This window comes from Protopterus annectens, chromosome 10.part0 (genome assembly GCF_019279795.1).
Source record: "Protopterus annectens isolate FY-2018-M chromosome 10.part0, PAN1.0, whole genome shotgun sequence".
Lineage (NCBI taxonomy): Eukaryota > Metazoa > Chordata > Ceratodontiformes > Protopteridae > Protopterus > Protopterus annectens.
The window spans coordinates 233,208,349-233,280,437 of record NC_056744.1 but is presented as its reverse complement, the minus strand read 5'-3'; positions in this window follow the sequence as shown (position 1 = coordinate 233,280,437).

Below are 72,089 nucleotides of genomic sequence, written 5' to 3'. Positions count from 1 at the left end.
GCTAGGCATACATCTCCCCTCTTCCCCAACTCATCTGAAGTAGCACCTTGTCTTTCAGCTAACCAGATCCTCATGTCCTCAGGCAAAATGCTAAGGTCTTGTTCCTTCATCAAAAGGTCTGCCAGCCCTTCAAAAGTGGTGACCTGACATCCACTCACCCACCTATGAAAATAAGTGCTCAGTTCAGCAACATATTCAAGCACACTTTCATCTTCTTTGCGTCTATGTTTATGAAACTTTTTCCTATAAGTTTCAGGTGTTATCTTAACACATTCTAACAGACATTTCTTGACAGCAGTATAATCAAAATATTCATGATCAGCAAGTTAAGACAACACAGTTACAGCTGTACCATGAAGTAAGGGGGTCAGGAACTGTACCCAGAGCTTTTGGTCAACATCATACTGTTTGCATACCCTCTCAAACATGTGAATGAAACTATCAAAATGTTCCCCCTCTGTAAATTGTAGAAGAAATTTAATGACCTTTTGTGCTTCTGTGATCTAGTTACTCCCTTCCCCATTACTTCCATGACTCTGGCATAGAGTCAGTATCTTCTTTTCATGCTGCATCTGCCTTTGCTTTTCATCAGCTTCCAGGTGTAACAGTTTCTCATTCTCCTCAGCCTGGAAACGTCACAGTTTCTCATTATCCTCACTCTCTAGATGCCTCAATCTCTCAGTTGCTTCTATTTCCAGACACATGGCCTCCAACTCAAATCTCTTTAGCTCCAGATGGATTTTTAAGTCCTCTGCAGAAAGCTTGAACTGTCCATTCTCTGAGTGTGGTACATCTCCACTGCCAGTCTGATTGACCTCCTGGTTGCTGTTTTCTGATGCAGCTGTGACCAAAGCTGCAGTCATGTCTGCCTTAGTCTGGTTTCCATGCACCAGTCCCGTAGCCTGGCACATCTCAGCTAACTGGCTCTTTGCCAGCTTTCCATACTCGTCTGCTGACATGCTTGTCTGCTCTCCCTGACTAACTAAGCTAACAAAAGAAATAAAACAATTGTGATCTGAACTCTGAGTATTCACTACAGCTGGTTTAGAGTACAACAACACCTTCAGTGATCACTGTACACAAGCTACAGGAATTCACAATCCATACCACTACAAGCCAATTAGTATTTGCCAACCAATTAATATGTGGTGTTGATATCCCACCACTGCCAAACAATTAATATATGATGCCTGTGCCTTGGCCCAGCAATCAAGGAGCCTCAGTCCTCACCACTAACACCAGTGAGGGGTGTCCATATAGGGAAAAGATAATAAATACATACACAGTAAAGAACAATTTACCTTAAGAGTGCACAGAGATCACAGTCAGTCTGGGGCTGGTTTCTCCCTTTCCCTCCAGGTCCCCAATAAGACTCCACACTGGCACAGCTATAGGGTCCATATCTCAGCCTAATGGGCAAGCTAAAACCTCCAGCACCTTCTCTGTCCAACCAGTGCTTTGTGTCCCTGCCCATGTAGCTGAAACACACACACACTTTGAGATAAGAATTACCTACAACCACACAGACACTCCTGAAGAAGGCTGGCACAGGTTGTCCAGCTGTGCACCTTTTACCCAGACTATGTGGTAGTACCACTTGCCACCACCCACTAATATGTATCAGCTACTGAAAGGCCATTATGAAAGGGTGTCCAGTTATACTGTGCAATAAATGGTAAGTGCAACTGAACAGTCAAGGCTTATTGGAGTGGTTTGGCCAGTATCACTATATCCATGCAATGTACTTTAGAGCTTAAACTATCTCTACACAAAACAGCCACAGTTGAAAGGTTTAAAATATTTATAATAAATAATAAAAACACAAGACAATACTTCTTACTACACAGTGCTAGTCAAAAGTTCAGAGATCACAGGGAAATGCTTAAAATAATATAGTATAAAAGTTCTGGCATCAATACAGAAACAAACTAATCTAATCTTCCTATTCCCTGGCTATATCTAAGAGAAAACACCGTTCTAAAATAAACTTACATATAGAAAACAGGCAGTGCTGGTGAGTTGGATGTTCTCAAGACAAATGCTAAAATGCTCTCATTCAATCTGTCCTAAAATTGATAACACAGTACCACTGATTAATTTCATATTACATCATTTCTTTCTGGTTCCCAGGCTAACAGAAACTCAGAGGTTAATAGCCCTTTTGTTCTTGCAGCTGGTCAGGAAGCCAGAGAAATAAAAGAAATTATACATGTAAATTCAAGCCATTACCTCTGGCCTCAAAACAATAGGCAGAATGCCTCCCTCTAGACATCTTCGCTCTGAGTTTTAGATCAAAGAATTTCACAATGCTTGACATATCAGCTTTCTTACAGCAGAGTGCACTGTTGTTACATTTTTTCAGTTTAACATCCAATACAGTCTTTTCACATTTAAGAGAACAAGCCTGTGGCTTACATTATTTTTTTACAAATGACAGAATTAACTACAAAATTCTATATATCTAGGCTGGCAGCGTTCACCTATCTTCACAAGCACCATAAGTCTGATGAGAAATTTTTGGATAGTTTTACTTAGGATAGATAACAGATTGAAGAACAGCAGATTTACAGAATAGAGAGAAGAAGATGGACCGGAGAAAGATGGCTGGTAGTGTATTAGCGCAGCAACTATATTTATGAAGTGCATATTTTATCTATGTGCTGTATCTTGATTTGTCAGTTTGGGAGGGTTATTGAGATGAGTAGATGTGCCTGCCTTTAGCACATTGTTAATGATAGACCAGAAGGACTTAGTATTATAGATTTGAGAGTCTTAACAAAACACGTAAGTTCTTTTATCAGTTTGAACATGTTTTTAGGAGAGCTTACAAAGTTGCTTATAAGTTTGGAATGAAGAATATTTTCCATTTTTGTGCCAGATGTTTCATTCATAATCTGTCTGATGTATTTGTTTTGTCTCAGATTTTTACCAAGGTGTTGTGTCATATTCAATTCTTTTCTTTTTGAATGGAGCAAGAGTATTAAGAATGTAAGGAAAGACAGAATTACAATTAATTGCTGCTTTGTTAAGTGGAAGGTATTTAAGTGGTGTCAAGTAATATTATGATAAGGCAGAGATCAAAGGATTTAGGTAAAAGTTATTTACATTTCTAACATATTTAAAATGGATGGATTTGGGTTTGTTGTTTCCTCGTTCAATGACAAATATGTGGTGAAGGTCAAATAAAGTTTTTGGGATGGTAAATGTTTCTGTTATTTAGTCAGGAGAACTTGTTGAAATCCAATCACGACTGATGTAATTTTGTGAGGATTTTTTGAATCTGGTGGTCGAGTTGGTATTTTACTTGTGTTTTTGAATGTGCTTGATATCTGAGTAATGAGTTCCATTCATATTCTGATAGGTTTGTTTTGTAAGGATTACTTTGACAAAAATAACAACAGTGCATGTTACATTTTCACATCAAAATGTGATTGTATTACGAATAATTCTGCATCTCATGAATTAAGCAACTCTCATTGCGCAATTGTATCTAGAAATGTCTCACAAATCATTTCTGACAAATCAACTCTGAGCTAGTATTCTCATACAGAATTTAGTAATTGTAGCTACAGAGTTCACAAGATGAGTTCTCATAGATAATGCACTTAACATATGTTATGACAATATTAAGAGATATTACAGTTAATGGGTACTTAGTTAATTTGACAGTGTAGAAAATGTCAGATTGTTTGATGTTTGGTATATACTTTTCAAGCTGAGCAAAACTGTATTGCATTTTACAGCAAATTTTAAACTTTCCATCTGTGTCTCCAGTTGATAAAACTTACCAGATTTTTTTTTGTAAATGTTTTCCATGCAGCTTGCTATTAGCTGCCACCAACTCCTCTCCTCATTTGCTGGGCCTAAAAGACCCACAGTAGCCTCACTTGGGCTCGTTCTAGCACACATCTGGGACAAGTGAGGAAACTGAGGACACTGATGTAGCACCATACTGCTAGGTAGTAGATGGTTCATAGCTTCATAGTTATATACTAAGCTAATGACCAGAGGGCCTTTATTAGCCTAGCTGTGTAATCCAACCCAATTGTGTCCCTATGTATCATGAGTATTTATGAGCAATCGATATGTTAGGAAGTTTCTAGAGGTTATGTGTTGGGGTATGTTAGTTTGGACATTACTGTCTGCCTCTGCCTCTGTCTATCATAGACATGGAGGCCAGACCCAGGGTGAATATCTGATTTCCTATCCACTGGTTAAGGTTACTCTTAAATGGGATTAAGGGCTGACTCTGCTTCACATTGATGGAGAACCTTCTCCAAGGAATGGGGATCTTTCCTCCAACATGTCTTATTTATGTCATAAGCAAAATTTAAATCCTGGGATCTAGTGGTCCTGACACTGTTTGCTTTGTGGATGCTCAAAATGTCCATCAGAGCTGGATCTGAGCATGTCTTGTATGCCAGGCATGGATTGCCTCTCAGTAACTTATAAGAGACAGAGCAGAGAGATTAGGCTTTAAAGCAATCCATATAGGAAATGTGTTTATACCCTCAATTTTGCTGGTAAAGGCAATTTGCTCCAACTATTGCATATGTTTAGTCAGATACATGCCGAACTGGGCATTATACTGAATGACAGGTCTGATAAGGGACTAGTAAAGTGGCACTATGACTTCCTTGGACTTGGATTTCATGCTTTTATTTATAAGCTGGACAACACAGAATGATTATTTTACTGCCTTGGCCACATGTTGGTCAAAGGCCATATTACTGTCTACATATGTTCCCATATTCCATACTACTGGATTAACTCTTAGGGGTGTCTTATCAAGGGAGAAATTGGCTTGGGTAGCAGTTTTCCTAAAAGGTACTATAATGCATTTCCTGGCATAGAATTTTAGTCTGTGACTTTGACACCAGACATTTGTCAGTGTAAGACCCTCTAGTAAGATGTATGTGTCATGTGGGGAATCTATGATAGCTCCTAATTTGAAATCATCTGTGAACTTGATTAGCCAAAGGCCCTTGACTTTAGCCTTTACTTCTGAGAAGAAAATGCCAAATAGGAATGGTCCCAGCATGGAGCCCTGAAGTATCTCCCTGGTGATCAGACTCTTAGAAGAGGTGGTATCACCAATCTTGACTTTGTGAGTCCTGTCTGTGAGCTGGCAATCCAGTGAGTTATGTACAGGTTTATGCCTAGTTCAGTGAGTTTATCAACTATACCTGAATGGGGTATTGTATCAAAAGCCTTAGCCAGGTCGAGGTAGGCAGCATGCATTATTTTCCCCTTTCCTCTCATTTTTTGCCTTGGTGGACTTCTCAAAGCAGTCCACTGGGTTTAGTAGACATAAGAAGCCAAACTGTTTTGGGTTAACTGTCAGAAACTTTCCTATGTCTTTGTTGATAATTTCCATGATAATTCATTCCATGGCTTTTATCATTAGACTATTAAGACTAACAAGTATGTAGTTTCAGAGGTCAGTTGATGGTCCATGCTTGTAAAGTGAAATAATCACTTCAATCTTCCATTCTCATGGTATAAAGCCTGTTTTGAGACTATAGTTGAAAAGTGAGTAAAGTGGTCCTGATAAATCATGTTTCCAGCTATTTAGAAGGCATCCTGGGATATTAACGGAGGCCACTGAGTCTGTGCTTTTGCCATTAGTAAGCACCCACAGGACCTTCTCCCCATTATTATTGGGGGGCTTATGTTAGTTGGTATATTATGGGGGAAGGCAGGGGAGTGGGGCATGAGGTTTGAGCTGAATTTGTCATCCAGCAAATTTGCTATGTCGCTTGGCTCAGTGAAGGTTGTACCACTGACCACAAATTCAGTACACTGATGTGTGCTGCCTTTGAGGTTTTGGACATAGATGTAGAAGGCCTTGCGGATCTTTAGCCTATGAGGCTATCTTGATCTTATAATTTGCCTTGTTGGACTTAATTAGTCCTCTTAGTTTTCTGTTTAGTCCAATTAGAGAGCTCCTATTGTTATAGGAGTTGGTCTTCCTGACTTTAGCCATGACTTTTTTCCTTTTGTTATATATCCTATTAAGGTTATGATTTCACCAGTGTGGTTTGTTTTTAGAGTTTGTTATTGGCTTACTTCTAGTAGGTACAGCAGTCTCTATACAGCCATTTACATGGTTTTACAGGGGTCATTGTTAACAATTCCTTGTAGGGTGTTGGTTTGGGAAGGGTATTCAATGTTGATAAACTATCACTTAATAGGGTGTAGTTTGCTTTGGAAAATTTCTTAACTGTTACAGGTTTTGCTGGGATTACTGAGCTGATTTTTATTTCAAAGGAGACAGCTCTGTGGTCTGACCTCACCAGTGAAGACATGACATTGTTGGGCAGGGTGGGGGCGGGGTATTCTACCACATTGGTGAGTACCAGGTCCAGTATGTGTTTGAACCTCAGGTGGATGTGCACACTATTTGGTCAAGGGTATTTGCATTAATAAACTCCAGGAATCATTGTGCCTTTGAGTATGAGGCCGTGTATGTGTCCCAGGCTATAGGGAGGTAGTTAAAGTTTCTCTTCTGCAGGGTATTTGGTTTAATGGTGAATGTCTCCATTAGGTCGAAATACGAGCTATGGTATTCCAGGGACATAGAGTGTGACCTATAGCTTGCTAGGATAGGTCTAGCACTTTGCCTATAGGGATTTGCGGGTGGATAAATTCCAGAGCATTGTACTGTTAAACCAATCTTTTGTCCTGCAGCCATTTACACTGAGAGGAGGTATTTTGGAGTTTAGGCCCTACTGTAAGCCTGTTCATAGATATGGCTTGCACTGATTGAAGTCACTTATACTGAGAGCAAGTCTTTTGGAATCAGAGCAGACTTACACTGAGAGCAAGTCTTTTGGAGTCTGGCTCTTTGTTTATTTTTCTTTTTATATTTCAGTTTAACAGAAAAAAACAATATTGTCATAATATTTGGTATTCAAGAATTTGCAAATTGAAATCTGCTGTAGATTTTTATTGATACAATTTACAGTGAATATACTAGGTTATGTTATTAGATATAGGAAATAGTATGAAATGAGAAAAAAATCAAGTATTTGCTGTTGAGTAGTGAAATATGTAAGGCCATACTATTATTTTAATATTTTAAACAAAATTATTTTATTTCCGCTTAGTATGAAGTTTCTCAAAACATAAATATTCAGTTTAACAGAAACTATGAGGAACCATCAAAAGAAATATATAGGCAACATGTTTATTTATGTAGTAAAATCAGAATGAGCCCTTGTAAAATAAATGGAGCTTCAAATGTGTTAAATCTTCAGATCTGAAAATCTCTGCAATATCATTTAGTTTGATAACTGTAAGAAAATAGAAGCACTAATATAAATTCTTCCATCTAGTCTTAATAATCTTGTATGCATTAATTTAATAATGCTTTAAATGTACTGGGACAAAGCATGCTATGAATTAATTGTAATGACCAACTTATCACCAGGTGGGATGAAATAACGCACGTTGTGAAACTTGCATTTTCTGTAAATGTGAGTTGGCAACGTAAAGCCATAGAAGAATATAATCTCTTGGACAATGGGCTGAAGCCAGCTTTAAATGTGAAGAATCCTCTGAAAATTGATTACATGACCTTTATTTTTTGGGTTTATTCATGTTGGCATTTATGCATGCCTGGCTAATTCTATAATATCCTAATAATTCTGCTAAAAACACATCCATCTATCAGTTTCATGATAAAATGTTCCAGTAAATCCAGAACTGTAAATAGAGGTATGACTTGTAAATGGATTATAATGTAACAGTAATGAAATGGATATATACTATGTAATTTTGGTTGTAACAGTTATAGAGAAACTGCATTATCAACACACAAAAGTTATTAAAAATATATTATACCCTTAACAAATTAACTGTGGTATTTGTAGTCATTACCCGGATACATTCAGGCTCCCAACAGTGTCTGCGAATGAGCTCAAGTAATCCACAATTCATAGCGGCCACTTATGCTCACATGCAATCTCTGTGAATGAGTATAAGCAAATTAACTTGTAATGAGATGCAAATGAGGAATAATGTAACACAGCGTATGCTAATGAAGCATTCTGTCACGTATTTGCTATTCATAGTGGAATTTTTCACTTTTCCATGATGTCCACAGATACATTATACAAAGAGAAATTTTGTGAATTCTATACAAAAATTCTATAGCAAAAATGCTGTCACTTGTTGGTAGCCTTGCTATTTCCAGGTGTGTGTTACTTGTCTTGGCCAAGCTAGGTCGCTTGTGCCCAGTGGTGATTGACGGCTAAGAAGGCTGAGTTATAGGCAGACAATAACTCATTATAACTTTGATAATCAGGAGATACTTGATCGGTTCAGAGTAGGCAGGGACATCATAAGGGTTTTAATGAGTATGCATGAACCCCATAGGGGTACTGGAGATGTGCATGGACTTTGTGTCACTGTGGATACTAAGGTACAGTATGCATAACCCTCATTATACTTGCCATGGGACCATTCAGAGACAGACTGGGGACATATTTGTGTTTCACATGCATCTGTTTCAGGGATACTGCAGCAGTTCCTGGATGTGCCCTTAGCATATGTGGTTCAGTACATCTATTTCCTAGTGTCACCTCAGGACAGAGCCAGGAGTATGGGTACCTTGTATGGGATAGTGTGTTTTCGTGAGGTATTTGTTTCGGTATATCACACCCATGTTGCAATTAGGACCCCTTCTGGACCACGGGGGGGGGGGGCAGTATCATAAAAATAAGGACTATTTCCAGGTAGTTTGTGATGCATGGGAGTGCATCAGCATCAGCAATATCTCTGCTCAGCATCATGGCAGTGCTCATGATTCCACTATATGGCATACTAGCTCACTTTAACTCCTTTTCCTGCATGTTAGGATGTCCAGTGTTCATCTTGTTGGTAAGTGAAAAATATTTTTTTCTATTAGATTTAAATTTAAGTAGTTATTTATGATAAAATACATTGCTGAACACTAAACCACTTTTTCTTTTTTCTGTCCATCCCCCAAACCCCTTTCACTCTCTGTTTTCAATCTTTTTTCTTTTTTATTTCAGGTGATTCTGGATATCCACTGGAACCATGGCTCAAGAAACCAGTGAGAAATCCAAGTGGTGCTGCAGAATACACCTAGGACACATTCCTGTTGCAGGCCCATATTGTCAACAATAAGGTCTCTGGCTTCCTAAAGAATCAATTTAGGTGCATTGATAAGTCTGGGGGTGCCCTACAGTATGACTTAGCTATTGAGTCTTGGATATTTACTGCATGTTGCATTCTGCATAACACCATGCCATTCTGATGGTGAAGTGCCCCATGCTGTCATGGCATCTCCTACTTCTTGACCTACTATAACTAATGATGACCAGATGACAGCAGTAGGGATCCCATGCAGCAAGCTCATGCATGGCATGTCTCTGTTCAGGTAAAGAGGTGGTGTCCAGTCCAGACGTATGGACTATGAAATTCAGGTTAGTGATTTCTTTCTTGTACAAAAACACATATCTAGGGATTTAATAAACTCTGTGTAGGATTTGTGCAAAGCCTACATGAAGTTTACTTATTAGTGCAATAAGCAGCAGCACTAACCGCATATTCATGCTGCTCATTGCTCTTATGTGAATACAAACAAGGTTTTATAGCCAGCAGCAGCAAGCCATGCAGAGCAGCACGAGCAGAGAAGGAAGAAACAAACAAATATCCCTAGGGACAAACTTGCTCCATGAGATTGTGTGGAGAGCCACTATGACTACCAGGGTTGAAAATACTGCAATAACAGCAGTAGTAACACAGTAAAGAAAAGTGTACTGAGTGCAATGCACACTAAAACAATTATTTGCAGAATGAAATAATAGAGGGGAAGCTAAATGGCAAGGGCAACTACAAGGAAAGATACATTGGGCAGGGAAAGTGTGCTGAAGAAAGGGTGCACAGACTTCAGTGATAGGAATGAATAAAGAGGAAGAGGGAATGGTAAACATGGAAATCCCCCAAAATTGGATATGTCACGTCTATATTACATAATAGAACTTTTAAAAGTCGACACCATATGATCAAACTTTTAAAAGTTCAAAAATGTAATAAAAAAAAATAAACCAAAGAAAAAACCTACCTGAACGATTTAAACATGGGGGCAAGCCTCCTTGCACCCCCACACCCCATGGTCTTTAAATATACCAACTCTGAGATCGCACTACAGTGCAGAAAAGGGAAATCTTCCCATTCTGCACTGTACGGAGATCTCCGTTGAAGCGTTCGAACTTTTAAAAGTTCGATCATATGGCATCGACCATAAGATGTTCGAACTTTTAAGAGTTCGACAACATGATATAGACCCGGATATATCAATTTATGTACACTTGCAAGACAAGTCAGTAGTATAACATTATGCACATATATAGATAGCATAGTATGCACTGCTGTTTATACCTCCTGTGTGAGTATATTATCATATAAGCACACTTGATAATATATATGTGATGGTCACACAAGATTACATGTCAAAAGAGGTGAATAAACACCACTGACATGCTCACTGGAGACGACACTTAGCAAGGATGGTATATACAATAGGAGTAATGTGCATACTATGAAGATATGCCAATGATTTGCTTGAATATGACTCACATGTCACTATAGCTCTCAAGCAATCAGGGACGCACAGCAACAGATCTCTGGACAAATGTAGAAATAAACAGGGAAAATCATGAACACTTTTAAATCGACATCGACAGAATCTGTTATTGTAACTTACTATACATGTTTTGCAGTAGCAGACATTTTCAACTGTAATACTTGCCAGTATTTTTTAAGGGGAATTCACCACCCCTTCCCCAAAAATGGCATTCCTGGCCAGTTGAGGGATTTGCATGACACATAAACCACAACCCCCTCCCCCCCACCCATAAGAATCAAATCCATGCCATCAGTGTTCATAGGTTCATAGGTTCATACTAGGCTGTCTGCCCGAGGGCATTTACAAGCCTAGCCCATAGTTTTTTGGCTTACACCACCCCTTTAATATGGGGAACTATACCCATTATTTTGCTGTGCCTCTGTCGAGCAGTGACACTGAGGTAATCCCTGGGGTATATCTGCGATCTCCCATCCATTGGTCAAGATTTCTCTTGAACAAGGCCAGCGAGGTGCTCTGCCTCACATATACCGGGATTTTATTCCACAGCATAGGGAGTCTTTGGGTGATGAATCTATCCCTCCAGCACGTCCTATTAATAGCCGTGTCGAGGTTTAAGTCTCCCGCACTTGTGGCTCTGACGGATCTAGATTTTTTGAGGTGCAGCATATTCATTAAATCTGGGTTTGACATGGCCTTGTATGTTAGGCAAAGGTCACCTCTGAGCAAGCGGTAAGTGACTGAATAGAGCTGGAGTTCTTTCAGTCGGGCAGCATAGGACAGATGTTTGAGACCCTTTATCCTTTTGGTGAGGAACTTTTGTGGCCTCTCCAGCTGCTGCAAGTGTCGGGTCAGATACATTCTGAATGGGGCATTGTACTCAATCATTGGTCTGATGAGTGATGAGTATAGGGAGACTATGACCTTCCTTGATCTAGATGAGAATCCCTTCATGATAAGGTGGGCAATGTAGAAGGTCTTCCTAACTACTTTAGCTACATGGGTGTCGAATGACAGACTACTATCAACCTGGGTCCCCAGGTCCCTGATAACTTCTTCTGTGCTCAGTGGATTGCCACCTATTTGGTAGCTAGGGGTAACCTTGTTTTTCCCGAAGGGTATGACTATGCATTTTTGGCATTTAACTTTAGGCCATGGCTCTGGCACCAGTTATCCGTTTCTGTGAGACCCTTCTGAAGGATATCTGTGTCAGATGTGTTTTCTACTATGGCCCAGTTTGCAGTCATCTGCAAACTTTGTCAGCCATAACCCTCCTGTGTTTGCTTGTACTTCGGAAAAGTAGATGCCAAACAAGAGTGGGCCCAGGACTGAGCCCTGTGGTACACCCCTTGTGACAGGCTTTGAGTCTGACATGGCGCCAGCAACTCTGACCCTGTGGGTTCTGTCACTCAGCCAGTTTGCAACCCATCTTGTGATGTATGGATTAACATTTAAACTGATGAGTTTTTCAATGATACCCGAGTGGGGTATTGTATCGAAGGCCTTCGCCAGATCGAGGTAGGCTGTATGGACTGCCTTTCCCTCATCAATGGCTTTGGTGACTGTTTCGAAAAAGTCAACCAAGTTTAGAAGGCATGATCTGCCTTTGACAAAGCCAAACTGGAATGGATCCAAAGTCTGCAAATTCCCTATGTCTTTATTTATGAGGTCCATTATGATCCTCTCCATGGCTTTGCAGATAAGGCTTGTCAAGCTAATGGGCCGGTAATTTCCAGGGTCGGTGGAGGCACCGCCTTTGTGAAGTGGGACCACAGTTGCAGTGCGCCACTCCTGGAGTGCGTATCCAGAGGTAAGACTATGATTAAACAGCTGTCCTAGCTGTGGGTTTAATTCCTCGTTGAGTTCGTGGAGCACACAGCTGGGGACACCATCAGGTCCCATGGATGCTGTGTTTTTTGCTTTGGAGAGAGCAGTTCTCACTTGGGCGTTGGAGATGTTTGGGGGGCTGCAATCGCTTGTGTTGTCACAGACCTGTATATTTACTGGGTGCAACACAAAAAGGCATATCGCATCTGCATCTATTAGAACACCTTGAAGGGAAGTCTACACTTTCAAATCCTAATTGGTATGCATCCCAGAGAATAGTTCTGTATGGCCTACCAGATGTGTGGGAGCTCACTGTGATAGATGTGATACACTTGACTAAAGCATCCCTGCCTGTCATAGGTATCAGCCATAAGTATAGCAACACGTACAAATACCACACTGTGATGAGTGGATTCCCTACACACAGCTGGGTATTGCATGCATCTGCCACATGTATTAGCAGTAGCAAATCCCTACAGGCCTGCACTGCCATCCATTCTGCTGGCAAATGTTCAATCACTGGAAAGCAACATGGACTATATAAGGCTGGAATTATTTACTCAGAATAAGCTGAGGAAGTGCTGTGTGCTTAATTTTACCGAGACTTGGCTAAACTCTAATATCAATGATAGTGTAGTCCATGGGCAGGGGCTATCGCTTTTTAGAGCAGACAGAATACATTCTCTCAGTAGTAAATCCAGAGGGGGAGGTGTCTGCATATACATCAATAATAACTGGTGTACCAGTTGTAAGACAGTATCCTCACATTGCTCAGATAATCAATAGAGTAGTTGTCATTGAAATGTAGACCCTTTTATCTACCCAGGGAATTTAACAGCATCTGCATCACAGCTGTCTACAGTCCTCCCAGTGCTAATCCAAATGAGGCATTGACCACATTATACTAGGCTATAAATGAGCTACAAAACAGGAATCCAGACTGTGTTCATATAGTGGCAGGTGACTTTAATCAGGCCAACTTCAAAATGGTTCTGCACCACTATTTCAAGTATGTGGACTTTACAACAAGGGGGGGGGGGCAACACAGTGGAAAAGGTATACAGCAATGTAAAGCTGGCACTTAAGGTAGTGACTCACCCACACGTAGGAAACTCTGACCACCAATTCATATTATTCCTGCCGGCATATAAATTGTTGCTGACTAGAGGGAGACCAACAGTGAAACAAGTAAGAGTATGGCCAGAGGGTGCAGTCTCAGCACTCCAGGACTGATTTGAGAGCACAGACTAGATCATATTCAAGGAGGTGACTACTGAGAACCAGGGTAACAACCTGGAGGAGTACACCGAGGTGATGATGAGCTACATTTCGAAATGTGTAGATGATGTGACAGTCACCAAAGCCATCATCACACGAGTCAACCAGAAAATTTGGTTAATGACAGAGGTGTGCAAATTACTGAAAGCAAGGAATGCAGCCATCAGGTCTGGAGGCAGGGAATCCCTCAGAACAGCCAGAGTGAATCAGAAGAAGGGAGTAAGGAAACAAAATGTACCTATGGCAGAAATATTCAGAGCTACTTTTCTCACCAAAAAGACCTCAGGTGCCTATGGCAGGGTATCTAGTCCATAACTGACTGCAAACCCCTATCTTCACAATGTGAGGACAACAAGGAATTCCTAAATAAGCTGAATGTCTACTTCAGCAGATTCAAGGACGGGAAGAAGACAACAGTGAAGAAAATGCCCATCAGCCATAACAAAAATATGCTCACCCTCAACCCAGCTGATGTCCAGAGGACACTGTACAGAATTAACACAAGAAAAGTGGCTGGACCTGACAACATCCTAGGGGGAATGCTCAGGGACTGCACAGTAGAACTAACAAATGTCCTCACAGGGATTCACTTTATAATCTTGAAATACTGAAACATCAAATTTCAGTATTTAGAAACTATGAAACCGAATCCACAAAACACCGAAACTACAAAACCCCAAGCCCAAAACAGCAAAATTCAAAACACCAAACAAACCACATACACTACACCATACATACACCACAACACCCACATCACAACATAAACAAAAAAAATTACACACATACACAACTCACACACACACCTCTGCACACCCCTCCTACTTATATATACTAACTCAGAGATCGCACAAACAGGCAACAAAAGCAAATTCACCCACGCACATTCTCCAGTCCCTCACACACACATCAAACATATCGGCACACTCAAACACACTCTAACCTCCACTCAAATCCTTTATAAAACACACACTTACCTGACAAAACACCTAGATCCACACATGGCAATGCGCACCATAAACACACAATCCCCGGACATCACGTAGCGTAAGGCCATAACTACGAATTCCAGATATTCAAATTCGTGATTATGAACTTTCACTATTTTAAACATTCGGGTTTATAGTCTCGAGATACTGAAATGCAACATTTCAGTACTTCAAGAATATAAACAGCTCCCCCCTCACAGATATCTTCAATAACTCTTTCAATCAGCAAATTGTTCCGAAATGTTTCAAGGTCATGACAATTATTCCATTACCAAAGAAGTCTCCACCATCTTGCCTAAATGATCATTGCCCTGTAGCCTTCACCTCCACAGTGATGAAGTGCTTTAAAAGGCTGGTCAAAGATACCATAACATCTGGGATGCTTGCTGATCTCCACCCTCTGCAGTTTGCTTACCGAGCAAACCGCTCTTTGGCAGATGCCATGTCTCTAGCACTCCATTTATCCCTGGAATACCTTGATAATAAAAACACAGATGCAAGGGTACTATTCATCGACTTCAGCTCTGCTTTTAACATGGTCATCCCTTTTCATCTGCTATTGAAGCTATTCAAACTAGGCAACGACACTCCACTTTGTGACTGGATTTTTGACTTTCTGACAGATAGGCCTCAGAAATTGTGTGCAGGAAATAACTCCTCAGATAGCATCACTGTTAACACTGGAGTCCCTCAAGGATGTGTAAGTCCCTTGCTGTACACGCTATTAACACATGAGTGTACAGCCAGGTACAATACAAACCACATCAGCAAGTTTGCTGATGGCACAACAGTGGTGGGCCTCATTAGTAACAATGATGAAACAGCGTATAGAGATGAGGTGGAACAACTGATTACCTGGCGTGAAAATAACTTAGCACTAAACATAAACAAGACAAAACAGATAATTGTGGACTACAGGAAAAATCATAAGGAACAACTCCCCTTACCATAAATGGGGAAACAGTGGAAAGATTAAGAAGCACAAAATGATGAGGGCTTGTCCTGGAACACCAATACAAATACCATCTCTGTGACCAGAGATTGTACTTTTTGAGAAGGCTAGGGAGAGTGAATCTCCCATTAACTGTTCTCACTAATTTCTACAGAGGTACTATAGAAAGCATCCTGACAAAACAACCTTGTAGTATGGCATGGAAACTGCTCTACCTCTGAATGCATATCCCTCCAGAGAGTGGTGAAGACAGCCAAGAGGATAATCAAGGCCACCTTACCATCTATCCATGATATTGACTTATCCATGTCTCAGCAGGGTCAGCGGAATAATTAAAGACTGCACTCACCCTACTTACAGACTGTTCCTGCATCTGTCATCAGGAAAGTGCTTCTGAAGCATATGTTGCAGAACTACAAGATTCAGGAACAGCTTCTTCCCTAATGTCATCAGGCCGCTGAACTCTAGTAACAACTATGCTCCATGATGGTCATCTGGGTCAATAGAAACCGTAGAAGCTTGTCTCAACTGTGCATTAACCTGGTTACCAGTCTCATCTAAAAAGTGCAATATTTACCATGACTGTTAACTTATAGGCCATCTATAGCAGTAGCAATGCAATAAAATATATCTTCTTTCAGTGCAATACATGTTACAAATTCGGAAATTAACCATAGTGCAATACTCTAATGTTCACAGTGCAATACATAAATGTCTCTTTCTATCAAGGATCAATACAATGTCTTAACCAAGTACCTGTGCGATACTAAAGTCTCATGTAAGTAAGTGTTCACTGCAAAAAGTGTTAAAATGTGTTTCTAATTATGTGCAGTATTAGTCTGTCTATCTGCATTTTTGTGATGTAATAGCTAGGTGTTATTTGTGTAAATGTCTGTGAAAATAGTCTATACGTTATCTGCACATTGATTCCAGAGACACGGAATTTCATTCAGTTTTTGCACTTGAACATACCTGTCCACTGTAGAGAAATTCGTAGAATGTTCAGATTTATGTCTCATATTTTTGGTACGTTTTTCATAAAATTGTGGGGTTTTTTTGGAAAATTAGTGGCAAATCATTAAAGATTGAAGTTAGAAAATACTGAAAGATATTTGAGTTTCAGACTTCATACCCTTCAGAAAATTCATGCTAATGCAAAATCTGTTATTCTATCAACTTTCTATGTTTGTAAGAGCAATATTTAAAAATTTTCCCTATTTCTGGGCTTTTGTCCCACTTTTATTTATGGCTTCATCTAGATTTACTGCTTTAAGAGTTTGAGAGGTTATGTGACTTGGGTGATTTCAGAATGACAATAAAGTTTACTTTGACTTTGACAATGGATATTGTCTGAAGCATCTGCAATTGATGTGTGAATTAAGAAGTGATCCATGATAATAAATGGTACAGCAGTATGTGAGAGTGAAGGCAATGCATCAACTATGCTGCCCATATGCACTGAAATTACAGTAGTGTGAATTCAACTGTCAATGACTGAAGAAGCTGTAGTGTAATATTGTACACATATCAAACAATACATGGAACACACTCTATAAGTACATGTCAACCCTCAATGCATGCGGCACATGATCACTGTCCCCTGCCATTGCTAGTAAAAATGTTATACTGCCAATAAATTCTAACAGAAATCCATATGTGTTCATGTAAACTATCAAGTGGTAATACTGGTGTGTTGTATAGTGTGTACAGTCACACTATAGCTGTACCTATGCTACAATTGGATTTCAAGCCGTACATCACCTCCAAATAAAACCTTGGGTATGAATAACATGTGACACGGGGTAACTAACACAGACATAGAACTGTACCTGTTTCACAGGCACTCTTGTCATAGATAGTACCCCAAAAAGGCAACCCCCCATTTCTCGGTCACCCACGTCCCCCGGAATCTTTTTTAAAGTTTTTTTGTCTATTCCTTCTAGCATGTCGAGGGATAAGTTGCTAGTGTCCACTCCTGCTCAGCTGGTGAACCTGGGAATATTGAGGCAATGTTACAATTGCCTCATGTACACAGACAACCCTCTCCTCCTCCCACAAAACACAAATACATGCGAGAGATGCAACTATACGGCCAAACTGGAGGCTGAGCTCTCTCAACATAGGACTGGCAAGACCAGTCAGGAGGAGAAGGTTACCACACACACTATAGACCCAGTCTCACATAGTACCATTACAACCTCAAATCATACACATAAACACACAAAGACATACTCGGAGGCTCTGATCAAAAATCTACCAAAACAGCAGAGGCCACCAAAGCAGATGCCCAAACAACCACCAACTCAGAACACAACACCTGCAACACATAGACCTCACAGTCAGAGTGTCAAACAGTCACAGCCCTTAAGGCCAAACACAATGCCAGACACACTAGTCATTGGTGACTCCATAGTCAGACACACTGACGTCCCGCTCACCAGACTGAGTAAGGAGAAGGTCACAGTAAGCTGCCTGTCAGGCGCTAGAATCCGCCACATAACGCAAGCACTCAGGTCTCTCAACAGCAGGTACAAATATGACTCAGTCATTGTCCACGCTGGTGTAAACGACCTGAGACGTACCTCCTTGGACTACATGAAAAGAGACATTGAGGAGCTCTCTGATTATGTAGCCCAGGCAGGTATGACCCTGACCTTGAGCAGTATCCTACCTTCACCAAGAATGATGCCACAATACAGAGATAAGATGATCAGCTTTAACAATTGGCTTAAACACTGGTGTCATTCAAAGGGGATCCAGTGTCTGTCTGCCTGGGATGACATGCTGGACAAGCCACGCTGCTTCAAGGGACGGCTTGCACCTGTCACCCTGGGATTCGGATATTGGCAAAGGCTCTTGCCACCCCATAGTGCCTTTTTAGGCAAGGCTCAAATTCTAAACCTACCACCCTAGAACACAAAAAGGAAAAAACTAAGGGTAATGCTGCTCAATGCCAGAAGTCTAAATCTCAAAATGCACGCACTCGAGGCCCTTCTCAGTATGGAGAACATCAATGTCTGTGCTGTGACAGAAACCTGGTTCAAGGCTCCTGAGAGCACCCCAGCTATTAGGTTTTACCTCATATCATGCTCCGCCCCAAAATCCAGACAATACCAAGAAAGGAGGGGGGGTATCCATATTCATCAAGGACACCCACACCTCAAGACTGGTGGCAACGCACGATGCATCGGAGACCATCCAGGTGCAATTAACCATAGGCAAGACTGCTCTGCAAATTGTAGCATGTTACAGGCCACCTTCACAAACTCAGGAACCTCACATGGCCTTCCTGAAAACACTAGAGGGATAAATGTATCACCAAACACCATCATACTAGGTGACTTCAATTACCCTAATATAGACTGGGAACACTACTCAAGCCCAAACACCCTAGCCCAAAAGTTCCTGGAATTCATAAACTCAAATGCCATGGAACAACTAGTCACCATCCCCACAAGAGGAGATAACATACTTGATCTCATCATCACGAACATGGGAGCACAATGTTCAACACCGGAGGTGTACCCCTCACTGGTGAGATCAGATCACAAACTAATCTTGCTGGAGGTCCTCATCCCACCCCCACCTGAAATAAAAAAGACCACAGTAAAGAACTTCTCAAAAGCCGACTTCACACTTCTAAAGACTAGTGTGGTCTCCTTTAAGGCCCCTGAGCTGGCGGAAAACAGTACTCAAGCCACTGTATCACTTACAAATGCCTTCTACCAGCACCTGCAGGACTACATGGATAAGGCAATCCCAAGCAAAACAAAGACTCTTTGTACCAAAGGCAAGCGTCCAGTCTGGTGGACCCCAGCCATAAACAAACTCTACAACAAAAGGAGGAAGCTACTACAAGATAGAGCAAAATCCTTAAAAGGTAAGACACCCTTGATCACTATAAGTAAAAAACTAAGAGCTCTCATAAAATCATCCAAAGCAAATTTCGAGAGAAAAATAGCTAAAGACTCAAAAGACAATCATAAGGCCTTCTTTAGCTATGTTAGAAACCTGGGAGGAAACTCCCAGATATGCTCAGAGCTAGTTCAAAATGATGTGAAGATTACTGATCCTACAGACATTGCCAACATACTGGCTGACAGGTTCAGTGCAAACTTCTCCTCCCCCCCAAAAGGAGAGATATCTATACCAAACGATTGCATCCCCCCAAACATCTCCAGCGCCCAAGTGAGAAATGCTCTCTCCAAAGCAAAAAACACAGCTTCCATGGGACCTGATGGTGTCCCCGGCTGTGTGCTCCACGAACTCAATGAGGAATTAAACCCACAGCTAGGACAGCTGTTTAATCAAAGTCTTACCTCTGGATATGTACCCAGGGAGTGGCGCACTGCAACTGTGGTCCCACTTCACAAAGGCGGTGCCTCCACCGACCCTGGAAATTACCGGCCCATTAGCTTGACAAGCCTTATCTGCAAAGCCATGGAGAGGATCATAATGGACCTCATAAATAAAGACATAGGGAATTTGCAGACTTTGGATCCAACCCAGTTTGGCTTTGTCAAAGGCAGATCATGCCTTTTAAACTTGGTTGACTTTTTTGAAACAGTCACCAAAGCCATTGATGAGGGAAAGGCAGTCCATACAGCCTACCTCGATCTGGCTAAGGCCTTCGATACAATACCCCACTCGGGTATCATTGAAAAACTCATCAGCTTAAATGTCAACCCATACATCACAAGATGGGTTGCAAACTGGCTGAGTGACAGAACCCACAGGGTCAGAGTTGCTGGCGCCATGTCAGACTCAAAGCCTGTCACAAGTGGTGTCCCACAGGGCTCAGTCCTGGGCCCACTCTTGTTTGGCATCTACTTTTCCAAGTACAAGCAAACACAGGAGGGTTATGGCTGACAAAGTTTGCAGATGACTGCAAACTGGGCCATAGTAGAAAACACATCTGACACAGATATCCTTCAGAAGGGTCTCACAGAAACGGATAACTGGTGCCAGAGCCACGGCCTAAAGTTAAATGCCAAAAAATGCATAGTCATACCCTTCGGGAAAAACAAGGTTACCCCTAGCTACCAAATAGGTGGCAATCCACTGAGCACAGAAGAAGTTATCAGGGACCTGGGGACCCAGGTTGATAGTAGTCTGTCATTCGACACCCATGTATCTAAAGTAGTTAGGAAGACCTTCTACATTGCCCACCTTATCATGAAGGGATTCTCATCTAGATCAAAGGAGGTCATAGTCTCCCTTTACTCATCACTCATCAGACCAATGATTGAGTACAATGCCCCATTCGAATGTATCTGACCCGACACTTGCAGCAGCTGGAGAGGCCACAAAAGTTCCTCACCAAAAGGATAAAGGGTCTCAAAATCTGTCCTATGCTGCCCGACTGAAAGAACTCCAGCTCTATTCAGTCGCCACGCTTACTCAGAGGTGACCTTTGCCTAACATACAAGGCCATGTCAAACCCAGATTTGATGAATATGCTTCACCTCAAAAAATCTAGATCCATCAGAGCCACAAGGGCGGGAGACTTAAACCTCGACACGGCTATTAATAGGACGTGCTGGAGGGATAGATTCATCACCCAAAGACTCCCTATGCTGTGGAACAAAATCCCGGTACATGTGAGGCAGAGCACCTTGCTGGCCTTGTTCAAGAGAAATCTTGACCAATGGATGGGAGATCGCAGATATACCCCAGGGATTACCTCAGTGTCACTGCTCGACAGAGGCACAGCAAAATAATGGGTATAGTTCCCCATACTAAAGGGGTGGCGTAAGCCACAAAACGATGGGCTAGGCTTGCAAATGCCCTCGGGCAGATAGCCTAGTATGAACCTATAAACCTATAAACCTATAAACATCATTACATCAGTTGTGCATCACATGCCTGGTTATTTATCAGTGAAAATGTGTGGGTGAGGGCCCTGACACCATATATGGACACATTACAACTGAGGTGGATGCAGTTCATACAGAACAGTTAATGACATAAATCCTGACAGTCGCACAATGCTGCTGGAGAGCACCTGCATAATACTTGTACATAGCAAAATAATTGTGAATATAACAAATTCAACAAGGTTGCAAACAAGCCTCACAATGTCATATGTTTGTGCATATAACAGCAATTCAAAATGTTGATGAACCTGTTTCCCATCATTACATCAGTTGTACATCACATGACCACATGTTTATCAGTGAAAATGTGTGGGTGAGGGCCAGACACCATATACTGACACATTACATCAGAGGTGGATGTGATTCATAAAGAACAGTTAATGACACAAATGCTGACAGTCACACAATGCTGCTGAGGAACACCAGTATAATCCTTGTGAATAGCAAGACAATAGTGAATAAAATTAATTCACCAAGGTTGCAAGTGAATCTCACAATGTCATATGATTGTGCATATAACAGCATTATAACATGTTGATAAACCCAGGTGTATGTGCCCATTTATTCAGTATGATGTAATATTGTTATATTTAACATAACATTTTCAGATGCTAGGTATACACATGCACACCTGTGCCATACTGCACCTCTTACTGTGATGGTTGAGAAAGACCTGTTTAAAATGTGGATATACTCCATACTCCACTAACAGAGCACATGCCTTAAGAAGGCAAAACATACATAGCATCATCTTCTATCCCCATTCCTCAGAAGACATATTACTACAGCTGTTATGAAAGGAATATGTAACCAAATTGCAGCAGTAGGCATCAATACAGTAGCTCAATTCACAGATTGGAATTCATTGTTATAGGGCTACAGTATATCCACATTGCAACATAGCACATGTGCATGACAACAACATCAACATGTGCAATAGGGTCATAGAAAATTACTAGGCTAACAGCCAAGAGCCCATACAATCCTAACCATTATTACCCCATTAACCCAAATCACTATCTCTAAGTGAGGGAAGACAGTAGGGGTATGTGAGTATGTGTATGATTTTATTACAGACTGCCTCTGTCCATATGGGACATGGACACCACCCCATGATTGAATTAGCAGTCACACATCCAGACATCTGAAGATAGTTTGTAGAGGGTCATGAAGGGGCTCTACTTTACGATGTGCGTATGCATCTTTGAGATGATGGCATCTTTACTGTTTCACAGAAAGAATGTTATGTAGACAGAGAGGAAAATGGGGTGTTGGAATCAAGGGGCTATGCAAAATATTTGCCTGAGTAGATGTCAAATGAGAAGAGCTTCAAGACATTGTACAATGCTTGTAATATACTGCCAACCCACACAGACATCAGTTGACTGCAGTCAGATTCAAACACCAGAGCTATTTATCATATATAAGCTGTATTCCCTGCATTGTAAGAGTAGTACAACCACAAACATCTGATGTTAAAACTGTCATACTGCACTTTAAAGAGGATGACATCATCAGTGTATGCTAAGAAAAAAATGCTAATAGGAGTGTCTGACATATCTCTGGACTCTCATCCCAATGTAAAATTATCACCAGAGTGATAGTTGGATGAAAAAACACACACACACACACACACACACACACACACACACACACACACACACACACACACACAGGAAAAGCTGGCACAGATTTACTAGCTATGCCCCCTTCTTTACAGACTATAAGGTAATTACACTGCCACCAGACACTACAAAGCCAGCTAGTCTAAGGATCTTGCAAGAGTACCCAGTTATACTGAGTGAAATTAATATTACTACAAATGGTAATGTTGACCAAACAAAGGAAATACAGAAGTCCCGAACAACACGGCAACATAAAAGAAAAACACATTTATTGGTTAGTGCTTTCACGGACTAAGCCACTTCATCAGACCATTTCAAAGTAAAACAACATTACACTGATAAATACTCAGACCCTATGAATAACAACCAATAAAAACAAAATAACAATTAAAAAATTAATTAATTCAAATAAATGAACCAACATGTGAGCCTGCAAAGCAGACTTGAAAGGAATAGTTCCATTCAGTTCAGGTGACCTATGAGCACAAAGTGCAACAATCCATTTAATTTCCATCTGCATCACTTGATTAACAACATACCCACCCCAAACACCTTCAACAAGTAACTGTAGAACTAAAAACGTAAAAGTATGATGATTAAAATTATTTATATGTGAAGCAAGGGCATTGGTTAAACAACAGTTTCTTTTTTTTTCAATAATCAGTTTTTTATTGTTTTCAGATACACTAATACAACACTACTACATATATACAATATATACATGAATGCTTCCAAAAGCTACACAAACATTGTATATTCACATAAGTTATTAAAAAGGTAATACACCATGACAACATCAATCTGTATTATTAATATAACATATATCTAATCTCAGCTTGAATCTCTCCTATTAACATGTAACCTGAGAAGAAGTGGATAGGAACCTCTAGGCCAGCACAATATTAAATATTTGCTCCCATATTTTTGTGTTATTTATTCTTTTCTTATGGTCATTAATCAACAATTTATGTGCTAGAATATGTCTTATTGCTAGCGTTTTAAAATTTTCCCAAGAGGTCTGGGCGGGTTCAACCAATTTGATGCTATGTAAAGTTTCATTAATAAACAAATATTTATAATTATGATCCTTTTTGATTTGTCTAAATTGTCTGGGGGAATATGCAGGATCATAAATTCCCAAGAGAGTGTTGAGTGCTGGTAGCCCATTTTTTGTAAATGAAGTTTCAAGGAATTCCAAAGTTTAAAAATGCATTTACAACTCCAGAACATGTGCAAAAGGTCAGTCGTCTGATCTATACAGTGCGGGCATTTAGGAGACTTCTTTGAGTCAAATTTATGAAGAGTAAGACGGGTATAATAAGCATTATTAAATATCATTAGTTGTGTAAATAATAATTTTTGGAGAGATACTGACTCTAATGTTAAGTTAATTGCTTTCAAAATCTTACTGTCGTCCACCAATATTAATTTTTCCTTCCAGTACTTAGCTAGGAGAATATGTTTGTTATATTTCATCTCATTTATCAATTTGTATGAGGTAGTTATATATTTATTGTCCTGTATCAGAGTTTTCCACAAACTACGGCATATGTTTAGGTCTTCTTCTTTCATTTTAAAGTTGTTGAAATAACTTATAGCAAGTTCTTTTAGTTGTCTCATGATAATTAAATATGACATAGGAAGATTCTTTTCTTTTAAAATATCTTGTACTGACACACCAAGAAAGGGGTATAAATCAAGTATAGTTAAATCACTTATTAGAGGAAATTTCTTTAAATCTATCAGTTGATTACCAATTATTAAGTTTGGGTTCTTGTGGAATGGTTGAAATGTCATCATATGCTGTAATAGGTTTAGAGAAGTAAAGAGATTTTGAATTGAAGTTACATATACTTTAATATGTTCCATCAAATCATACCTACTAAGAATTCCCCTATTTAAAAAGGGCAATGCATTACAATTAATTCCCACTCCAGTTACATGTCTATGAGTCAGGACCAACCACTTGGGTGACCATTTCAGACTGGATCTATCAAAGTGAATCCCTCTTAAGAGTCTGTTCACATTTATTATTAAATAATAGGTTTCAAAATCCGGTAAGTCTAGACCTCCCCTACTTTTGGAGTCATCAGTTTCTCATATGTTATTCTCATTTTCCTAGGTTCCCATAGAAATCTCCCTAGTCCTACATGAAGTTGTTTAAAAAATTTCCTCGTAATTCTAAGTTGTGTAGCTCTAAAAATGTATAATATTCTGGGAAGAACATTAATTTTGATAATTGCGGTTCTTGCCATTATTGGTAATTTCAACTTACTCCATCTTTTTAAGTCCGATGTTATCTGATCCCAAATTGTTTTAACATTGTTCACAAAAAAGTCTCTATTGTCCGTTGAAAATACAATGCCCAGATATTTTGTTCTTTCCTCTGACTTTACCTGCCCTATCAGTGGTAACAATGAGAAAGGTGTAGGTGTCTCTAATGGAAATATTTTGTTTTTTTTAAAGTTAAGTTTATAATTAGAAATTTCCGCAAAGTTTTCCACTGCTTTTAATATCTTCTCAGTATCTGAAACAGGTGTGGTACAATATATATTTAAATCATCTGCGAAAGCCGCCATATTTATCTTTGTACCATATAATATCGGGGGATTATGATAAATATTTTGTTTGATGTGTAAAAATAATGGTTCCAAATATAGATTAAATAAAATAGGAGACAATGGGCAGCCTTGTCGGGTACCATTTTTAATTTGTATTCTTTTAGAGCAGTCTTTATTAATAAATAAATTTGTATAAGCATTGTTGTATATTTTCCTTAATGTTAGAGTGAAATCCTGAGGTATATTAAAATGTCCTAAGATATCGAATAGATATTCCAAATTAACTCTATCAAATGCCTTTTGCGCATCAATTATAAGGGCATACATGTTGAGATTTTTATACTTGGTGTAGGAGATTAATGTGTGCAGTGTTAACGTATTATCAGTGGTCTGTCTCCCATTTATAAACCCAGCCTGTTCATCCGATATTACTAAATTTGTGACTCTCTTCAGTCTGTTTGCCAGGATGGCTGTCATAATTTTCATGTCCATATTCAAGAGTAAAATGGGTCTGTAGTTTTCTGGGTTTTTAGAATCCCCATTCTCTTTCGGTATCAAAATTGTCTTTGATGCGTTAAAGTGGGGATCATTAATGTTATTCTGGACTATATAATTGAATATCTGTGGTAATATTCTACTCACTCAAGATCTCCCCAAAGGTTTTATAAAATTCAGAGGTTAAACCATCCGGTCCTGGAGCTTTATGGGGTTTCAGATTCTTAATTATCTCTGTTATCTCCTCAGCCGAAATTCATTTGGTTAAATCCCTATGGAACTCATTATCAATCTTCGGAAATGTAAGTTTCTGTAAGAAATCCTTCCTAAATTTATTTGGTACAAGTACCTGCTGTTCACCATAGCTCTGATTATATATTGTTTCAAAGATATTCATAATGTCTTCCTTATTAGTATACGTTCTATTCTTATAATGTATTTCAGGAATTACTAATGTTGTTTTCGTTTGATTAATAATGCGTGCTAATGCTTTTGAGGGGGTCTGTATATGGTTTGCATATTTTACTAAATTCCTCTGTTCGTAAAATGACAATTTACTATTATGTAATAAAAACAAATATTTCTGACATTTTAATAACTCTTTTTCCATTTGTTTATTATAGTTCCCCATTAACTCATGATCTAGTACTCTAATTTTGGTTTCCAATTCTTGTAATTCCCTATTCTGCATTTTTTTATGGTAAGTAGCTTTTTGAAGAAAAATTCCTCTTATTTGCACTTTAGTTGTAGCCCATTCAATATCAGCTGGGTGCCTGTTTTTGAGGAGATTATGAAGTAATTGTTGAAGCATCTCTTTAACTTCTTTTAGTATGTCTTCTTTGCTCAGTAAATATGGGTTTAAAGACCAATTGTACCCTCAAAGTTTCCTGTTATTCTTGTTACTATTGTTTAACATTAATGTAATCTTAGAGTGATCCAACAACTGTCGAGCCTGAATGGAAACACATGGGTCAGCAGATATCAATACATCTGAGATTAGAAAAAAGTCAATTCTAGACCACATTTGATGACAACTTGAGTAGAAAGTAAAATTCTCTGCGTTCATTTGGGTATTTGTATGTTTAAATGGGTCATATAATTTAAAATCAGTTTTGCGTTCCTGTAATGCTATTACTGCCTGTTTATTAAGACTCTTATATGAACTTGACTTATCTAACTTAGGATCTTGATACGAATTCCAGTCCCCTCCCATTATTATATAGCAGTTATTATATTGGTGTAAGATGGAGTAAAGTGAAGTTATAAAATGATGTTGATTAGTACATGGGGCGTATATATTAATAAGTACCACCGGTTTGTCATAAAAATTGGATATAAGAATCACTAGACACCACCTTCCCTCTTTGTCTATTTTAGAATCTAAAATTTTCTCTTGGTATTGATTTTTAACAATAATTGCCACCCCTGCACTATTCGTTGTCCCTTCCGCCATCACTACCTCCCTAACCCATTTCTTATCTTTCAATATGTCCCATTGATCATTAGTCAAATGAGTTTCCTGCAATAAAATGAAATCTGCTTTCGATTGGAAAAACAAATGCAACAACAGTTTCCTCTTTTTCATGTTCTGGAGTCCTTTGACATTCCAAGATTCTATTATCCACATACTGAGGTTCTCAAAGGTATACTTATAGTTCTGATATTAAACGACAACCTTAGATTGATGTATATTAAAACAATATAAACTGTTTGGAAGCAAATCTGACATCCCATCCCTACCCAGTGCCTATCCACTATTCCTCTGGACCAGGATGTACATAGGTTTTTCCACATGCTTTGAACTTTTCTGGATATCTAAACTTCTTCTAACTCTACCAATTAACACAAAAACCTCATGCAAAAAACCTACAACCACTATCTCTAATTCTACCAATCTTAATCCAACCATTCCCTAATAAACACTGCTAACTAACTACAGCTCTAGACATATTTTCCTATCATCAAACAAATATACTAATTGTTCTATTATAATCCAGCTTAACTGATACATGACAAAATTGTTATTCATCAGTGACATTAATACCATTTAACTTACTTGTCATATAAAATAGTAATTAACATAGAAAGCAAACCTTTATTTCACATTGCACAGCACTCTTAAGCCTGTTTTTAATTACCTGACCTAACTGCTTTATTTACGTGTCTTTATCTAAAAGCAAATGAAAATAACACTCTGCTACTGCTTAAAAAAAATTAATATAGCTAACATTATAAACTGTAAATACACTCAACATTTGGCTTAAGAAATATGTTCATGCAAAAATACATAGAAAGATAATCTTCAGTTTTCAATAGAAAAACCAAGAGAAAAGGAAAAAAAAAAGAAATAGTAGAAAGAAAAGGAAAAAATATAAATGACACACCTTAAGCTTTTCAGGACCACATTCTATTATGTATCCCCACCTTAAAGCCCTTTATTGTCTAACCTTTATTATGTTATTAATACCTTGTTACTATATTAACAGAGCATAGTCATACATTGTTTTAATTAAGAGTGAGAAAAATATCACTACCCTACTATGCTATTATACAGTGTAATACCTTTCTATTTTATCTAAAATATTTCACATCAGTATTTTTCCTACCTGAATAGCTGTATACTTCCCTTTACAAAACTGTAGCCATTTACCCTTAAAATAAGTCCAGGAAGCTTCGTTTTGCAGTCCAGCTATTTTCTTCTAAATCCCTAGTGTCCTTGATGTTTGGTAAGCCTGGTTTCTTTTTTTCGGATTCGCGACGGAACAACCAATTCGCAAACGGACCTCTGGATGTGCTACCTTGTAATCGGTCCCCCTTCCTCCCCTGAAGGACTTCCTGCTTCTTCGTGACTTGCTGGAGATCGCCGGAGCCATAAAACCTCGGAAAAACCTTGTGGACGAGCTGGAACTTTGAAAAAAAGGGTAAACAAGCGTTTTCCAAGGGCCTGGTGCAGAAAAAGACCAGACAAAGGATTCTGAAGCTTCGGATCATCGTAAATACACAGTCTCAGTCTGCCTGTTGGGGAAAAAATGCCTGGATGATCTGCTCAAGCTTCCGAAGGTGGCAGGGACTTGAAAAGTTTCAGAAAGGTAGGTCTTGCTTCTTTTTTTGTATTTACTGAATATTTAGTGCCATCAACTGTAAAGATTAAAGTATTGGGAAATTTCATTTGGAATTTGATGCTTTTTTCAATCAAAAACTTACAGTATGGTGCTAGCATTTGCCTGGCTTGTCTTATTTGTATTGGTAAATCCTGTGCCATGGATATTCTGTTATTTTGCCACATAATAAATCCACCATTCTTTTTCATAGTTAAAAGTATTTTGCTTACATCCTGGTAATTCAATATTTTGGCATAGATTGGTCTAGGTGCATTTGAAGTTTGTGATTCTCTGAGTGCTCTATGGGCTCTTTCTATAACAATTTGTTTTATACTGTCTGAGTCCTTAAACAGAATTTCAAGTATTTGAAAAATGGTAGTATTTAGATCATTGTATTGAATTGTTTCCGGAATTCCTCTAATAATTATATTGTTCCGTCTGGACCTTGCTTCCAAGTCTAAAATTTTGTTTTGCATAGCTTGAATGTCTGCACCATAAGAGTCTGTTTTTTTAGTGAGCATTATTATTTTATCCTCATTTTCGGATATTCTGGTTTCTGACTTGTCCATCCTTTCCAGAATTTGACTGCATGTGGCACCAAATGTAAGCATTTGAGTTGATAAATCTTTTAAGGCTTCTTGAATAGGTAGCAGCGCCGATTTAATTTCCTCCATGCTGGCCAGTTGATCTGGTTTGTTTGATATTCCTGCTTTTGCAGGTTCCTGCTGTTTAAAAGTTTTCTGTCTTTTAATTAAGGTTTCTTTTTCCGGAGACTGCAATGCTGATAATTTAGTTTTGGTAGTTGTGATTTCCATAGTTTTATCTTCTCTTGACATTATAAGACACAGTAAAACAGAATTTTACCAAGGCTGAGATTTCAGATGAGAGCTAGCTAAATCCTTTGTTTTAAGCTCTGTTCAGAGTCAAGCCGACAATCAGTTCCAATCCTGCTGTTACTGTATATTTTTTTCCGATTCTTTTTCCTCAGAAGCGAAGTTTACCTCTAGTACTTTAGTTATTGCTGCCAATTAGTGTATTAACTCTTACAATATATCCACAGGGTTGATTTTTATTTCTGGTATCTGAAGAGCTGTAGAACTGCTGTGCTTATAGAATGGCGGCCATCTTGTTCTCCGCGAAACAACAGTTTCTAATCTCACTCAAATGCTCTAAAATCCATTCTTTAAAAGGACGGTTGATCTTTCCAACATAAAAACTGGAACACTGTTGACAGATAGCCAAATACACCAAATTAGAAGATCTACAGTCAGCATAAAACTTAGGTATAAAAACATTCTTAGTTACAAGATGAGTAAAACTTTTCTCCTCAGAAATAGAGTTACATGCTTTACAAGACTGGCATGGATGCATCTCCAGCTTAGCAGATTGTACATATCCATTTCTATTACCATTAAACATACTATAGCAAAGAAGTCTTTTTAATGAAGGATTGTTCCTATATGCATAGGTCGGTCTATCATCCACAACCTTCATGATCTTCACATCCATCAAAAGCATAGGCCAGTGCTTGTTGATGATGTCACGTACAATATGAATGTCATTAGAATAGGTCAAATTAACTGTAGTGTTCCCATCACACCTAATTGAGTCTGTACCAGGTCTCCTGTTCTTTGAATAGTAAGGATAGTAAGGATATGCAACACTCTCCTTATCAATAAAGTCAACATTTTCATATTCCTTAACATGGGATAGAGAACAAACCTAGGGCAGAGGTCATCAATGGCTTCATTGTAAGCAGCATCTTCAGTATGCAGCCTAGACATCCTATATACTTGTCCTTTCCCTACATTTGAGAAGACGTGTTGAGGGTGCATACTCGTATGATGTAACAAATCATTCCTCCAGCAAGATTTCCTAAACAAACGTCCCCAAGGTGCCATAATTTTTCTTAAAAAGGCAGACATCTAAAAAGTCAATCATGTCCAATGAATAATGTGAAAAACACAACCATTGTGGGTAAAGTAACATCAAATGTATTCCTGTTGCAGATTTAGAGCTTCCATCTGCTCAACGTCTGGACTTCTTCAGAATAAAAACACAGCACATGCCCAAACACTAAAAAGAGCTTAAAAGCCACACCCCATATTCCCAATTAATGATTAAAGCAATATGCATTCAACTAAAACAATTATGCAACTCACAAGATAGTAAAAACAATGATGGTTAATACTGAAAAGCAATGCATCAAAATGAAAAACATGAGCACTAATTAATAATGACATGTCAACTGTAATGTTAGCATAGATTTCAACTTTAAATAACTTGAGATAGAAATGACATAATTTAGTCCTGGATGTTGCCCAGCATTAACTCTAAGTTGCCACTTTCAAACCTTCTATGACAGTGAATTTGAAGGAATGTGTAGGATACATTTTGATATGTCTGAAAAGGGCATTTCATTCATCCTTCTTCTTGATGTCATAACCATGTTGGTAAACACGATATCTGAAGAGCCTGATGGTCTTACCTATATAAATACAGGTACAGTCATTACAGACTGCTGTATATACCACCCCCTTACTGTCACAATTGAATTTATTTTGTAACTTAATCATTCCGTATCCATGTATGAAAACTTCTACACCCTCCAGCATCGCTTTACATTGGGTGCAGTGTCCACATTTACTCATTTTACCTTTGTTGGAACTCCTCAAACGCCTTTCACTCATAGTTTTTAAACAAGCCTCTTTCTTGTATACTATGTTTGGTCTTTCAGTTAATTTACTGGCAACATCCAGATCTTGTTTGAAAATTGACCAAAATTTTTCAATGACAAATTTATTTTCCCTGAAATGTCCATTGTAAGGCAAAACCAAAGCTTTGTTGTAATCGACATTACCTTTGTCATGTACATCCTGACTAACAGTACGTGTACTAGTGAAACCCAAAATAGGCTTGTAAAACCCACCCTTTTTCTCTTCATTTCATCAAATATTTTATTTAAGAAATCTTGGAGGTAACCTCTTCTGTGCAACGTCAAATAAATTTAATGGATTCAACCAAAAACTGGACATATTCACTCACTATCCTAGCAAGTCTCACACATTGCCCCTTAACAATGGATTTTTCTGATGAGTGGGATGCCAGCTCTGGAAATGCAAATACGATTTGGAATGAGAGAGTTTCCTATACAAGCTGCATTCAAATTTCTTGGCAACCCTATTCTTAGTCAAGGTTACATCTAAGAAGTTGACTTGCTCTAGATCCACAGTCATGGTGAACTCCAAGAAATCAGTGGAGGAGTTGAGAAATTGGAGAAATGTATCCAACCTGTCAACTGAATCCACCCTAAAAATTATGAAGTCATCTATAAAGTGTCTATACAGACACCGACAATCCTTGAATTCTGACTTGAACAACACATTGGTTTCCCAAAAAGCCATGACTACGTTGACAAAAGTTGGTGCGCATGCAGCGCCCATGGCAACACCATTGATCTGTCTAAATAATTGCCCATCAAAACTGATTGAAATTTTTCTTGAGGACAATTTACATGAGTGAACTCAAAGTGACACTTTTGTCATACCCTATTTCAATGTGTAAAGCCAAATATTCATAAAACCAATCTGTCCCTCTTTCATGTGGGATAGTGGTGTACAAGTTTTTACCATCAATACACACAAAAACTATGTAATTATTGTAAAATCCATCTGTCACCCCATTCAAAAAGTCTCAGGAATCCTTTAATAATGGAGAATAATCAATAAAGATTTTCTTTAATGTTTGGTTGATGTGTCTGGCTATAAAAAAAATATTTGGTCCCTTAGCAACAATAATGGGTCTCAAGGGAGGTTCAACCAAAGATTTATAAATCTTTGGGAGACCAAAAATCATGGGAGTTCTAGGATGTTGCACTTTCATATACTCTAAGTCACTAAGAGTGATTTGGCCATTAAGAAACAAATCTTCAAGGGCCAAATCAGCCCTGTGAATGGCCACATTCATTTCATTTAAAGAAATTTCCTCATAGTCGGCTGACAAGAGTAATGAAAGGATTTTGTTGATATAATCATCCTTACTCATGACTACAAGGTCACCTCCCTTGTCCGGTTTCATTATTCGCAGGGAGGTGTCTGATCTAATATCCTTGAGTAATGTGGCTTCATCACTGGAAAAATTAAAGTGAATAGGAATGGGACATCTCACTATCTTCCTGATTTCTTCTTCACATAAAGTTTCAAAAATAGCAACTATGGGATGCAAAGAAGGATTCTACATGCTGGGTCTCCTGTTATTCTGATGCAGTACACTGTCTACACCTGAGTTACCAAACAAAAGACCAAAATTCAATTTCCTGGAAATCAATTTAAGTTGTAATAAAATCTGATCTGTTCTGGCCCTTTTAATAGTAATAAAAGTTAGGCTTTTCTGAAACAACTCAGCCCAGCTGCTAGAAATCTCATGGTGACTATATTTATATATGTGAAAATCACCTAATGAGTTAGATACAACTGAATTTGCTGGTTGAGAATTCAGTGTCAATTGTTCTGTCTGCTCGAGTCCATGTATCTCCCCTTCCCTTTGTTCCCACTCCAACATTGTTGTTAGTGGTTGGAGTTGTGGTTGTGGGCACCCTGTTGTCTGCAACCATTGTTGTTGTTGTTGTCCCCACCCCTCTGGTTCATTGACCTTTCTGATCTTGGGGGGGGTCTAAAGGAGCCTGTTCACCTTCAAAAGAATCACATTCAATTATGACCCCCATTGTCACTGTGCCCAAACAACACATTACAGTAATTACCATCAGCAAAAACATTGTTAGAGTTGTCAGATTTGTTAATACTGGGTTGGGGGTAAGCAATATTGTTTTCATATTCCCTCAAGTCTCTATTGTACTTCTTGATTTTTTTGGCTTTCAGTTCTTGAATAAATTGATCAGCTTTGCAGAAATCAGCTTTATACTGGTCAGTTTTAACATCAAAAAGTAAATAAATCTTGTGAGAAATGCCCAAAGTTTCTATAGATTTGTTCAAGTCATACATTTGTTTGGCATAGTCATTAATAAGTACTTGTAGAAGCTCACAACCATGTTTGTTAAATAAAATAATTAACTCACGATGTAAGTCTGAATCCTTCAACAACCCTGAAGGAAATTTCCACATTCTCAAACCTTTAGGCACATGTTCTACCTTCAGGCATTCCTGTAAATAGTCTTGTTCTAACAGTAATTTATGAAAAATAATGACCAATTCCTGGAAAGTTTTCAAATGTTTATCCACTGTCCCCATGTTCAAAGTATTTTCTTGTTGAAACCCATTGAATAGATCCTTATTTAACCAAGAATTAGGGTTAAAAACAGAAACGCTGCTTCTCTCGCCGTTCTTGGCACCTGCAGCACATGAACTGGCATGACCTTGCATCCTGATGTCATCTTGGACAGGTGAAACAGCTCTACCTTGCCCTTATGGATCTCTGAGCTGTTACTGTAACCAGAAAGTCCATAAAACCCCAAATTGTTGCTGTTATTTAAATACACACTTCTGTGTTTGGGAATAGTACCTGAACCAAGTGCACAGTCAACACGCTGTGTCAATCTTTGAACTAACACAGTTAAATTGTTCAAAGAATTAGTTAAAGTCTCAAATCTTTCTTCAGTTCTGGCCACACCCTCAGTGGAATCATCCATGTCAAACTACACAAACCATGAAAAGAACAGCACCAACTAAAACAAAAAACACAACCACTGTGGGTAAAGGAACACTGAATTTATTACTGTCACAGATTTAGCACTTTCGTCCACTCAGTGTCTGGACTTCTTCAGAATAAAAACACAGCACATGCCCAAATACTAAAAAGAGCTCTAAAGACACACCCCATATTCCCAATTAATGATTAAAGCAATATGCATTCAACTAAAACAATTATGCAACTCACAAGATAGTTAAAAACAATGATGGTTAATACTGAAAAACAATGCATCAAAATAAAAAATATGAACACTAATAAGCAATGACATGTCAACTATAATGCTAGCATAGATTTCAACTTTAAATAACTTGAGATAGAAATGATAACATTTAGTCCTGGATGTCGCCCAGCATTAACTCTAAGTTGCCACTTTAACTCAAGGAATTCTAAAATGGTGTCATTGGGACCCCCCCTAGGGTCCTGGGTCAAACCTTCTATGACAATGAATTTGAAGGAATGTGTAAGATACATTTTGATACGCCTGAAAAGGGCATTTAGTTCGTCCTTCTTCTTGATGTCATAACCATGTTGGTAAACACGATATCTGAAGTGCCTGATGGTCTTACCTATATAAAAACAGGTACAGTCATGACAGACTGCTGCATATACCACCCCTTACTGTCAAAATTTAATTTCTTTTGTAACTTAATCATTCCATATCCATGTATGAAAACTTCTGCACCCTTCAATAACATTTTACATTTGGTGCAGTGCCCACATTTACTCATTTTACCTTTGTTGGAACTCCCCAAACTCCTTTCAATTGTAGGTTTAAAACAAGCCTCTTTCTTGTATATTATGTTTGGCCTTTCACCTAACTTACTGGCAACCCCGGGGTCATGCCTGAAAATAGGCCAACATTTTTCAATGACACATTTAATTTCCCTGAAATGTCCATTGTAAGGCAAAACTAAAGCTTTGTTGTAATCAACATTACCTTTGTCATGTACATCCTAACTGTAGGTGTACTAGTGAAACACAAAAGGGGCTTGTAAAACTCACCCTGTCTCTTTCTCTTCACTTCATCAAATATTTCATTTAAGAAATCTTGGGGGCAACCTCTTCTGTGGAACATGTCAAATAATTTAGTGCATTCATCCAAAAACTGGATATCTTCACTCACCATCCTGGCAAGTCTCACACATTGCCCCTTAACAATGGACTTTTTTTTTGATGAGTGGGATGCCAGCTGTGGAAATGCAAATAAGAGTTGAAATGAGAGGGTTTCCTATACAAGTTGGACTAATATTTCTTGTCAACCCTATTCTTAGTCAAGGTTACATCTAAGAAGTTGACTTGCTCTAGAGCCACAGTCATGGTGAACTCCAAGAAATCAGTGGAGGAGTTGAGAAATTGGAGAAATGTATCCAACCTGTCAACTGAATCCACCCTAAAAATTATGAAGTCATCTATAAAGCGTCTATGCAGACACCAACAATCCTTGAATTCTGACGTGAATAACACATTGGTTTCCCAAAAAGCCATGATTATATTGGCAAACGTTGGTGCGCATACAGCACCCATGGCAAAACCATTGATCTGTCTAAATAATTGCCCTTCAAAACTGATGAAAGTGTTCTTGAGGACAATTTGCATGAGTGAACTCAAAGTGACAAGTGAAAAGAATTTGAGACCAGTTTTGGATTATGCACCTGCAGTGCTAAGAGATACTGAGAAATTTTTAACTTCTTTATATGACAGTGTTGAGAATATAGGTAACATATCTGATTATGTTTTAGTTCCACTAGCTGTCTGTATGCTATTCATGGTGACACAGAATATAGGAGGTGATGACTCAGTAAGGCTGCTTCTTACCCATCATAGCAGATATAATCATGGAACTATTATGAATATTTGCTCCATGTTGGAACTTATATTGGAAAATAATGCGTTTATTTTGGATGATGCCTTCTTCCTATAGAAATTAGGGGCTGCCATAGGGACTGTTTGTACCAATAGTTATGCAAACATCGTGATGGCACAATGGGAGGAGGAATATGTCTTATGCAACAATGGCTTTACCCCATCTTAAATATTATGGTAGGTTTGTTGATGATATATACATTTTGAGGGCTGCTACAGTAGCTATTCTCCATGACTTTGTGCAATATTTGTAAAACAGTTTCTCTTATTTGAGGTTTACACTACATTATTCATTGGACATGATTGACTTTTTAGATGCCTGTCTCTTTAAGAAAAATGATGGCACCATGAGGACATGCTTGTTTAGGAAATCTTGCTGGAGGAATGGTTTGTTACATCATAGCAGTATGTACCCTCAACATGTCATCTCAAATATAGTGAAAGGACAAGTATATAGGATGTCTAGGCAGTATACTGAAGATGCTGCTTACAGTGAGGCCATTGATGACATTTGCTCTAGGTTTGTTGGGAGAGATTATTCTATATATCCTGTTAAGGAAAATGCAAAGGTTAAGCTTGTTGATAGGGAGAATGCTGCATGTCCTTACTATTTGAAGAATAGGGCACCTGGTACACGCTCACGGAGGTGTGACAGGAATAGTAGGATTAATTTGACCAATTCTAATGACATTCATATTATATGTGACATCATCAAAAAGCACTGGCCTGTACTTTTGATGGATGTGAAGGTCATGAAGGTTGTGGGTGATAGACTGAGCTATGCATACTGGAACAATCCTTCATTAAAAAGACTTTTTGCTATGGTATGTTTAATGGTAATAGGGACATATCTTTGCAGATCTTGTAAAGAATGTAACTCTATTTCTGAGGAGAAATGTTTTACTCATCCTTCAGCTAAAAAGGTTTTTGTACCTAAGATTTATGCTGACTGTAGATCTTCTAATTTGGTGTATTTGGCTATATGTCAACAGTGTTCCAGTTTTTATGTTGGAAAGACCAATTGTCCTTTTAAGCAATGGATTTTAGAGCATTTGGGTGAGATTAGAAACTGTTGTTTAACCAATGCCTATGGTCATACATTTAAGTTTTTAGTTCTACAGTTATTTGTTGAAGGTGTTCGGGTGGGAATTTTGTTAATGAAGTGGAGCAAATGGAAATGAAATGGATTTTTGCACTTTGTTCTGATAGGTCACCTGGACTGAATGGGACTATTCCTTTAAAGCCTGCTTTGCAGGCTCAAAGGCTGGTTCATTGCTTTAAGTTAATTACTTGTTTAACTGTCATTTTGTTTTTATTGGCTGTTATTCATAGGGTCTGAGTATATAGCAGTGCAATGTTGATTTAGTTTGAAATGGCCTGATGAAGCGGCTTAGTCAGTGAAAGCGCTAACCAATAAATGCATTTTGCTTTTATTTTGTCGTGTTGGTCGTGAGTTATGTATTATCTTTTATTTTTCTACATGCAGGACTAACCTTCAACTGCAGGGGGTGTGTTTTTTTGTGGTTCTTCTCTTGCTTAATTGCATCTTGTAGTACATGGCTGAGTAATGTAATACTGACCTTGGATACAATCCACTCTCTCGGGACAACATGTAATCCTTGGATGTTTTTGACAGATTGCTAAGTATTGATAGCAATCCATTAGTTACTCTGAATCTGTCAGTGAATGTCAAGGTGAACTCATTGAGCAATCTTTCTTGAAATATGGATAGTGTCTTTACTCAATTACGTGAAGTGGGGAATACATTCTACAAATTAAAAATGTTGTATTGGCAGCAACTGTACCTTGAAGCCTGTTTACAGAATAGAATTGTCGCTAGAAGTTTGAGTGTCCTTCGTATGCCTACTTAGGATGATCAGTATCCTAATCTATTAAGATGATGGCAGGCTTTAAACCTTGAACTAAGCTTTAACTACATTCAGTTGGTAATGGAATTCTCCATACCGATTGAGAGTGAATTGGCTAAACAGGTGGAAGGACTGCATAATAACATTACAGGTTCATATACATCTGAAACCTGTCTGGTAAAAGTGACTGATGTTTGTAATTACATTTTATTATATGAAAGGAAACTGAAGCAGCAGAAACAAAATAAATTAGAGTAAGATTATCCTGACTTCAGTAATGGGAATACTTTTGTTTGGCCAAAAAAACAGAATGAATACTGCTACTGCACTTAGTGCATGTGAATCAAATAGTATACGTGAAGTCTCCAACGCTCTGAATAGGAGTGGCTCAATGAATGTAGGTGTCTCTAGTTGTAATAACTCAAATGAGGCTGGAATTGTATCTGTCAGACATGTTGTTTGTAATAATGAACAGACATCAGCTGGTACTACGCCTTTTTTACAGGTTTCACATCTCAGCCTCCCTGTACCAGTGAAAGTTTTGAATGCCCAGAGGTGTTGTCATTCTATGAGTCTAGAGAGGATGAAACAGAAGGCATCTTTGCAGAATGAACCAGTCGTCAGACCCAGGAATCATCGAGGTTGGGAACAAGGTGTTTAGTTTATGATGTTTCTTCATATTGTTATCCTGACCTGGAGGACTCAGTGTTAAGCAAAGGTTTGTCTTTTATTCCAGCTAGATGGTCAGCTTTGAATGATGCTGTATTGGATGTGAAATTATTAGCTAGAAGAGTCATATTGAGCTGTTTGCTACCTAATACTGAGAATGTCAACAGGAACACTTGTTCGAATTTTAAGAGACCTAGTACCTTTAACCCCCCCATTGAGTACTTCATTAGAGGATTTTATTGAATTGTGTGAAATGGATTTGTTTGCTGCATTGGATAGCCCTTTAGGAAGATTTTTTAACCTATCACCTGAAGAATATAAAGTCTTATCTGGTTTGAGAGAGAACATAGATATAATGATAAGACTGTCAGATAAAAGGGGTGGCATTGTGGTTATGGATAGGGCACATTATGTTATGAGCATGCATGAACTTGTTTCTGACATGAAGACTTATAGTAAGATCTATAAGTTTGATGTGAATACTTTTGTGCAGTGGGTACAGAGTGGCCTGTATGAGTTGCTTATGGATAGACTTATTGACTATGAGTTACATAAATATTTACTAATGGAAAAGCCTGTTATACCAACTTTATATGGATTAATTAAAATTCATAAAAATTTGATGCAACCACGGATGTGACTAATTGTTTCTGGCCATGGGTGGTTTTCTGAACCTTTGTCAGTTTTTGTTGAAAAGAAATTGAGACCAATTTTGGATTATGCACCTGCAGTGTTAAGAGATACTGAGCACTGCTTAACTTCTTTATATGACCGTGTTGACAATATAAGTAATATATCTGATTATGTTTTAATTGTACTAGCTGTCTGTTTGCTATTTACGCTGATACTGAATGTGGGAGGTGTTGACTCAGTAAGGCTGTTTCTTACCCATCATAGCAACTATAATCATGGAACTATTATGAATATTTGCTTCATGTTGGAACTTATAATGGAAAATAATGTGTTTCTGTTGGATGATGCCTTCTTCCTATAGAAATTAGGTGTTACCATGGGGACTATTTGCATCAATAGTTATGCAGACATGATGATGGCACAATGTGAGGAGGAATATGTTTTATGCAACAATGGCTTTACCCCTATCTTAAATATTATGGCAGGTTTGTTGATGATATATACATTTTGTGGACTGCTATGGTAGATATTCTCTATGACTTTGTGCAATATTTGTAAAACAGTTCCTCTTATTTGAGGTTTATACTACATTACTCATTGGACATGATTGACTTTTTAGATGTCTGTCTTTTTAAGAAAAATGATGGCACCTTGGGGATGTTTGTTTAGGAAATCTTGCTCGACAAATGGTTTGTTACATTGTAGCAGTATGCATCCTCAACTTGTCTTCTCAAATGTAGTGAAAGGACAAGTATATAGGATATTTAGGCTGTATACTGAAGATGCTGCTTACAGTGAGGCCATTGATGACCTGGCTCTAGGTTTGATGGGAGAGGTTATTCTGCATCACTTATTAAGGAATATACAAATGTTGTGCTTGTGGATAGGGAGAATGCTGCATATCCTTCCTATTCGAAGAAGAGGAAATTTGGAACACACTCAAGGAGGTGTGATGGGAATAGTAGGATTAATTTGACCTAGTCTAATGGCATTCATATTATATGTGACATCATCAACAAGCACTGGCCTGTACTTTTGATGGATGCAAAAGTCATGAAGGTTGTGGATGATAGACTGACCCATGAATGTTGGAACAATCCTTTATTAATAAGACTTCTTTGCTATGGTATGTTAAACGGTAATAGGGACGTATCCCTGCCGATCTTGTAAAGAATGTCACTCTATTTCTGAGGAGAAAAGTTTTACTCATCCTGCAGCTAAGAAGGTTTTTGTATCTAAGCTGTATGCTGACTGTAGATCTTCTAATTTGCTGTATTTGAGTGCTTCTGTTGTTATGTTGGAAAGACCAACCGCCCTTTTAAAGAATGGATTTTAGAGCATTTGAGTGAGATTAGAAACTGTTGTTTAACCAATGCCTATGGTCATACTTTTAAGTTTTTATTTCTACAGTTATTTGTTGAAGGTGTTTGGGGTGGGAATTTTGTTAATGGTGTGGAGCAGATGGAAATGAAATGGATTATTCCACTTTGTTCTCATAGGTCACCTGGACTGAATGGAACTATTCCTTTAAAGCTTCCTTTGCAGGCTCAAAGGCTGGTTCATTGATTTAAATTAATTACTTGTTTAATTGTCATTTTGTTTTTATTGGTTGTTATTCACAGGGTCTGAGTATATAGTAGTGTAAAGTTGTCTTAGTTTGAAATGGCCTGATGAAGTGGCTTAGTCAGAGAAAGCACTGAACAATAAATGTGTTTTTCTTTTATTTTGCTGTGTTGGTTGGGAGTTATATATTTTCTTTTATTTTTCTATATGTTGGACTAATCTTCAACTGCAGAGGTGTTTTTTTTTGTGGTTCTTGCCTTGCTTGATCGCATCTTGTGGTACATGGCTGAATAATGTAATACTGAGCTTGGATGCAATCCACTCTCTTGGGACAACATGTAATCCTTGGATGGTTTTGGCATATTGGTAACTATTGATAGCAATCCATTACTTAGTCTGAATCTGTTAGTGAATGTCATGGTGAACTCAGTGAGTGATCTTTCTTGCAATATGGATAACAGTTTGCTGTGAGGGAAAGGTTAGTTTGGTTTTTACTTGTGTTTTATAGTACTTTAATGCCTTTTTCTATTTTGTATATTGTGATTTGTTTTCTTTACACTGTGTTTTACTTGTATTCTGTTTTTAACTGCATATGAAAACCTGAAAAGAGACAACAGCTCTGTCTCTTGTAAGTCAGACATAAATTAGAAGAGGTCAATTAAGGAATCACACACAGTTACAACAGGTCAGCTAAGGTTAATCATTTGTGAAATGAGGGGCTGGAGCTAGCAACTAAACCTTTGATTTAAAAGGTAAAATAAAACATTTCAGAGCTTTACTTGAAAGGCTCATCCAGTTTCTGCTACAATTTGCTGTGAGAGAAAGGTTAGTTTACTTTTTATTTTGTTGTGTTTTGTATTACTTTATTGCCTTTTTCTATTTTGTATACAGTGATTTGTTTTCCTTTCACTGTGTTTTACTTGTATTCTGCTTTTAACTGTATACTAAAACATGAAAAGGGACCACAGCTATGTCTCTCGTGAGTCAGACAGAAATTAAAAGAGGTCAATTAAGGAGTCTCACATAAGTTACAATAGGTCAGCTAAGGTTAATCATTTGTGAAATGAGGGGGTGGAGCTAGGAAATAAACCTACTATTTTAGGAGTAAAATAAAACATTTTAGAGCTTTACTGGAAGAGTTTACCCTGATTCTGCTACATCTTGCTGTGAGGGAAATGTTAGTTTGCTTTTATTTGTTTAATTTTGTAATACTTTATTGCATTTTTCTATTTTGTATGTGTTGAGTTCTTTTTACACTGTGTTTTATTTGTATTCTGCTTTTAACTGCATACTAAAACTTGAAAAGAGACTGTCTTTTGTGAGTCTGACAGAAATTAGAAGAGATCAGTTAAGGAGTTAGACATAAGTTACAACAGGTCAGTGAAGGATAACCATTTGTGAATTGAGTGGGTGGAGCTGGGAACTAAACCTTCTATTTAAGGGGTAAAATAAAACATTTCAGAGCTTTACTGGAAAGGCTCACCCAGATTCTGCTACAGTTAGCTGTGATGGAAAGGTTTGTTTGTGTTTTATTTGTTTGTTTTGTATTACTTTATTGCCTTTTTCTAATTTGCATACTGTGACTTGTTTTCTTTACAATGTGTTTTACTTGTATTTTGCTTTTAACTACATACTATAACTTGAAACGAGACCACAGCTCTGTCTCTTGTGAGTCAGACACAAATTAGAAGGGCTCAGTTAAGGAGTCACACATAAGTTACAACAGGCCAGCTAAGGTTAATCATCTGTGTACTGAGAAGGTGGAGCTAGGAACTAAACCTTTTTTTAAGAGGTAAAATAAAACATTTCAGAGCTTTACGGGAAAAACGCACCCAGATTCTGCTACAGTTTGCTGTAAGGGAAAGGTTAGTTTGCTTTTTATTTGTTGTGTTTTGTATTACTTTATTGCCTTTTTCTATTTTGTATACTGTAATTTGCTTTCTTTACACTGTGTTTTACTTGTAATCTGCTTATAATTGCGTACTAAAACTTGAAAAGAGACCAAATACCTGTCTCTTAGGAGTCAGACACAAATTAGAAGAGGCCAATTTAGGAGCCACACATAATTTACAAGGGGTCAGCTAAGGTTAATCATCTTTGAACTGAGGGGGTGGAGCTAGGAACTAAACCTTTTATTTAATGGGTAAAATAAAACATTTCTGAGCTTTAGTGGATAGACTCACCCAGACTCTGCTACAGTTTGCTGTGAGGGAAATGACAGTTTGCTTTTTATTTGTTGTGTTTTGCATTACTGTATTGCCTTTTTCTATATTGTATACTGTGATTTGTTTTCTTTACACCATGTTTTACTTGTATTCAGCTTTTAACTGTTTACTAAAAAGAGATGACATCTCTGTCTCTTGTGAGTCAGACACAAATTAGAAGAGGTCAGTTAAGGAGTCACACATAAGTTACAACAGGTCAGCTAAGGTTAATCACTTGTGAACTGAGGGGGTGAAGCCAGGAACTAAACATTCGATTTAAGGGGTAAAATAAAACATTTCAGAGCTTTACTGGAAAGGCTCACCTAGATTCTGCTAGAGTTTGCTGTGAGGGAAAGGTACATTTGTTTTTTATTTTTTGTGTTTTTTATTATTTTATTGCCTTTTTCTATTTTGTATACTGTGATTTGTTTTCTTTACACTGTGTTTTACTTGTATTCTGCTTTTAACTGCATACTAAAACTTGAAAAGAGACCTAGATTCTGCTAGAGTTTGCTGTGAGGGAAAGGTACATTTGTTTTTTTATTTTTTTGTGTTTTTTATTACTTTATTGCCTTTTTCTATTTTGTATACTGTGATTTGTTTTCTTTACACTGTGTTTTACTTGTATTCTGCTTTTAACTGCATACTAAAACTTGAAAAGAGACCACAGCTCTGTCTCTTGTCAGTCAGGCAGAAATTAGAAGAGGTCAGTTAAGGAGTCACACATAACTTACAACAGATCAGCTAAGGTTAATCATCTGGGAACTGAGGAGGTGGAGCTAGGAACTAAACCTTCTATTTAAGAGGTAAAATAAAACATTTCAGAGCTTTACTTGAAAGGCTCATCCAGTTTCTGCTACAATTTGCTGTGAGAGAAAGGTTAGTTTACTTTTTATTTTGTTGTGTTTTGTATTACTTTATTGCCTTTTTCTATTTTGTATACAGTGATTTGTTTTCCTTTCACTGTGTTTTACTTGTATTCTGCTTTTAACTGTATACTAAAACATGAAAAGGGACCACAGCTATGTCTCTCGTGAGTCAGACAGAAATTAAAAGAGGTCAATTAAGGAGTCTCACATAAGTTACAATAGGTCAGCTAAGGTTAATCATTTGTGAAATGAGGGGGTGGAGCTAGGAAATAAACCTACTATTTTAGGAGTAAAATAAAACATTTTAGAGCTTTACTGGAAGAGTTTACCCTGATTCTGCTACATCTTGCTGTGAGGGAAATGTTAGTTTGCTTTTATTTGTTTAATTTTGTAATACTTTATTGCATTTTTCTATTTTGTATGTGTTGAGTTCTTTTTACACTGTGTTTTATTTGTATTCTGCTTTTAACTGCATACTAAAACTTGAAAAGAGACTGTCTTTTGTGAGTCTGACAGAAATTAGAAGAGATCAGTTAAGGAGTTAGACATAAGTTACAACAGGTCAGTGAAGGATAACCATTTGTGAATTGAGTGGGTGGAGCTGGGAACTAAACCTTCTATTTAAGGGGTAAAATAAAACATTTCAGAGCTTTACTGGAAAGGCTCACCCAGATTCTGCTACAGTTAGCTGTGATGGAAAGGTTTGTTTGTGTTTTATTTGTTTGTTTTGTATTACTTTATTGCCTTTTTCTAATTTGCATACTGTGACTTGTTTTCTTTACAATGTGTTTTACTTGTATTTTGCTTTTAACTACATACTATAACTTGAAACGAGACCACAGCTCTGTCTCTTGTGAGTCAGACACAAATTAGAAGGGCTCAGTTAAGGAGTCACACATAAGTTACAACAGGCCAGCTAAGGTTAATCATCTGTGTACTGAGAAGGTGGAGCTAGGAACTAAACCTTTTTTTAAGAGGTAAAATAAAACATTTCAGAGCTTTACGGGAAAAACGCACCCAGATTCTGCTACAGTTTGCTGTAAGGGAAAGGTTAGTTTGCTTTTTATTTGTTGTGTTTTGTATTACTTTATTGCCTTTTTCTATTTTGTATACTGTAATTTGCTTTCTTTACACTGTGTTTTACTTGTAATCTGCTTATAATTGCGTACTAAAACTTGAAAAGAGACCAAATACCTGTCTCTTAGGAGTCAGACACAAATTAGAAGAGGCCAATTTAGGAGCCACACATAATTTACAAGGGGTCAGCTAAGGTTAATCATCTTTGAACTGAGGGGGTGGAGCTAGGAACTAAACCTTTTATTTAATGGGTAAAATAAAACATTTCTGAGCTTTAGTGGATAGACTCACCCAGACTCTGCTACAGTTTGCTGTGAGGGAAATGACAGTTTGCTTTTTATTTGTTGTGTTTTGCATTACTGTATTGCCTTTTTCTATATTGTATACTGTGATTTGTTTTCTTTACACCATGTTTTACTTGTATTCAGCTTTTAACTGTTTACTAAAAAGAGATGACATCTCTGTCTCTTGTGAGTCAGACACAAATTAGAAGAGGTCAGTTAAGGAGTCACACATAAGTTACAACAGGTCAGCTAAGGTTAATCACTTGTGAACTGAGGGGGTGAAGCCAGGAACTAAACATTCGATTTAAGGGGTAAAATAAAACATTTCAGAGCTTTACTGGAAAGGCTCACCTAGATTCTGCTAGAGTTTGCTGTGAGGGAAAGGTACATTTGTTTTTTATTTTTTGTGTTTTATATTATTTTATTGCCTTTTCTATTTTGTAAATTGTGATTTGTTTTCTTTCCACTGTGTTTTACTTGTATTCTGCTTTTAACTGCATACTAAAACTTGAAAAGAGACCTAGATTCTGCTAGAGTTTGCTGTGAGGGAAAGGTACATTTGTTTTTTTATTTTTTTGTGTTTTTTATTACTTTATTGCCTTTTTCTATTTTGTATACTGTGATTTGTTTTCTTTACACTGTGTTTTACTTGTATTCTGCTTTTAACTGCATACTAAAACTTGAAAAGAGACCACAGCTCTGTCTCTTGTCAGTCAGGCAGAAATTAGAAGAGGTCAGTTAAGGAGTCACACATAACTTACAACAGATCAGCTAAGGTTAATCATCTGGGAACTGAGGAGGTGGAGCTAGGAACTAAACCTTCTATTTAAGAGGTAAAATAAAACATTGCAGAGTTTTACTGCAAGGGCTTACCCAGATTCTGCTACATTTTGCTGTGAGGGGAATGTTAGTTTGCTTTATTTGTTGTGTTTTGTATTACTTACATGCCTTTTTCTATTTTGTATATTGTGAGTTATTTTCTTTACACTGTGTCTTACTTGTATTTTGCTTTTAAATGCATACTAAAACTTGAAAGTGACCAGAGCTCTGTCTCTTGCGAGTCAGACACAAATTAGAAGAAGTCAATTAAGGAGGCAGACATAAGGTACAACAAGTCAGCTAAGGTTAATAATTTCTGAAATGAGCGAGTGGATCTAGGAACAAAATCTTCTATTTTAGCGGTAAAAATAAAACATTTCTGAGATTTACTGGAAAGGCTCGCCCAGATTCTGCTACAGTTTGCTGTGAGCGAAAGGTTAGTTTGCTTTTTATTTGTTGTCTTTTGTATTACTTTATTGCCTTTTTCTATTTTGTATACTGTGATTTTTTTTTCTTTACACTGTGTTTTACTTGAATTCTACTTTCAACTGCATACTAAAACTTGAAAAGAGACCACAGCTCTGTCTCTTCTGAGTCAGACAAAAATGAGAAGAGTTCGATTAAGGAGTCACACATAAGTTACAGCAGGTCAGCTAAGGTTATTCATCTGTGAACTGAGGAGGTGGAGCTAGGAACTAAACCTTCTATTTAAGAGGTAATATAAAACATTTCAGAACTTTACTGGAAAGGCTCACACAGATTTGACTACATTTAGCATTGAGAGAAAGTTTAGTTTGCTTTTTATTTTTGTGTGTTTTGTATTATTTTAATGCCTTTTTCTATTTTGTATATTGTGATTTTTTTCTCTACACTGTGTTTTACTTGCATTCTGCTCTTAACTGCATACTAAAATCTGAAAGGAGACCACAACTCTGTCTTTTTTGAGTCAGACACAAATTAGAAGGGGTCATTTAAGGAGTAAGGCATAAATTCTAACATGTCATCCAAGGTTAATCATTTGTGAACTGAGTGGGTGTATCTAGGAACTATACCTTTTATTTAAGGGGTAAAATAAAACATTTCAGAGCTTTACTGGAAAGGCTCACCCAGATTCGTCTACAGTTTGCTGTGAGGGAATGGTTAATTTCTTCTTTATTTTAGTGTTTTGTATTACTTTATTTTCTTTTTTTAATTTTGTTTACTGTGGTTTGATTTCTTTACACTATGTTGTATTTGTATTCTGCTTTTAACTGAATACTAAAACTTGAAAAGTGACCACAGCTCTGACTCTTGTGAGTCAGACACAAATTAGAAGTTGTCAATTAAGGAATCACACATAAGTTACAACAATTCAGCTAAGGTTAATCATTTGTGAACTGAGAGAGCGGATCTAGGAATAAAACCTTCTATTTAAGTGGTAAAATAAAGCATTTCAGAGCTTTACTGGAAAAGACCCCCCCCCCTTATTCTGCTAAAGTTTGCTGTGAGGGAAATGTTAGTTTGCTTTTTATTTGTTGTCTTTTGTATTACTTTATTGCATTCTTCTATTTTATATACTGTGATATTTTTCTTTACACTGTGTTTTACTTGTATTCTGCTTTCAACTGCATACTAAAACTTGAGAAGATACCACAGCTCTGTCTCTTGTGAGTCAGACAAAAATGAGAAGAGGTCGAATAAGGAATCACAAAAAAGTTATAACAGGTCATCGAAGGTTTATCATCTGTGAAATGAGGAGGTGGAACTAGGAACTAAACCTTCTACTTAAGGTGTAAAATAAAACATTGCAGAGCTTTACAGGAAAGGTTCACACAAATTTTGCTACAGTTTCCTGTGAGGGGAAGGTTAGTTTGCTTTGTATTTGTTGTGTTTTATATTACTTTATTGTCTTTTTCTATTTGGTATATTGTTATTTGTTTTCTTTACACTGTGTTTTATTTGTATTCTGATTGGACCTGGGTACTAAAACTTGTAAAGAGGCCACAGCTTTGTCTCTTGTGAGTCAGACACAAATCAGAAGAGGTCAATTAAGGAGTCACACATAAATTACAACAGGTCAGCTAATGTTAATAATTTCTGAACTGAGGGTGTGGAGCTAGAAACTAAACTGTCTATTTAAGGGGAATGATAATACATTTCAGAGCTTTACTGAAAAGGCTCACCCAGATTCTGCTGCAGTTTGCTGTGAGGGGAAGGTTTGTTTGATTTTTATTTGTTGTGTTTTGTATTACTTTATTTCCTTTTTCTTTTTTGTATAATGTGATTTGTTTTCTTTACACTGTGTTTTACTTGTATTCTGCTTTTAACTGCATACTAAAAATTGAAAACAGACCACAGCTCTTGTCTCTTGTGATTCACACCGAAATTTGAAGATGTCAAGTTAGGAGTCACACATAAGTTACAACAGATCAGCTAAGGTTAATCATCTGGGAACTGAGGAGGTGGAGCTAGGAACTAAACCTTCTATTTAAGAGGTAAAATAAAACATTGCAGAGCTTTACTGCAAGGGCTTACCCAGATTCTGCTACATTTTGCTGTGAAGGGAATGTTAGTTTGCTTTTATTTGTTGTGTTTTGTATTGCTTACATGCCTTTTTCTATTTTGTATATTGTGAGTTATTTTCTTTACACTGTGTCTTACTTGTATTTTGCTTTTAAATGCATACTGTGATTTGTTTTCTTTACATTGTGTTTTACTTGTATTCTGCTTTTAACTCCATATTAAACTTGAGAAAAAAAAATAGCTGTCTCTCTTGTGAGTCAGACATAAATTAGAAAAGGTCAATTAAGGAGTCACACATAAATTATAATGGGTCAGCTAAGGTTAATCATCTGTGAACTGATGGTGTGAAGCTAGGAACTATGCCTTCTAGTTAAGGGGTAAAATAAAATATTTCTGAGCTTTATTGGACAGACTCACCCAGACTCTGCTACAGTTTGCTGTGAGAGAAAGGATAGTTTTCTTTTTATTTGATGTGTTTTGTATTACTTTATTGTCATTTTCTATTTTGTATACTGCAATTTATTTTCTTTACACTGTGTTTTACTTGTATTCTGCTTTTAACTGAATACTAAAACTTGAAAAGAGACCCCAGCTCTGTCAGACACAAATTAGAAGAAATCAGTTATGGAGTCACATATAAGTTACAACAGGTCAGCTAAGGTTAATCATTTGTGAACGAAGGGATTGGAGCTAGGAGCTAAACCTTCTATTTAAGGGGTAAAATAAAACATTTTAGAGCTTTACCAGAAAGACTTACCCAGATTCTGCTATATTTTGATGTGAGGAAAAGGTTAGTTTGCTATTTATTTGTTCTCTTTTGTATTACTTGAATGCCTTTTTCAATGTAGTATATTTAAATTTATTTTCTTTGCACTGTGTTTTACTTGTATTGTGCTTTTACCTGCATACTAAAACCTGACATGAGACCACAGCTCTGTCACTTGTGTGTCTGACACAAATTAGAAGAGGTCAGTTAAGGAGTCAGACATAAGTTACAACAGGTCAACTAAGGATAATCATTTGTGAACTGAGTGGGTGGAGCTGGGAATTAAGCCTTCTATTTAAGGGGTAAAATAAAACATTTCAGAGCTTTACTGGAAAAGCTCCCAAAGATTCTGCTGCAGTTTGCTGTGAGGGAGAGGTTACTGTGCTTTTTATTTGTTGTGTTTTGTATTACTTTATAGCCTTTTGTTATTTTGTATACTGCGATTTGTTTTCTTTACACTGTGTTTTACTTGTATTCTGCTTTTAACTCCATATTAAACTTGAAAAGAAACCACAGCACTGTCTCTTGTGAGTCAGATAAAAATTAGAAAAGGTCAATTAAGAAGTCACACATAAGTTACAATGGGTCAGATAAGGTTAATCATCTATGAACTGAGGGACTGGAACTAGGAACTAAACCTTCTATTTAAGGGGTAAAATAACACTTTTCATAGCTTTACTGGAAAGGCTTACCCAGATTCTGATACATTTTGCTGTGAAGGAAAGGTGAGTTTGCTATTTATTTGTTCTGTTTTCTATTACTTTAATGCCTTTTTCTATTTCATATATTGTAATTTGTTTTCCTTACACTGTGTTTTAATTGTATTCTGCTTTTAACTGCATACTAAAACCTGAAAAGAGACCACAGCTCTGTCTTTTCTGAGTCAGACAAAAATTAGTAGAGGTCAATTAAGGAGTCAGATATAAGTTACAACAAGTCAGCTAAGGTTAATAATTTGTGAACTGGGGGGTGGATCTTGGAACAAAACCTTCTATTTAAGGGGAAAAATTAAATATTTCAGAGCTTTACTGGAAAGGCTCACCCAGATTCTGCTACTGTTTGCTGTGAGGGTAAGGTTAGTTTGCGTTTTATTTGTTTCCTTTTGTATTACTTTATTGCCTTTATCTATTTTGTATACTGTGATATGTTTTCTTTACACTGTGTTTACTTGTATTCTGCTTTTAGCTGCATACTACAACTTGAAAGGAGACCAAAGCTCTGTCTCTTGTGAGTCAGACAAAAATGAGAAGAGGTCAATTAAAGAGTCACACATACGTTACAACAGGTTAGCTAAGGTTAATCATCTGTGAACTGAGGAGGTGGAGCTAGGAACTAAACCTTCTATTTAAGAGGTAAAATAAAACATTTCAGAGCTTTACTTGAATGGCTCACCCAGAATCTGCTACAGTTTGCTCTGAGGGAAATATTAGTTTGCTTTTTATTTGTTGTGTTTTGTATTACTTTATTGCCTTTTTCTATTTCGTATACTGTGGTTTGTTTTCTTTACACTGTGTTTTACTTGTATTCTCATTTTAAGTGCATGCTAAAACATCAAAAGAGACAACAGCTCTGTCTCTTGTGAGTCAGACAGAAATTAGAAGATGTCAATTAAGGAGTCACACATAAGTTACAACAGGTCAGCTAATGTTAATTGTTTGTGAAATGAGAGGTTGGAGCTAGGAACTATACCTTCTATTTTAGCAGTAAAATAAAACATTTCCAAGCTTTACTGGAAGGGCTTACCCATATTCTGCTTCATTTTGCTGTGAGGGAAATGCTATTTTTCTTTTATTTGTTGTGTTTTGTATTACTTTAATGCCTTTTTCTATTTTGCATATTGTGATTTGTTTTCTTTACAGTGTGTTTTACTTTTATTCTGCTTTTAACTGCAAATTAAAACTTGAAAAGACACTGCAGCTCTGTCTCTTGTGAGTCAGACACAAGTTAGATGAGGTCATTTAAGGGGTCACATGTGTTACAGCAGGTCAGCTAAGGGGAATCATTTGTGAACTAAGGGGGTGGAGCTAGGAACTAAACCGCCAGTTTAAGGGGTAAGATAAAACATTTCATAGCTTTACTGGAAAGGCTCACCCAGATTCTGCTACAGTTTGCTGTGAGGTAAAGGTTAGTTTGCTTTTTATTTGTTGTCTTTTGTATTACTTTATTGTCGTTTTCTATTTTGCATATTATGATTTCTTTTCTTTGCAGTTTGTTATTTCTTTACACTGTGATTTACTTGTATTCTGCTATTAACTGCATACTAAAACTTGAAAAGAGACCACAGCTCTTTCACTTGTGAGTCTGACACAAATTAGAAGAGGTCAGTTAAGGAGTCAAACATAAGTTACAACAGGTCAGCTAAGGATAATCATGTGAGAACTGAGTGGGTGGAGCTATGAAATAAACTTTTAATTTAAGGGGTAAAATAAAACATTTCAGAGCTGTACTGGACAGATTCACCCATATTCTGCTACAGTTTGTTGTGAATGAAAGGTAAGTTTGATTTTTGTTTTGTTTTGTATTAGTTTATTGCCTTTTTTATTTTGTATACTGTGATTTGTTTTCTTTACATTGTGTTTTACTTGTATTCTGCTTTTAACTGCATACTAAAACTTGAAAAGAGACCAAAGTTTTGTCTCTTGTGAGTCAGACACAAATTAGCAGAGGTCAATTAAAGAGTCACACATAAGTTACAATGGGTCAGCTAAGGTTATTCATCTGTGAACTGAGGGAGTGGAGCTAGGAACTATGCCTTCTATTTAATGGGTAAAAGAAAACATTTCTGAGCTTTAATGGACAGACTCACCCAGACTTTCCTACAGTTTGCTGTAAGGAAAAGGATATTTTGCTTTTTATGTGTTGAGTTTTGTATTACTTTAGTGCCTTTTTCTATTTTGTATACTGTGATTTATTTTCTTTACACTGTGTTTTCCTTGTATTCTGCTTTTAACCGCATACTAAAACTTGAAAAGAGATCAAAGGTTTGTCTCTTTTGAGTCAGACACAAATTAATAGAGGCCAATTAAGGAGTCACACATAAGTTACAATGGGTCAGCTAAGGTTAATCATCTGTGAACTCAAGGAGTGGAGCTAGGAACTATACCTTCTATTTAAGAGGTAAAATAAAACATTTCTGAGCTTTACTGGACAGACTTACCCAGACTCTGCTACAGTTTGCTATGAGGGAAAGGATAGTTTGCTTTTTATTTGTTGTGTTTTGTATAACTTTATTGCCTTTTCTATTTTGTATACTGCAATTTATTTTCTTTACACTGTGTTTTACTTGTATTCTGCTTTTAACTGCATACTAAAACTTGAAAAGTGACCACAGCTCTGTCTCTTGTGAGTCAGACACAAATTAGAAGTGGTCAATTAAGGAGTCAGATTCAAGTTTAAACAAGTCAGCTAAGGTTAATCATTTGTGAACTGAGGGGGTGGATCTAGGAATAAAACCTTCTATTTAACGGGTAAAATAAAACATTTCAAATCTTTACTGGAAAGTCTCACACAGATTCTGCTACAGGTTGCTGAGAGGGATAGGTGAGTTTTCTTTATATTTGTTGTCTTTTGTATTACTTTATTGCCTTTTTCTATTTTGTATACTGTAATTTTTTTTTCTTTACACTGTGTTTTACTTGTATTCTGCTTTCAACTGCATACTAAAACTTGAAAAGAGACCACAGCTCTATCTCTTGTGAATCAGACAAAAATGAGAAGAGGTCGATTAAGGAGTCACACATAAGTTACAACAGGTCAGCTAAACTTAATCATCTGGGAACTGAGGAGGTGGAGCTTGGAACTAAACCTTCTATTTAAGAGGTAAAATAAAACATTGCAGAGTTTTACTGCAAGGGCTTACCCATATTCTGCTGCATTTTGCTGTAAGGGGAATGTTAGTTTGCTTTTATTTTTTGTGTTTTGTATTACTTAAATACCTTTTTCTATTTTGTATCATGTGAATTATTTTCTTTACACTGTGTCTTACTTGTATTTTGCTTTTAAATGCATACTAAAACTTGAAAGTGACGAGAGCTCTGTCTCTTGTGAGTCAGACACAAATTAGAAGAAGTCAATTAAGGAGGCAGACATAAGGTACAACAAATCAAGGTTAATCATTTCTGAAATGAGGGAGTGGATCTAGGAACAAAATCTTCTATTTTAGCGGTAAAATAAAACATTTCTGAAATTTACTGGAAAGGCTCATCCAGATTCTGCTACAGTTTGCTGTGAGGGAAAGGTTAGTTTGCTTTTTATTTGTTGTTTTGTATTACTTTATTGCCTTTTTCTATTTTGTATACTGTGATTTTTTTATCTTTACACTGTGTTTTACTTGAATTCTGCTTTCAACTGCATACTAAAACTTGAAAAGAGACCACAGCTCTGTCTCTTCTGAGTCAGACAAAAATGAGAAGAGGTCGATTAAGGAGTCACACATAAGTTACAACAGGTCAGCTAAGGTTATTCATCTGTAAACTGAGGAGGTGGAGCTAGGAACTAAACCTTCTATTTAAGAGGTAAAATAAAACATTTCAGAGCTTTACTGGAAAGGCTCACACAGATTCTGCTACATTTAGCTCTGAGAGAAAGTTTAGTTTGCTTTTTATTTTTGTGTGTTTTGTATTATTTTAATGCCTTTTTCTATTTTGTATATTGTGATTTTTTTTCTCTACACTGTGTTTTACTTGCATTCTGCTTTTAACTGCATACTAAAATCTGAAAGGAGACCACAACTCTGTCTTTTCCGAGTCAGACACAAATTAGAAGTTGTCAATTAAAGAGTCACGCATAAGTTACAACAATTAAGCTAAGGTTAATCATTTGTGAACTGAGGGAGTGGATCTACGAACAAAACCTTCTATTTAAGAGGTAAAATAAAATATTTCAGAGCTTTACTGGAACAGTCCCACCCTCTTATTCTGTTAAAGTTTGCTGTGAAGGAAATGTTAGTTTGCTTTTTATTTGTTGTCTTTTGTATTACTTTATTGCCTTTTTCTATTTTATATACTGTGATCTTTTTTTCTCACTGTGTTTTACTTGTATTCTGCTTTCAACTGCATACTAAAACTTGAAAAGATACCACAGATCTGTCTCTTGTGAGTTAGACAAAAATGAGAAGAGATCGATTAAGGAGTCACACAAAAGTTATAACAGGTTAGCGAAGGTTTATCATCTGTGAAATGAGGAGGTGGAGCTAGGAACTAAACCTTCTACTTAACGAGTAAAATAAAACATTGCAGAGCTTTACTGGAAAGTATTTGTTGTGCTTTGTATTACTTTATTTCCTTTTTCTTTTTTGTATACTGTGATTTGTTTTCTTTACACTGTGTTTTACTTGTATTCTGCTTTTAACTGCATACTAAAATTTGAAAACAGACCACAGCTCTTGTCTCTTGTGATTCACACTGAAATTTGAAGATTCCAAGTTAAGAGTCACACATAAGTTACAACAGGGTGGCACAGTGGTGCAGCGGTTAATGCTGTCGCCTCACAGCAAGAGGTTCTCTGGTTTGATTCTCAGCTGGGGTCCCTTCTGTGCGGAGTTTGCATGTTCTCCCTGCGTTTGCGTGGGTTTCCTCCATGTACTCCGGTTTCCTCCTACATTCTAAAGACATGCTTCTGGAGCCACTGCTGAAAACAGGATCTGTGGAACCTAGTCGGACTTTCCCGGTCAACAAATGTTAAATAAAAAAAAATTTAAAAAATAAATAAAAGGTCAGCTAAGGTTAATCATCTGTGAACTGTGGAGGTGGAGCTATGAACTAAACCTTCTATTTTACAGTTTGCTGTGAGGGAAATGTTAGTTTGCTTTTTATTTGTTGCCTTTTCTATTACTTTATTGCCTTTTTCTATTTTGTATACTGTGATCTTTTTCTTTACACTGTGTTTTACTTGTATTCTGCTTTCAACTGCATAATAAAACTTGGAAAGAGACCACAGCTCTGTCTCTTCTGAGTCAGCCAAAAATGAGAAGAGGTCGATTAAAGAGTCACACATAAGTTAGAACAGGTCAGCAAAGATTTATTATCTGTGAAATGAGGAGGTGGAGTTAGGAACTAAACTGTCTATTTAAGAGGTAAACTAAAACATTGCAGAGCTTTAATAGAAAGGCTCACACAGATTCTGCTACAGTTTGCTGTGAGAAAAAGATTAGTTTGCTTTTATTTGTTGTGTTTTGCATTACTTTAATGCTTTTTTCTATTTTGTATACTGTTATTTCTTTTCTTTACACTCTGCATTTACTTTTATTCTGCTTTAAACTGCATACTAAAACTTGAAAAGAGACCACAGCTCTGTCTTTTGTGATTCAGACCAAAATTTGAAGATGTCAAGTTAGGAGTCACACATAAGTTGCAACAGGTTAGCTAAGGTTAATCATCTGTGAACTCTGGAAGTGGAGCTATGAACTAAACCTTCTATTTAAAAGGTCAAATAAAACATTTCAGAACTTTATTGGAAAGGCTCACCCAGATTTTGTTACATTTAGCTGTGAGAGAAAGGTTAGTTTGCTTTTTACTTTTTTGTGTTTTGCATTACTTTAATGCCTTTCTCTATTTTGTATATTGTGATTTGTTTTCTTTACACTGTGTTTTACTTGCATTCTGCTTTTAACTGCATACTAAAACCTGAAAGGAGACCACAGCTCTGTCTTTTCTGAAGCAGATCCAAACTAGAAGATGTCAGTTAAGGAGTCAGACATAAGTTACAACAGGTCAGCTCAGGGTAATCATTTGTGAACTGAGTGGGTGGATCTAGGAACAATACCTTCAATTTATGGGGTAAAATTAATTGTTTCAGAGCTTTACTGGAAAGGCTTACCCAGATTATGCTACTGTTTGCTGTGAGGGAATGGTTAGTTTGCTTTTTATTTTAGTGTTTTGTATTACTTTATTTTCTTTTTTAATTTTGTTTACTGTGATTAATTTTCTTTACCCTGTGTTTTATTTGTATTCTGCTTTTAACTGCTTACTAAAACTTGAAAAGTGATGACAGCTCTGTCTCTTGTGAGTCAGACAGAAACTAGAGGTCAGTTAAGGAGTCAGACATACGTTACAACAGGTCAGCTAAGGCTAATCATCTGTGAACTGAGGTGGTGGAGCTAGGAACTAAACCTTCTATTGAAGAGATAAAATAAAACATTGCAGAGCTATACTGCAAGGGCTTACCCACATTCTTCTACATTTTGCTGTGAGGGGAATGTTAGTTTGGTTTTGTTTGTTGTGTTTTGTATTACTTTAATGCCTTTTTCTATTTTGTATATTGTGAGTTCTTTTTTTTTACACTGTGTTTTACTTGTATTCTGCTTTCAACTGCATACTAAAACTTGAAAAGATACCACAGCTCTGTCTCTTGTGAGTCAGACAAAAATGAGAAGAGGTCGATTAAGGAGTCTCACAAAACTTATAACAGGTCAGCGAAGGTTTATCATCTGTGAAATGAGGAGGTGGAGCTGGGAACTAAATCTTCTACTTAAGGTGTAAAATAAAACATTGCAGAGCTTTACAGGAAAGGTTCACACATATTCTGCTACAGTTTTCTGTGAGGGGAAGGTTAGTTTGCTTTTTATTTGTTGTGTTTTGTATTACCTTATTGTCTTTTTCTTGTATACTGTGATTTGTTTTCTTTACACTGTGTTTTACTTTCCTTCTGCTTTTAACTGCATACTAAAACCTGAAAGGAGACCATAGCTCTGTCTTTTCTGAGTCAGATCCAAACTAGAAGACGTCAGTTAAGGAGTCAGACATGAGTTACAACAGGTCAGCTTAGGGTAATCATTTGTGAACTGAGTGGGTGGATATAGGAACAATACCTTCAATTTATGGGGTAAAATAAATTGTTTCAGAGATTTACTGGAAAGGATTACCCAGATTCTGCTACTGTTTGCTGTGAGGGAATGGTTAGTTTACTTTTTATTTTAGTGTTTTGTATTCCTTTATTTTATATTTTAATTTTGTTTACTGTGATTTATTTTCTTTACCCTGTGTTTTATTTGTATTCTCCTTTTAACTGCATACTAAAACTTGAAAACTGATGACAGCTCTTTCTCTTGTGAGTCAGACAGAAACTAGAGGTCAATTAAGGAGTCAGACATAAGTTACAATAGGTCAGCTAAGGCTAATCATCTGTGAACTGAGGAGGTGGAGCTAGGAACTAAACCTTCTATTTAAGAGATAAAATAAAACATTGCAGAGCTATACTGCAAGAGCTTACCCAGATTCTGCTACATTTTGCTGTGAGGGGAATGTTAGTTTGCTTTTATTTGTTGTGTTTTGTATTGCTTTAATGCCTTTTTCTATTTTGTATATTGTGAGTTCTTTCTTTTACACTGTGTTTTGCTTGTCTTCTGCTTTTAACTGCATACTAAAACTTGAAAGTGACCAGAGTTCTGTCTTTTTTGAGTCAGACACAAACTAGAAGAAGTCAATTAAGGAGTCAGACATAAGTTACAACAAGTCAGCTAAGGTTAATAATTTCTGAAATTAGAGAGTGGATCTAGGAACAAAACCTTTTATTTTAGCGGTAAAATAAAACATTTCTGAGATTTACTGGAAAGGCTGACCCAGATTCTGCTACAGTTTGCTGTGATGGAAAGGTTAGTTTACTTTTTATTTGATGTCTTTTGTATTACTTTATTGCCTTTTTCGTATTTGAATATTGTGATTTATTTCTTTACACTGCATTTTACTTGTATTCTGCTTTCAACTGCATACTAAAACCTGAAAGGAGACCACAGCTCTGTCTCTTGTGAGTCAGACAAAAATGAGAAGAGGTTGATTAAGGAGTCACAAATAAGTTACAACAGGTCCGCAAAGGTTAATAATCTGTGAAATGAGGAGGTGGAGCTAGGAACTAAACCTTCTTTTTAAAAGGTAAAATAAAACATTTCAAAGCTTTACTGGACAGACTCACCCAGATTCTGCTACAGTTTGCTGTGAGGGAAAGGTTAGTTTGCTTTTTACTTGTCGTGTTTTGTATTACTTTATTGACTTTTTCTATTTTGTATACTGCAATTTGTGTTCTTTACACAATGATTTACTTGTATTCTGCTTTTAAGTGCATACTAAAACATCAAAAAAGGCAATGGCTCTGTCTCTTGTGAGTCAGAAAGAAATTAGAGGACGTCAATTAAGGATTCACACATAAGTTACAACAGGTCAGCTAAGGTTAATCATTTGTGAAATGAGCAGGTGGAGCTGGGAACTAAACCTTCTATTTTTGCAGTAAAATAAAACATTTCAGAGCTTTACTGGAAGGGCTTACCCAAATTCTGCTATATTTTGCTGTGAGGGAAATGTTAGTTTGCTTTTATTTGCTGTTTTTTTATTACTGTAATGCCTTTTTCTACTTTGCATATTGTGATTTCTTTTCTTTGCACTGTGATTTACTTGTATTCTGCTTTTAACTGCATACTAAAACTTGAAATGAGACCACGGCTCTGTCACTTGTGAGTCTGACACAAATCAAAAGTGGTCAGTTAAGGAGTCAGACATAAGTTACAATAGGTCAGCTAAGGATAATCATTTGTGAACTGAGTGGGTAGAGCTGGGAACTAAGACTTTTATTTAAGGGGTAAAATAAAACATTTCAGAGCTTTACTGGAAAGGCTCACCCAGATTCTGCTGCAGTTTGGTGTGAAGGAAAGGTTAGTTTGCTTTTTATTTGTTGTGTTTTGTATTACTTTATTGCCTTTTTCTATTTTGTATACTGTGATTTGTTTTCTTTACACTGTGTTTTACTTGTATTCTGCTTTCAACTGCATAATAAAACTTGGAAAGAGACCACAGCTCTGTCTCTTCTGAGTCAGACAAAAATGAGAAGAGGTCGATTAAGGAGTCACACATACATTAGAACAGGTTGGCAAAGGTTTATCATCTGTGAAATGAGGAGGTGGAGCTAGGAACTAAACTGTCTATTTAAGAGGTAAAATAAAACATTGCAGAGCTTTAATGGAAAGGCTCACACAGATTCTGCTACAGTTTGCTGTGAGAAAAAGATTAGTTTGCATGTATTTGTTGTGTTTTGCATTACTTTAATGCCTTTTTCTGTTTTGTATACTGCTATTTCTTTTCTTTACACTCTGCATTTACTTTTATTCTGCTTTAAACTGCATACTAAAACTTGAAAAGAGACCACAGCTCTGTCTTTTATGATTCAGACCAAAATTTGAAGATGTCAAGTTAGGAGTCACACATAAGTTACAACAGGTTAGCTAAGGTTAATCATCTGTGAACTCTGGAAGTGGAGCTATGAACTAAACCTTCTATTTAAAAGGTAAAATAAAACATTCAGAACTTTATTGGAAAGGCTCACCCAGACTTTGTTACATTTAGCTGTGAGAGAAAGGTTAGTTTGCTTTTTACTTTTTTGTGTTTTGTATTACTTTAATGCCTTTCTCTATTTTGTATATTGTGATTTGTTTTCTTTACACTGTGTTTTACTTTCATTCTGCTTTTAACTGCATACTAAAACCTAAAAGGAGACCACAGCTCTATCTTTTCTGAGTCAGATCCAAACTAGAAGACGTCAGTTAAGGAGTCAGACATGAGTTACAACAGGTCAGCTTAGGGTAATCATTTGTGAACTGAGTGGGTGGATATAGGAACAATACCTTCAATTTATGGGGTAAAATAAATTGTTTCAGAGCTTTACTGGAAAGGCTTACCCAGATTCTGCTACTGTTTGCTGTGAGGGAATGGTTAGTTTACTTTTTATTTTAGTCTTTTGTATTACTTTATTTTATATTTTAATTTTGTTTACTGTGATTTATTTTCTTTACCCTGTGTTTTATTTGTATTCTGCTTTTAACTGCATACTAAAACTTGAAAACTGATGACAGCTCTTTCTCTTGTGAGTCAGACAGAAAGTAGAAGTCAATTAAGGAGTCAGACATAAGTTACAATAGGTCAGCTAAGGCTAATCATCTGTGAACTGAGGAGGTGGAGCTAGGAACTAAACCTTCTATTTAAGAGATAAAATAAAACATTGCAGAGCTATACTGCAAGGGCTTACCCAGATTCTGCTACATTTTGCTGTGAGGGGAATGTTAGTTTGCTTTTATTTGTTGTGTTTTGTATTGCTTTAATGCCTTTTTCTATTTTGTATATTGTGAGTTCTTTCTTTTACACTGTGTTTTACTTGTCTTCTGCTTTTAACTGCATACTAAAACTTGAAAGTGACCAGAGTTCTGTCTCTTTTGAGTCAGACACAAACTAGAAGAAGTCAATTAAGGAGTCAGACATAAGTTACAACAAGTCAGCTAAGGTTAATAATTTCTGAAATTAGAGAGTGGATCTAGGAACAAAACCTTTTATTTTAGCGGTAAAATAAAACATTTCTGAGATTTACTGGAAAGGCTGACCCAGATTCTGCTACAGTTTGCTGTGATGGAAAGGTTAGTTTGCTTTTTATTTGATGTCTTTTGTATTACTTTATTGGCTTTTTCGTATTTGAATATTGTGATTTATTTCTTTACACTGCATTTTACTTGTATTCTGCTTTCAACTGCATACTAAAACCTGAAAGGAGACCACAGCTCTGTCTCTTGCGAGTCAGACAAAAATGAGAAGAGGTTGATTAAGGAGTCACAAATAAGTTACAACAGGTCCGCAAAGGTTAATAATCTGTGAAATGAGGAGGTGGAGCTAGGAACTAAACCTTCTTTTTAAAAGGTAAAATAAAACATTTCAAAGCTTTACTGGACAGACTCACCCAGATTCTGCTACAGTTTGCTGTGAGGGAAAGGTTAGTTTGCTTTTTACTTGTCGTGTTTTGTATTACTTTATTGACTTTTTCGATTTTGTATACTGCAATTTGTGTTCTTTACACAATGATTTACTTGTATTCTGCTTTTAAGTGCATACTAAAACATCAAAAAAGGCAATGGCTCTGTCTCTTGTGAGTCAGAAAGAAATTAGAGGACGTCAATTAAGGATTCACACATAAGTTACAACAGGTCAGCTAAGGTTAATCATTTGTGAAATGAGCAGGTGGAGCTGGGAACTAAACCTTCTATTTTAGCAGTAAAATAAAACATTTCAGAGCTTTACTGGAAGGGCTTACCCAAATTCTGCTATATTTTGCTGTGAGGGAAATGTTAGTTTGCTTTTATTTGCTGTTTTTTTTATTACTGTAATGCCTTTTTCTACTTTGCATATTGTGATTTCTTTTCTTTGCACTGTGATTTACTTGTATTCTGCTTTTAACTGCATACTAAAACTTGAAATGAGACCACGGCTCTGTCACTTGTGAGTCTGACACAAATCAAAAGTGGTCAGTTAAGGAGTCAGACATAAGTTACAATAGGTCAGCTAAGGATAATCATTTGTGAACTGAGTGGGTAGAGCTGGGAACTAAGACTTTTATTTAAGGGGTAAAATAAAACATTTCAGATCTTTACTGGAAAGGCTCACCCAGATTCTGCTGCAGTTTGGTGTGAAGGAAAGGTTAGTTTGCTTTTTATTTGTTGTGTTTTGTATTACTTTATTGCCTTTTTCTATTTTGTATACTGTGATTTGTTTTCTTTACACTGTGTTTTACTTGTATTCTGCATTTAACTGCATGCTAAAACTTGAAAAGAGACCAGAGCTCTGTCAGACACAAATTAGAAGAGGTCAGTCAAGGAGTCATGTATAAGTTACAACAGGTCAGCTAAGGTTAATCATTTGTGAATGGAGGGGGTGGAGCGAGGAACTAAACCTTCTATTTAAGAGGTAAAATAAAAAAATTCAGAGCTTTACTGGAAAGGCTTACCCAGATTCTGCTACATTTTGCTGTGATGGAAAGGTTAGTTTGCTATTTATTTGTTCTGTTTTGTATTACTTTAATTCCTTTTTCTATTTTGTATATTGTGATTTGTTTTCTTTACACTGTGTTTTACTTGTATTCTGCTTTTAACTGCATACTAAAACTTGAAAGTGACCAGAGTTATGTCTCTTTTGAGTCAGACACAAACTAGAAGAAGTCAATTAAGGAGTCAGACATAAGTTACAACAAGTCAGCTAAGGTTAATAATTTCTGAAATTAGAGAGTGGATCTAGGAACAAAACCTTCTACTTTAGCGGTAAAAAAAAACATTTCTGAGATTTACTGGAAAGGCTGACCCAGATTCTGCTACAGTTTGCTGTGATGGAAAGGTTAGTTTGCTTTTTATTTGATGTCTTTTGTATTACTTTATTGCCTTTTTTGTATTTGAATATTGTGATTTATTTCTTTACACTGCATTTTACTTGTATTCTGCTTTCAACTGCATACTAAAACCTGAAAGGAGACCACAGCTCTGTCTCTTGCGAGTCAGACAAAAATGAGAAGAGGTTGATTAAGGAGTCACAAATAAGTTACAACAGGTCTGCAAAGGTTAATAATCTGTGAAATGAGGAGGTGGAGCTAGGAACTAAACCTTCTTTTTAAAAGGTAAAATAAAACATTTCAAAGCTTTACTGGACAGACTCACCCAGATTCTGCTACAGTTTGCTGTGAGGGAAAGGTTAGTTTGCTTTTTACTTGTCGTGTTTTGTATTACTTTATTGACTTTTTCTATTTTGTATACTGCAATTTGTGTTCTTTACTCAATGATTTACTTGTATTCTGCTTTTAAGTGCATACTAAAACATCAAAAAAGGCAATGGCTCTGTCTCTTGTGAGTCAGAAAGAAATTAGAGGACGTCAATTAAGGATTCACACATAAGTTACAACAGGTCAGCTAAGGTTAATCATTTGTGAAATGAGCAGGTGGAGCTGGGAACTAAACCTTCTATTTTAGCAGTAAAATAAAACATTTCAGAGCTTTACTGGAAAGGCTCACCCAGATTCTGCTACAGTTTGCTGTGATTGAAAGGTTAGTTTGCTTTTTATTTGTTGTCTTTTGTATTACTTTATTGCCTTTTTCTATTTTGTATATTGTGATTTGTTTTCTTTACACTGTGTTTTACTTGTATTCTGCTTTTAACTGCATACTAAAACTTGAAAAGAGACCACAGCTCTGTCTCTTGTGAGTCAGACAAAAATGAGAAGAGGTTGATTAAGGAGTCACAAATAAGTTACAACAGGTCTGCAAAGGTTAATAATCTGTGAAATGAGGAGGTGGAGCTAGGAACTAAACCTTCTTTTTAAAAGGTAAAATAAAACATTTCAAAGCTTTACTGGACAGACTCACCCAGATTCTGCTACAGTTTGCTGTGAGGGAAAGGTTAGTTTGCTTTTTACTTGTCGTGTTTTGTATTACTTTATTGACTTTTTCTATTTTGTATACTGCAATTTGTGTTCTTTACTCAATGATTTACTTGTATTCTGCTTTTAAGTGCATACTAAAACATCAAAAAAGGCAATGGCTCTGTCTCTTGTGAGTCAGAAAGAAATTAGAGGACGTCAATTAAGGATTCACACATAAGTTACAACAGGTCAGCTAAGGTTAATCATTTGTGAAATGAGCAGGTGGAGCTGGGAACAAAACCTTCTATTTTAGCAGTAAAATAAAACATTTCAGAGCTTTACTGGAAGGACTTACCCAAATTCTGCTATATTTTGCTGTGAGGGAAATGTTAGTTTGCTTTTATTTGCTGTTTTTTTATTACTGTAATGCCTTTTTCTACTTTGCATATTGTGATTTCTTTTCTTTGCACTGTGATTTACTTGTATTCTGCTTTTAACTGCATACTAAAACTTGAAATGAGACCATGGCTCTGTCACTTGTGAGTCTGACACAAATCAGAAGTGGTCAGTTAAGGAGTCAGACATAAGTTACAATAGGTCAGCTAAGGATAATCATTTGTGAACTGAGTGGGTGGAGCTGGGAACTAAGACTTTTATTTAAGGGGTAAAATAAAACATTTCAGAGCTTTACTGGAAAGGCTCACCCAGATTCTGCTGCAGTTTGTGATTTGTTTTCTTTAAACTGTGTTCTACTTGTATTCTGATTTCAACTGCATACTAAAACTTGAAAAGAGACCACAGCTCTGTCTCTTGTGAGTCAGACAGAAATTAGAAGAGGTCAATTAAAGAGTCACACATAAGTTACAACACGTCAGTTTAGATTAGTGATCTGGGAACTGAGGGGGTTCAGCTAGAAACTAAACTTTCTATTTAAAAGGTAAAATAAAACATTTCAGAGCTTTACTGGAAAGGCACACCTAGATTCGGCTACAATTTGCCATGAGGGAAAGGTTAGTTTGCTTTTTATTTTTTGTGTTTTGTATTACTTTAATGCCTTTTTCTATTTTGTATACTGTTTTTTTTGTTTCTTTTACACTCTGTTTTACTTTTATTCTGCTTTTAACTGCATTCTAAAAGACGAAAAGAGACCACAGCTCTGTCTCTTGTGATTCAGACTGAAATTTGAAGATGTCAAGTTAGGAGTCACACATAAATTATAACAGGGCAGCTTAGGTTAATCATCTGTGACCTGTGGAGGAGGAGCTTTGAAGTAAAGCTTCTATTTAACAGGTAAAATAAAACATTCAGAGCTTTACTGGAAAGGCTCACCCAGATTTTGCTACATTTAGCTGTGAGAGAAAGGTTAGTTTGCTTTATATTTTTTGTGTTTTGTTTTACTTTAATGCCTTTCTCTATGTTGTATATTGTGATTTGTTTTCTTTACAGTGTGCTTGACTTGCATTCTGCTTTTAACTGTATATTAAAAAAATGAAAGGAGACCACAGCACTGTCTTTTCTGAGTCAGACACAAACTAGAAGAGATTAATTAAAGATTCAGACATAAGTTACAACAGGTCAGCTCAGGGTAATCATTTGTGAACTGAGTGGTTGGATGTAAGAAATATACCATCAATTGAATGGAAACAATAAAGCATTCAGAGCTTTACTGGAAAGGCTCACCCAAATTCTGCTACAGTTTGCTGTGAGGGAATGTTTAGTTTGCTTTTTATTTTAGTGTTTTGTATTACTTTATTTTCTTTTTTTAATTTTGTTTACTGTGATTTGTTTTCTTTACACTGTGTTGTATTTGTATTCTGCTTTTAACTGCATACTAAAACTTGAAAAGTGATGACAGCTCTGTCTCTTGTCAGTCAGACAGAACTTAGAAGAGGTCAATTAAGGAGTCAGACATAAGTTACAACAAGTCAGCTAAGGTTAATCATTTGTGAAATGAGGGGGTGGATCTTGGAACAAAACCTTCTATTTAAGGGGAAAAATAAATAAAATAAAATATTTCAGAGTTTTACTGGAAAGGCTCACCCAGATTCTGCTTCAGTTTGTTGTGAGGGAAAGGTTAGTTTGCTATTTATTTGTTGTCTTTTGTATTACTTTATTACCTTTTTCTATTTTATAAACTGATTTTTTTTTCTTTACACTGTGTTTTACTTGCATTCTGCTTTCAACTGCATACTAAAACTTGAAAAGAGACCACAGCTCTGTCTCTTGTGAGTCAAACAAAAATGAGAAGTGGTCAATTAAGGAGTCACACATACGTTACAAAAGGTTCAGCTAAGGTTAATCATCTGTGAACTGAGGAGGTGGAGCTAGGAAATAAACTGTCCATTTAGGAGGTAAAATAAAACATTTTCAGAGCTTTATGTAAAGGCTCACCCAGATTCTGCTCCAGTTTGCTGTGAGGGAAAGATTAGTTTGCTTTTTATTGTTTGTGTTTTGTATTACTTTATTGCCTTCATCTATTTTGCATAATGTGGTTTGTTTTCTTTACACTGTGTTTTACTTATATTCTGCTTTTAACTGCATACTGAAACTTGAAAAGAGACAACAGCTCCGTCTCTTTTGAGTCTGACACAAATTGGAAGAGGTCAATGACGGATTCACACATAAGTTACAACAGGTCAGCTAAGGTTAATCATCTGTGAACTGAAGGGGTGCAGCTAGGAACTATACCTTCTAGTTAATTGGTAAAATAAAACATTTCAGAGCTTTACTGGACAGTCTCACCCAGATTTTGCTACAGTTTGCTGTGTAGGGAAGACTAGTATGCTTTTTATTTGTTGTGTTTTGTACTACATTATTACCTTTTTCCATTTTATATACTGTGATTTGTTTTCTTTACACTGTGTTTTACTTGTATTCTCATTTTAAGTGCATGCTAAAACATCAAAAGAGACAACAGTTCTGTCTCTTGTGAGTCAGACAGAAATTAGAAGAGGTCAGTTAAGGAGTCACACATAAGTTACAGCAGGTCAGCTAAGGTTAATCCTTTGTGAAATGAGGGGGTGGAGCTAGGAACTAAACATTCTACTTTAGCAGTAAAAAACATTTCCGATCTTTACTAGAAAGGCTTACCCATATTCTGCTACATTTTGCTGTAAGGGAAAGGTTGGTTTGCTTTTATTTGTTGTGTTTTGTATTACTTTAATGCCTTTTTCAGTTTTGTATATTGTGATTTGTTTTCTTTACAATGTGTTTTACTTTTATTCTGCTTTTAGCTGCAAATTAAAACTTGAAAATACACCACAGCTCTTTCTCTTGTGAGTCAGACACAAATTAGAAGAGGTCATTTAAGGAGTCACACATGTTACGGCAGGTCGGCTAAGGGGAATCATTTGTGAACTAAGGGGATGGAGCTCAGAACAAAATTGTCCAGTTAAGGGGTAAGATAAAACATTTCATAGCTTTACTGGAAAGGCTCACCCAGATTCTGCTACAGTTTGCTGAGAGGTAAAGGTTTGTTGACTTTTTATTTGTTGTGTTTTGTATTACTTTATTGCCTTTTTCTATTTTATATAATGTGATTTGTTTTCTTTACACTGTGTTTTACTTGTAGTCTCATTTTAAGTGCATGCTAAAAAATCAAAAGTGACAACAGTTCTGTCTCTTGTGAGTCAGACAGAAATTAGAAGAGGTCACTTAAGGAGTCACACATAAGTTACAACAGGTCAGCTAAGGTTAATCCTTTGTGAAATAAGAGGGTGGAGCTAGGAACTAAACCTTCTATTTTAGCAGTAAAATAAAACATTTCTGAGCTTTACTGGAACGGCTTACCCATATTCTGCTACATTTTGCTGTAAGGGAAAGGTTGGTTTGCTTTTATTTGTTGTGTTTTGTATTACTTTAATGCCTTTTTCTATTTTGCATATTGTGATTTGTTTTCTTTATAGTGTGTTTTACTTTTATTCTGCTTTTAACTGCAAATTAATACTTGAAAATACACCACAGCTCTGTCTGCTGTGAGTCAGACACAAATTAGAAGAGGTCATTTAAGGAGTCACACATGTTACGGCAGGTTTGCTAAGGGGAATCATTTGTGAACTAAGGGGGTGGAGCTCAGAACTAAACAATCTACTTAAGGGATAAGATAAAACATTTCCTAGCTTTACTGGAAAGGCTCACCCAGATTCTGCTACAGTTTGCTCGGAGGTAAAGGTTTGTTGGGTTTTTATTTGTTGTCTTTTGTATTACTTTATTGCCTTTTTCTATTTTGCATATTATAATTTTTTTTTGCACTGTGTTTTACTTGCATTCTGCTTTTAACTGCATACTAAAACTTGAAAAGAGACCACAGCTCTGACACTTGTGAGTCTGACACAAATTAGAAGAGGTCAGTTAAGGAGTCAAACATAAGTTACAATAGGTCAGCTAAGGTTAATCATCTGTGAACTTAGTGGGTGCAGCTAGGAACTCTACCTTCTAGTTAATCGGTAAAATAAAACATTTCTGAGCTTTACTGGACAGACTCACCCAGATTTTGCTACAGTTTGCTTTGTGGGAAAGATTAGTATGCTTTTTATTTGCTGTGTTTTGTACTACTTTATTGCCTTTTTCTATTTTATATACTGTGATTTGTTTTCTTTACACTGTGTTTTACTTGTATTCTCATTTTAAGTGCATGCTAAAACATCAGAAGAGACAACAGTTCTGTCTCCAGTGAGTCAGACAGAAATTAGAAGAGGTCAATTAAGGAGTCACACATAAGTTACAGCAGGTCAGCTAAGGTTAATCCTTTGTGAAATGAGGGGGTGGAGCTAGGAACTAAACCTTCTATTTTAGCAGTAAAATAAAACATTTCCGATCTTTACTGGAAAGGCTTACCCATATTCTGCTACATTTTGTTGTAAGGGAAAGGTTGGTTTGCTTTTATTTGTTGTGTTTTGTATTACTTTAATGCCTTTTTTAGTTTTGTACATTGTGATTTGTTTTCTTTGCAGTGTGTATTACTTTTATTCTGCTTTTAGCTGCAAATTAAAACTTGAAGATACACTACAGCTCTTTCTCTTGTGAGTCAGACACAAATTAATAGAGGTCATTTAAGGAGTCACACATGTTATGGTAGGTCGGCTAAGGGGAATCATTTGTGAACTAAGGGGGTGGAGCTCAGAACTAAATTGTCCAGTTAAGGGGTAAGATAAAACATTTCATAGCATTACTGGAAAGGCTCACCCAGATTCTGCTACAATTTGCTGAGAGGTAAAAGATTGTTGGCTTTTTATTTGTTGTGTTTTGTTTTACTTCATTGCCTTTTTTTATTTTATATACTGTGATTTGTTTTCTTTACACCGTGTTTTACTTGTAGTCTCGTTTTAAGTGCATGCTAAAACATCAAAAGTGGCAACAATTCTGTCTCTTGTGAGTCAGACAGAAATTAGAAGAGGTCAGTTAAGGAGTCACACATAAGTTGCAACAGGTCAGCTAAGGTTAATCCTTTGTGAAATGAGGGGGTGGAGCTAGGAACTAAACCTTCTATTTTAGCAGTAAAATAAAACACTTCTGATCTTTACTGGAAAGGCTTACCCATATTCTGCTACATTTTGCTGTAAGGGAAAGGTTGGTTTGCTTTTATTTGTTGTGTTTTGTATTACTTTAATGCCTTTTTCGGTTTTATATATTGTGATTTGTTTTCTTTACAATGTGTTTTACTTTTATTCTGCTTTTACCTGCAAATTAAAACTTGAAAATACACCACAGCTCTGTCGCTTGTGAGTCAGACACAAATTAGAAGAGGTCATTTAAGGAGTCACACATGTTACATCAGGTCGGCTAAGGGGAATCATTTGTGAACTAAGGGGTAAGATAAAACATTTCATAGCTTTACTGGAAAGACTCACCCAGATTCTGCTACAGTTTGCTTGGAGGAAAAGCTTTGTTGGGTTTTTATTTGTTGTGTTTTGTATTACTTTATTGCCTTTTTCTATTTTGCATATTATGATTTATTTTCTTTGCACTGTGTTTTACTTGCATTCTGCTTTTAACTGCATACTAAAACTTGAAAAGAGACCACAGCTCTGTCACTTGTGAGTCTGACACAAATTAGAAGAGGTCAGTTAAGGAGTCAAACATAAGTTCCAATAGGTCAGGTAAGGTTAATCATCTGTGAAGAGAGTGGGTGGAGCTAAGAACTAGACTTTCAATTTAAGGGGTAAAATAAAACATTTCAGAGCTGTACTGGGCAGATTTACCCATATTCTGCTACAATTTGGTGTGAGGGAAATTTAAGTTTGCTTTTACTTTGTTTTGCTTTGTATTACTTTATTGCCTTTTTCATTGTGTATACTGTGATTTGCATTTTTACTGTGTGTTTTACTTGGATTCTGCTTTTAACTGCATACTAAAACTTGAAAAGAGACCAAAGCTTTGTCTCTTATCAGTCAGACACAAATTAGTAGAGCTCAATTAAGGAGTCACACATAAGTTACAATGGGTCTGCTAAGGTTAATCATCTGTGAACTCAGGAAGTGGAGCTAGGAACTATACCTTCTATTTAAGGGGTAAAATAAAGCATTTCTGAGCTTTACTGGACAGACTCACCCAGACTCTGCTACAGTTTGCTGTGAGGGAAAGGATAGCTTTCTTTTTACCTGTTGTGTTTTATATTAATTTATTGACTTTTTCTATTTTGTATACTGCAATTTCTTTTCTTTATACTGTGTTTTACTTCTATTCTGCTTTTAACTGAATACTAAAACTTGAAAAGAGACCACAGCTCTGTCAGACACAAATTAGAAGAAATCAGTTAAGGAGTCACAAATAAGTTACAACAGGTCAGCTAAGGTTAATCATTTGTGAACAAAGGGATTGGAAATAGGAGCTAAACATTCTATTTAAGGGGTAAAATAAAATATTTCAGAGCTTTACCAGAAAGACTTACCCAGATTCTGTTACATTTTGATGTGAGGGAAAGGTTAGTTTGCTATTTATTTGTTCTCTTTTATATTACTTTAATGCCTTTTCTATGTAGTATATTGTGATTTCTTTTCTTTGTGCTGTGTTTTACTTGTATTGTGCTTTTACCTGCATACTAAAACTTGAAATGAGACCACAGCTCTGTCACTTGTGTGTCTGACACAAATTAGAAGAGGTCAGTTAAGGAGTCAGACATAAGTTACAACAGGTCAACTAAGGATAATCATTTGTGAACTGAGTGGGTGGAGCTGGTAATTAAGCCTTCTATTTAAGGGGTAAAATAAAACATTTCAGAGCTTTACTGGAAAAGCTCAACAAGATTCTGCAGCAGTTTGCTGTGAGGGAAAGGTTACTGTGCTTTTTATTTGTTGTGTTTTGTATTACTTTATAGCCTTTTATTATTTTGTATACTGTGATTTGTTTTCTTTACACTGTGTTTTACTTGTATTCTGCTTTTAACTCCATATTAAACTTGAAAAGAAACCACAGCTCTGTCTCTTGTGAGTCAGATAAAAATTAGAAAAGGTCAATTAAGGAGTCACACATAAGTTACAATGGGTCAGATAAGGTTAATCATTTGTGAACTGAGGGAGTGGAGCTAGGAACTAAACCTTCTATTTAAGGGGTAAAATAACACTTTTCATAGCTTTACTGGAAAGGCTTACCCAGATTCTGTTACATTTTGCTGTGAGGGAAAGGTTAGTTTGCTATTGATTTGTTCTGTTTTCTATTACTTTAATGCCTTTTTCTATTTTGTATATTGTAATTTGTTTTCCTTACACTGTTTTTTAATTGTATTCTGCTTTTAACTGCATACTAAAACCTGAAAAGAGACCACAGCTCTGTCTTTTCTGAGTCAGACACAAATTAGTATAGGTCAA